At 41.8% G+C, this 60,948-nt stretch overlaps 1 protein-coding gene across 4 annotated transcripts; it reads right to left on the reverse strand.

Moving 5' to 3' along the window:
• Window positions 1-35,478: 35,478 nt before the first annotated feature.
• ZNF326 (zinc finger protein 326) lies at window positions 35,479-59,516 on the reverse strand. 4 transcript variants are annotated; one of them, XM_082227932.1, is made up of 12 exons: window positions 59,196-59,516; window positions 56,313-56,433; window positions 54,063-54,468; window positions 51,681-51,876; window positions 49,451-49,485; window positions 46,623-46,707; window positions 44,418-44,532; window positions 42,452-42,599; window positions 41,644-41,743; window positions 40,711-40,841; window positions 38,045-38,140; window positions 35,479-36,154 (listed from the first exon to the last, which is right to left on the reverse strand). In XM_082227932.1, the coding sequence occupies exons 1-12, from the start codon at window positions 59,209-59,211 to the stop codon at window positions 35,984-35,986; spliced, it is 1,620 nt and encodes a 539-aa protein (XP_082084058.1). In that variant the 5' UTR covers window positions 59,212-59,516; the 3' UTR covers window positions 35,479-35,983. The 4 variants fall into 4 exon arrangements, with proteins under 4 accessions (XP_082084058.1, XP_082084055.1, XP_082084057.1 ...); XM_082227929.1 differs by having other exon boundaries at window positions 44,436-44,532; window positions 59,196-59,389; XM_082227931.1 differs by lacking the exons at window positions 46,623-46,707; window positions 49,451-49,485 and having other exon boundaries at window positions 44,436-44,532; window positions 59,196-59,383.
• Window positions 59,517-60,948: the final 1,432 nt, after the last annotated feature.

The following is a 60,948-nucleotide window of genomic DNA, read 5'->3' on the forward strand; positions in this document are numbered from 1 at the left end:
GAGTCTCCTCCAGCACCATAATTCAAAAGCATCAATTCTTCAGCGATCAGCCTTCTTTGGACTAAACCACTTCAAAATGCAGGTGATGGGAGGGGGGAAATCATACATATGACTGTTCCCTCATGTCAAATTTCCCCAGTATTTAGGGAACTACCATGTTGGGGGTGGAGAGAGAGAAGTGTAAAATCCCTATATTTGGCCTGCTAGCTTACCACGGATAGAGGGTTGTTTAGAAGAGGGAATAATCAAAACATGTAATTACCCACCTCTTTTTCAAGGAGGTACAGTCCCAGGAACAGAATATGAAATACAGTGAGAAAGGTAACAGAACTGGCAAGCGCCACTCCCAGAACTCCCCCTCTCCCCCAATTTTAACTAAATCATGGCCATCACATAGTTTTTTAAAAACAGTAGCTAAGGACATCAACCCCAAAGGCAATAGGACTGAGGCCCTTCTTCCTCATCTGTAATTCAATAGCATCCTATAATTTTTGGATTGTGCAGATTGGGATCTGATTTAATGATCCATTGATTAATGGTCCATATAGGGATGTCAAAGGAATCTGTGCCATCGCCTATGGAAAATGCAAAAGATGAAGTGTGAGCATTCATCTCAACAAACAAGGCATATTGGCTTGTTTGCATTTGTATATATATTTAAAACAGTTCATTCACTCTATATTTGGGTGGTTTTATTCCATCTGTTGATTAATTTGCATTTTCTTATGAATATTTTATATTGTCTTATTTAGACTGCTCAGAGGTTTTTTTTAATTAAGCGGTATATAAATCTCGTTAAATCAATCAGTACATAAAATTATACATAAATACATCCATAAATTGCTTTGCAGTGCCTGTTAATTGCATACTCATGGATGTATAACTGTCGCTGTGCCTATAGGTGCATCAATACATTTTTCTGAAGTGTTCGTTCAAGTTGTTTGTTGCTAGAGGCAGACTATATGAACTAAGGTTGCAATCCTAGCCATGTTTATTTAGAAGTCCCAATGAAGTCAATGGGGCTTACTCTCAGGTAAGTGGGGTTAGGATCGCAGCCCTAATCCACTTCCTACTGTGAAATGCAAAACTAATTCGTGTGAACAAATGTCAGAACATATTGGGAGATGTTCACGGATCCCTCTGTTCACAAATGCACTCTCATTATTGCTTGATCAACCCAACACCAAAGGAATGACTTGCATGTGTGAAAAAGTCATCACTGATTAAATACCACAATGAGACACTTCATATCACCTTTTTATAATTAAGGTGGTTCACAAGTACTGCTGGAAGCCATGACATGGCGGACAATTCATTGAGAATTGATCCTCATTGTGAACCCACACAAGAACCTAAGTTGTTTCAGAATTTTCAGAAGCTTGGAATTCTGAGGGACTAGGCCAACGCAAATTCCTTACTATACCTAAGATACCACACCATAAAACAACCCCTGCAAGTGAAATGGAACAAGGAGAAAATGGAACAAAAATGAGGTGTTTTCTTAACCCCAGCAAATGCTTTGGGAGTGAGAGGAGAAATGCCCTGTATAAACAGGAAGTTTTGTTAAATATTAATATTAGAAACATGTATTCCCTCTCCTTGGCAAAATGCCCATTTCCAGAGGGTAATTACGGAGTCAGCCCTGAAAGATAGTGAGTGTTAACAACGTTCCCTCCAGCTTTGAACAGAAGTTTTTGTGACCTATAAGAAAGGTGAGGGGTATCATTAAGTTGCTGATTTATACACGCTGCACTTCTCAAAGGTCCCGTATGCTTTATAAGCAGGGAATTTCTCAGGATCTACAAATCTGGGTTGTAAATTGCTGTGAGTACCATCTTACACAATTTCCTGTGTGGACAATACTTGGATGTACTTCAGAGGTAAGCCTTTCCATGTGATGAGAATACACCAGGACTGGGGGACCTGTGGCCCTCAAGATGTTATTGTATTCCCACTCAAGGATGAGGACCCTCCAAATGTTCTTGGACTCCAGCTCCCATCAGCCCCAGATAACATGGGAGTTGTAGTCTAGCAGCATCAAAAGGGTTGCTTGTTCCCCATCCCTGCCATAGAACCATCCCACCTACGTTGGAGAGGAAATCCCACTGGAAGCATCAATGACCTGGTTATAGTCAATGATTAAAAGATGCATGCGTCAACTTTTCCTCATAAATTGCATTCAAGGTAGCTGAAGTGGTTAGTTCCCCTAGAGAGGCCAGTTGCAAACATATTCCACATGACTTACTGCTGAAGAGGTAGCCTGAGGCAAAGTATCCAAACTGTGGTGGTAATCATTGAAATAACATTCAATTGATGACAGTTCCCCCACTTGTAGGTGCAATCTTCTATCTGAGGTGGGCTATAGCCAGGAATCACCACGAACACCTCCCTTGTTCTCTACTAATGGCAATGGCGCCCACCTGAGAGGTGCTGGAACTGAGTTCCGGCGAGTTCCAGCTGAAGAAAAAGCCCTGTTCACACTGATATTGTAGCAGCATTGGATGGAGCTGTCAGGGCTTGGCAACCGTACCCTTCAGTAATCTTAGGGGAATTCCTAAAAAATAAAAGCAAAAGAAGTGGATGGAATGCAAGGTGAACCGCAGGTTGAGTTACCATGGTCTTTACACACTTTTCCATACAAAAAAGTCCCGCTCAAGTGAATCACTTGTATTTTTTTAATCTTTAGTTTGAATATCTGCAGCATTTTATAATAATGGCCACAGTCGGGTCTTACATACAGTGGTGAACATGAAGCACCTGGTTTTTGCTACAGTTGCGATTTGTGGGTTCCCAACCTTGTACATTACAAAACTGGCATATGTGATTTGTGCTTCTGTCACCCATGTAACAGCCAAATTTATCCTGACTGAAATACTGGACCCGCAACCCACTTCAGGCTTTAGTGGCCCCAAATACCTATAATATAGGTTTCATTAGCAAATAAAATGAAATCTGTTGGTAGGACTAATGAGTCTGAAATAAGAATTATAATGCACTCTCTTGACCTTGCTTATCCCTGCTCTTATTCTGCATAATTTAAAGGCTGTGGAAATTGTGGGATTTAAACGAATCAATGGACTTCCATATAGGGCCATAACCGAGGCCTGGAGGAACTGGCAAAATGTTGCTATTGAATCTCATTCCACTGCCTGAGGACCTTAGCATTTGTCTTCCATCTGTTTTTAACATATGAGAAAACGTTTCAGGAAGGAATGAGAACTTCTAAGCTGCATCACCACTACCTACGTTGGTACAAGCTGGTAAAAGGCAGCTAACTATGGTCCTGGTAATATCCTACTGGAAGCCGTCAAAGAAGCAGAGTGCTGGGATGTTTGAGTGACTGCGCTTCCTGTCCCTCATGCTTCCAGGTACAACCCAAGAGAGAAACAAACTTGCTGTCCCCACACTGTGAGAATGAATGCATATCATCCCTTTTCAGACAAGACCCAGGAGCATAAGGAAGAAGAAGCATGTTTGCTTCTTGCTTTTTCACTTCCTGAAGACCTCTTGGCTGACATTGACACAGAGATGAAACAATGAGTGCTGAGCTTTAATTTGGAAGTCTGGCGTTCCACGGGCCCATGCATACAAGATGCCCATGGATACATTCACAATGACGCAGAAGCAGATGGGTCACTGGAGAGTGGTCCATAGTTACTCTGCCAGAAGCTGCTCCTCTGGTAGGCTACAGAATTCTGTGTCATGAGTAGTCAACAAAAAAGTTGCCCCTGATTTATCTGCTCAGATTGAGGGTTGCCATATCTCTGGGAAAACCCGGACATGTCCTCTTTTGGGGGGCGGTGCCTGCATGCCTCTGTCCCTGGCTCAGGCTGGCAGCGACTCAGGCTGTGTTCTTTTTTGCTCTTCAAGATATGGCAACCCTAAAATAAGTAGATCTAAACTGCCCTGACCAGCCACATCCCAGCTGCCCTACCAGGAAAGGTCCTATTTAGCAGAATTCACCTATCTTTTCATTGATGTGAAACTCTTTTTAAGGGCATTTCAAATAGTTAATTGAAGTCAGGCACTAGAAATCATTGACTTTCCATAGAATATGAAAAGTACGTTGCTAAAATCCTTTGGATAGTCCAGGGTTAAATAATAATAATAATAATAAATAGATTCTCTAAATCAAGTAAAGTTTGTGCACGTTGCTCTCAAACTGCACACACGCTCTTCCAGTTCAGCAGCGAATGGTGTTTTAAAACATATTTTCTACTTAGTGCAGTGCACTTACTTCATACAGCAGTACAAAGACATTGAGGGATTTGACAGAGATCCCACTAAGGGATTTCTGAAGCAGGATCAGTCTTCGCTTTAGAAGAATGATCCACAGAAGCAGACATTCAAAATCCAAAGTCTGTGGTTTCCAAAGGTGGCATACTATGAAAGAGTCAACGAATCTTAAAAAACAGCCGATTCTTTCTCGCCCCCTTTTCTCTTTATCAGGTACCGTGCAAATTAAACCCGTAAACGCAAGTACCTGGTGGGAAGTGGGGGGTGGGGGGGAGTCTTTATGGCATCAAAGGCTCCCTAGGCATGTTTGATGTGATGTTTGTGTAATAGCACTTGTAGGAAACAGAAGATGAAGTTTCCTTTCCTTTCCTTTTCTTGTTTAAAGCGTATTCCCTTCCTTCCATTTCCTTTAGCTCCTGCCACACCACATCTCTCTCTGTAGCCATCAAAGAAATTATGCATAGAGTGGTACCCCATCACCCAACCCCCAGTGGCTTCTGCTGACACTTAGAAGCAGGATCCTGATGGCAGTCCCAAAACATGGGTGTCCTAGTTTTTTCCATACAGCACTCCTACCTTAGAGAAGTTTAAAAGCAACTTTGCAGGAAGTAATGGGCTGCTCAAAACTCAGAGAGAGAGAATATGGTGCCATTAACTTGACTCGCTGTCCAATCCTATGCATGCTTGGTTTGTTTCAACTTTGATTATTTGTAGCTACCTCGGGGATGTCATTTTGGGATCAAAAGATGGGCCATACCCCAGAGGAGGAGGAGGAAGAGGAAGAGGAAGAGGAGGAGGAGGAGGAGGAGGAGAAGGAGAAGGAGAAGGAGAAGGAGAAGGAGAAGGAGAAGGAGAAGAAGAGGAGGAGGAGGAGGAGGAGGAGGAGGAGGAGGAGGAGGTAGAAGTTGCCATGTGTCCTCTTTTTCCAGGACACATCCATTTTCAGGGGTAAAATTCCTGTCCAGCTGGATTTTTTAAATATGCCAACGTGTCTCTGGCTATACTTTCTGGATGAGACATAGACATAACTGGTGGTTGAAGATTTGCTTCCCTCTTCTCTTCTCCTGCCCTGCTCAGCAATATATCTCAGCTTCTATAGCCTACATATAATAGGGATATTTAAAAGGAGAGTCATCATAGTGTCCTCTTTTTGGCTCTTCAAAATATGGCAAGCCTAATTTATTTTATTTTATTATTTTATTTTTTTGGTTACCCCAGCCACTCTGGGCAGCTTCCAACACATATGAAAACATAATAAAACATCAAACATTAATAATAACAATCTGATCCGATACAAAACGGTCACAGTAACTTTAAAATAAGCAACTTATATTCGATATAATATTCAATCAATAAATACAAAAATAAATAAATGTCTACCCAGGCATAATTCCAACTGAGCACAGAACATACTGTGTTAAATGTTGGGTGGTGTGCTACCTAAATTATTGTACAACCTGCACCATTGCTCCTGGTGGTTTTACGCTGATCATTTCCCTGCCCCTCTGGTACCAATGATGTGGCGCAAAGGCAGGTAAGTGCATAGCATAATGACATCAGGGCACACAGCAAGCTTTTACCACACATGGCATAGGAGAAGAAGAGGAAACTCATCGCGTGGCTGCCATTTTCTGCAGCAGCCCCGTGCTTCTTCTAGTGCGTAGTCTCTTCCCGTGACGAGTGGGATATATCCCCAAATGCACAGGACCACAGCCTGTGCACATGTCAAATGCACACATAAAAGCACAAATAAAAGACTGGTGGTTTTAACCATCTCTGGCGAGTAACAAACATTGCAGGGGACAAATTAATTGGAGATCTAAATTGAATACGGTTGCATGATTTCTTGGGACAAATCCAGTCTGCAGTAATTAAAAGCTCCTGCCAAAAAAAAAAAAAAAAGGTAGGAAATGTTTGTACCAGTTGGCTTTTTGTTTTATTACACTTCCAGGTGCCCTATGCTAAAAAAGCTCTCCCCAGAAAATCAATAAATCAGATTGCACCCGGCGGTCCCCCGTTATGGAATTAAATCCATATGCCAACACAAAACGAAGAAAACCAAACTAACAAGGGATCCATTTGGCTTTGTTTGACTTTGCCAGAGAACGAGGAGGCGAAGCTTGCTGTAATTTAATGCAAACCTTGCCCCAGCCCGGTCGTACATATGACTGACCCTCGGGGCAAGACCATCAATTTTCTATTAAAGATCAGAGAGTTGACATATCAAAGTCAACATCTAGCTGAATAACTGCAGTTACTTGATAATAATTCTTTTGTGGATTTCACAGTGGCTTTTCTGTAAAGTATCAGAAAGGTAGCAGTTTTCAATCCTGACCCAACAAGATCTGAATATGAAATAAAGGATTTGAGCTTGATCTCCCCGTGATGTGTGGATGTATGTTCCGGTAAATGTTAACTTAGTGCTCTGAACAGCTTCGTAATAGATGGGTTTAGGCAGTAATAGGTTTAAAATGTCAACTTATTGAATAATAATTTCGTGTTGTACAAATACTATGTGTAAGAAGGGATTTGTTTTGCAAATTTTGAAATAAATGAATGGATTTGTGGTGTCCTTCACCGTTCCACTGCACTAGCAGGAATGTTATAAGGGAAGAGAAATTAGTTTTGCTTCAGTAATATCCTTTGTTGTTTCTGATGCAATTTATGGGTATAGTTTAGTTTGCCCTTAAACAGTGTCCTGTGGGCTTCTGCCTCCACGACAGTAATATTTTGATTATATTTTTGTTGAAGGATAGTTCCTCATCACATAAAGATCTATTAAGCATACACAACTAGGTGGCCCATTGGAAAACAACGTATATGTTAAACCCTAGGAATTCAGAAGCATTGGTGGAACAAAAATGGTCTCCTACTCCCCCCTGCCCCCAAAAAAATTCAAACCTTGTTTGCAGGTAGCAAACCTAATGGGGCATTGTGATAAGTATTCAAGGGGAGGGTGGGTTTCATCATCATCATTTTATTTGTAAAACGCCTTTCCACAGTTAAAACAATGCTCCAGGCGGCTTACAATATGAAAAGATTTACATAGTTACAAACATAGCAAAGTCGTCATAAAAATAAATAAATCGCATCAAAAACTACATAAGCAAATTGAACAATTTCCACATAAAAATGAAGATACAAAAAAAAGTAATATCAATAACAGCAAAATCTCCCGACAAAACTTCCCCCAAAATACCCCAGTCCTTACTGGGCAGCAGCAGTTCTTGTGAAGCCTGTCAGGCCCTGCCCTGGGCCAGGCCGAGAGAGGCAGAAATGGGACCCTCAGACTCCCAGCAGGTCAGACTTCCCCTCATTTGCACAGTTTCCAACTGTTGAAATGTGAAAAAGAAAATTCACAGGAAATAAATCTTCAGAAATTCTCTTCTCAGAAATGTTGGACCAGTTAATTCCAAATGAAACTTTCTTGCTAGATTATACTGGTTGATGAAGAGGGCGATGGACTACAAGAGGATGATTTGAAACATTGAGCAATATGAAAACGGGCTCCGTGTTTGTGTCTGAAATTCTCCGCCTCATTTATGGGTGGTGAAATTGCCATGGTCATTTTGCCAAATATTCTTTGCAGGTAGGGGAGTCTCATTACTCCCCGCAGCTAGTTGTTGTTGATGTGGTAGGTTTCTGTCCCAACGCCACCACCAGGCTGCCCGTGGCTGAACCGGCCCACAACTGCCACTGTTGTCGAGATTTGGTAAGTGGTCTTTGGGGGAGAATTGGATTTCTCCATCTGTTAAGAAGGACCCTGAGAATTCAGTGTGTGAGGGAGAAATATTCTGATATGTTATCTCAAAAATTATTTTCTGGGAAATTTCAGCCAAGCTCTAAATTATTTTGTAAACAGAAGCCAGGATGCCGATCAGATGCCAGGGAGAATCTTCCTGTGGAGTGTTGATATCCTCCCCTGTTTCAGCTTCTGCCTCTGATTCTGAACTGCTCTCTGCCACAGCCTCTTCCTGCTCACTAAACCCTGTTGCCTTTTCAGCTTCTGACACCTCCTCCTGTTTCTCCCTCTGAACACTCATAGTCATCCCACCACCAGTCCCCGGGCTCTGGCTCTTCCCACCACTCCTTTGCATCCAGCCAGTCCATAACATCAGGTGAAATACGAAACAAAGAAAAGTGCATATGAGCATACAGATAGCTCCTTGCCTTTACTCCACACAGTCAGGCCCAATCTAGAGAAAAAGCTCACCACATGGTAAAACATACTTAGGCTACAGCACTTCAAACGGGGTGGGGTGGGGGTAATTTGTTTGTATTTATTGGTCTAAGAGACCCTCTCTTCATTATCACAGCTCTCAAGTGGGATAGAACTTAAAATGAACTGAAAGTTTCCCTGTTTTAATGATTCCCCACCACAATAAACACTCTGCAGATATACATGGGGTTTCTCCCCCAGCCAGAACTCAGTTCCAGCACCTCTCAGATGGGTGCCATCGTCATTCTAAGAGAACAAGGGTGGCGTTCATGGTGAGTTCCGGCACCTCTGATTCTAGAAAAATAGTACTGCTTATGTATATATTTTTAAAAGCTGGTGCATCATGGAGAAGGCTAGGAAAGGGCCAGTAGTCAATGGTTGGGTGTGGCAGCAGTGATCACGTGACTTCCAGGTATGGATGAGATTAATGAAAAGGAAAGTTGGCTACCAGAGCAATTGAGAAACATAATCCCTGTGCATTCCTGCTTGGCGACCTTCTTGGTAGTGGCACCCACCCTGTGGAATGCCCTCCCACCAGATGTTAAGGAGTTGAGTAATTATATAACATTTAGGAAACATCTGAAGGCAGCCCTGCATAGGGAAGCTTTTTAAGGTTTAATGTTTTGCTATGTTTTTATATATGTTGGAAGCCACCCAAAGTGGCTGGGGCAACTCAGACAGGTGGGCAGGGTACAAATAAATTATTATTATTATTATTATTATTACTACTACTACTACTACTACTACCACTAAACCCAGACATATTTATTCTAGCATGCCGGTATCCTACTGTAATCACCTGACACAGTTGCAGTCCAATCTGATGTATGTTTACAAGGAAGTCACACTAAAAATGGTACTTAATGCCATGTGAGCTTGTGTGCACAATAATGTAGATTCAGCCCAATAAAAGGTTTCATCTCAACAATTTGGGATGCTGTCTGTCTTTCTCTGGGTCTCCTCATTCACCTAGTGCTGAGGCTCTCCTGACTCCACCAAACACTGAGAAGATGCCTAATCTAAATGGAGTATTCCAGCTCCACATTGCGATCAAACACAGAAAAGAATCAAGCTGAAACTGAAAGCAAGGCTCTTTCTTATCCCTATACAAATACTTTAAATAATAACAAAGGGATTAGAGAAAAATCACAAGCCAAGTAAACAGCTTTTTAGATAAGTATTTTTCTCTTACAAGGCTGCCCTGCGGGCAAAAGTTGCTCTTTACACAGAATTAGATGAAAAGGACAAATTTACAATTACAATGAACTGTCTGCTGCCAAGCCCAGAGGGAGTCCTCCATGCCCCAGGAGCAAGATTATAATTATTAATTTATTTTGCATTTATTTGTGGGCTTGTTTGATTTGTAACCTACCCCAACCCAAAGGATTAGGGCAGGTAACAATCTGCAAAAAAATAAAAACCCAAACAAATCCTAAACCTGAAACTCTCAGAAATATTTTAACTCATGTTATGTTCTTGACCAGCAAATGCCAACTATCATAGAATCATAGAATTATTGAGTTGGAAAGGACCACGGGAGTCATCTGGTCCAGCCCCCAGCAATGCAGGAATCATTTGCCCAACGTGGGGCTTGAACCCACAACCTTGAGATTAAGAGTCCCATGCTCTGCTAAACTCATCCTAATCTTATACCACTGGGTGTAATCAATACCTAGAGGAGGGACCACTTGGGAAACCCAAGTTGGCCACCACAAATTCCATGTTGGTGGAAAAGAAGTGTAACAAGTAAAATTAAGCCTAGCTAAACATCTTCCAAGACAATAATGCCCACTCACATCTCAAAGAACTCATAACCCACCTACTCTCAGCAACCAGAAGCATCATAGCCAAACACTGGAGAGATCTGTCAGAAGTGAGCATGGACCAATGGTACCAAATAGTATGGGAAACAGCCCTACTAGAAAAAATAACCAATATACTGAAACTGACACGGGGACAAACAGAAGAAGACACCTTCACCCCGGTATGGCTCCCGTTTATCACATACACAGCCCAACAAGACAACGACAAGAATCCACCAACAGCATACGAATCAATATGGCTAACCTGATTCAAAAACACACACACACCCCACTCACAAACGAAAGCAAAGTTCACCACACCCAATCACAAACAAGCAACTGCACCCTAGGCCAGCCCCAATTTCTCTCATCACCAAAGGAACACAAGCGAATAGCAAAGAGAACCCACACAAACAACGCTGACACAAAACCCCACACATACATTAAGCAAATTAGAAACATCGCCTCCCAACCCCAACCCCACTCGCCTTTCCCCCTCCACCTCTCCCCCCCTTTTCTTCCTAATGTAACCCTAATGTCTCAACAAATGAAACTGACCTATGAAAAATGTAACTTGGAAAAAGAGACATTGCGCATACCTTTGTAAACCAAGAAAACTTTAATTTAAAAAAGAAGTAAAAAGAATTACAAAGTGCAGGGTGACAACCCAAAAATAGCATCCTTGTGTCAAGTCTGTATCCTTTTTCCAATATCATGTAGAAGATGCACCAAGAGCCAGTTCTAACATTAGGTGTATTCAGGTGATGGGGAGCATCAGTGAGGTGTAGGAGGACAGGGCCGTGTGTAGTGCTATGTGGCTTGCCCTGCACCCCCTAAACTAGACTCGGGTGCAATGGATGGTGCTCTCTCATCTCCAGAAATGGAACAGCACCATCTTGTGCCAACTTGAATAAAATATGGGGAGGGGGGGCAGGTAAGCCCCGCCCCACCTAAATGATCACATGACAAAATTCCAGGTAACCAGAGGAGACTTTTCATGTATACGACTATTGCTGCCCAGATACTATTAGCCCAGAGATGGAAAGAAGGCACAGTCCCTACCAGAGAAGAATGGCAGATTGAACTGATGGACTGTGCATACATAGCAAAACGGACTGGAAGAATTAGGAATCAGGAAGACCAAAATTTCAATAAGGAATGGGGGAAACATATAATTTACCTACAAAAAAAAATCCTTGTAAACCATTAAAATTATTGGTAGGATTGGAATGACGCTTGTACAGTGGTACCTCAGGTTACAAATACTTCGGGTTACAGATTCTGCTAACCCGGAAGTAGTACCTCGGGTTAAGAACTTTACCTCAGGATTAGAACAGAAATCGTGCAGTGGTGGCGCGGCAGCAGCAGGAGGCCCCATTAGCTAAAGTGGTATCTCAGGGTAAGAACAGTTTCAGGTTAAGAGCGGACCTCCGGAACGAATTACGTTTGTAACCAGAGGTACCACTGTAGTTAAACATTGGACCATGGTTTTATCAGAGATTTAATAGAATTGAATTAACAGAGAAGATGCATTTGGATCACTGGATGTTCTTAGCCAGGATGAGGAATCCAGTCCTACAGTGGCGTCACATCCCACAATGAGTCTTTCTGCAGAATGAGAGAACTTGGCACAGTTTCGACAGCAGCCTTCTGACAAGCATAACATTAAATATGGACTATGGGATGAATATACTGAATCAGGCCAGTGGTTCATCTAGTGCAGGGTCTTCTCAGATGCCCCTAAGGGAAGCACCCCCCCAGCAGAAGCTGAGTGCAAGAGGAGTCCTCCCTCCCTGCCACCTGGCAGTATCCAGCAAGAGGTATTCAGAAGCCTATTGCCTCCAGCATCAAAGTATAACATGGCCATTGTAGCTAGTCAGAACAGAAAGGAGTCAAGATCTGTTGCTGAGGAGACAGGGCCTGCTGGCCAGACCAATTGAAAGTTTTGTGACAGGCAGTTTCTACCTGCTCAGTGAATTTGGGGAGAATTGTGTAGAATCCCCCAGTTTGTTGCTTCGTCCTACACACCTCAGTATAAAATGGGTGTTTCACCGCAACGTAGTCAGACAGTCGGTGAAAATAGCAGGAATTAGCCCACCGGGAAAAAGCAGTGGTATTAACACTCGCCGAGTTAGAAGGAAGTTGCTCAGGAAAAAAAATAAGGATCGTTTGAAGAAAGACAAGTATCACAATAACGTCCTCAAAGAATTGAACTTGCACATACTGAATTGCAAATGCCTTTTCGTTTACGATTTTTCCTGCCAGTCCGACTGAACTCGACTTAAAACAAGTGAAGCCAACAGCACAACCCAAAGATGGCAAGGGAGGGGAGCAACTCCAAGAAGATATTATTTTAGTAAAAGATGAGCCACACTCTGCTTTAAAGGAATACCTACCGAGAGCAAGGTGGTGATGAAAGAGTCCTACTGTATGTGTGGCAGGAATTTACTACAGGGGAAGGAGTTGACTGATAGCACCACCGGCACAGAGAGGCTTCAACTGTGAAAAGTACGGAAGCAGTCATTTCGACTGACAACGTTTTGTAGGATTATTCCACTATCTACCCATTTAGCTGGGTTCTCATTTTTAAAAAAATAAAAATCTATTCATTACTGCCATTTTTTAAAGTGGTGGATTTATGGTCATCATCATCAACCTTTTATTCGACCGTCAGTCAGAAAAAAGTACATTTATCAATACACAGTTAAAACATCCAAGAAGATTTTAGAACTTAGCCAACACTAAAATGGGCTAAACAGATAGCCCCATAAGGATTTATGGTCTGTGGGGGACACTCTGTGCAGCCAGGGCTTAGCCTTACGAATTGAACTGTCAAGCTTTTTTAAAAAAGTTTTCCCCCCAAAATACAATGAATTGAACAAGACGTTTAAATGGACCATTCCCAAGAAAAACCCGAAGCCTTTTCGTTGGGGGTAATAGGGACAGAGATTCCCAAAAAGCCGACTAAGCTTTTTATGTATGCAGCAACTGCAGCTAGAACTTTATATACACAGACATGGAAAGATGACGAGACTCCAACTAAGGAAGAATGGCTTATAAAACTGATGGACTATACAGAAATGGCGAAACTGACAGGTAAAATAAGAGGACAAAATGATGATATTTTCACAGAAGAATGGAGGCCATCTGTGGATTGCCTATTGAACTATCATTCTTATATGAAATCACGTGCAGGATTTGAGATATGAACAATGGAAGAATGTAGAGAATGGACTTTGGGGGCTTAGAATATAAAGGTAGATGTGTTTTAATGAAGCATTGAGGGGGGAGAAAACATCAAGGAAAGAGGGATGGGAAGTCTAGAAGCAAATGTGTAACAAACAAAAAAGATATATATGGTTGGACAGATCCCGGCACTTAGGCTCCAATACTTTGGACACCTCATGAGAAGAGAAGACTCCCTGGAAAAGACCCTGATGTTGGGAAAGATGGAGGGCACAAGGAGAAGGGGACGACAGAGGGCGAGATGGTCGGACAGTGTTCTCGAAGCTACCAGCATGAGTTTGACCAAACTGCGGGAGGCAGTGGAAGACAGGAGTGCCTGGCGTGGTCTGGTCCATGGCCTCACGAAGAGTCGGACATCACTAAACAACTAAACAACAACAATAATTTGGAAGATTTAATAAAAATGATTATTTTTTAAAAAAATCTCAAAGTCATTCTCTCTCTCTCCTGTCCCATACATCCTCATTATTAAACTCCATCATTAAACTCCATCATATTTTTGGGCATAGTCACAATTATTTAGGGGAATGAATAGGGCCCCAAGAGGGCTATTGCAGGGCTCCATGAACCATAAATACACCACTGCAAACAGGGGGACTGATGTGCTGAGGTGTAACCTGCCCAAAGGTGAAGAAGAAGGTGTGTTAATATGAGTTGGGCTGTTTAAGGATGAAAACCAAACATATTCTATCTTTATATAATTTTGTCTGCATGCTCTCCTTAGCATTGCCCATCATTTTGGTGCTTCATAAACATATACACTCAATGCGCCTATTTTAGTGTGAATTTAGGTTCACCACTTGAAGTTCTAAAGGCAGACAGGCCAGTGCAGTTTCCTTGATTTGATTTGCATTTGGGGAGGTGCATCAAAATGTCTCCTGGTCATGTAAATATAAATATAAATATAAATAATATAAATATAAATATAAATAAATATAAATAAGGACTCTACTTTAGGAAACAGCGCCTGCCCTGTTGTCTGACCCATCTGATATGTGCTATATTGTTAGAGGATACTTTCTCCCGAAACAGAAGAAAACCAAATAGTCATCGTTTACACCCTTGTGTTTATCAGCAATTCCAGCAAGTGTATCTCCCGGCTTTATTTGCAAACAAAGTCGTTAATTAATGTTTTGGCAACCACAAGCCACTCGTCTGTGGTGTAGCTTTTAGATGACTCCATTTTTAATTATATTCCATGGAGACTATTTATTGCATTCTTAGATTTTGTTTCCTGCTCTCAGTTCAAATGAGAAAAAAGCAAACAATCCTGCTATAGTGGAACTGGCTTTATTTTTATGGTGTGTGGTTTTTGTTTTTGTTTTTTAAAAAAAACAAAACATTTATAGGTTCCTTTCCATACCTACAGTATTTAGCTATTCCTCCTAATACAGTGGTACCTCGGTTTTCAAACATCTCCGTTGACGAATGGTTTGAAATTCGAACGCCGTAAACCCAAAAGTAAATACTTCAGTTTTTGAACACTTTTCGGAAGTCAAACATGCCACGCGGCTTCCGTATTGAGATTTTCATATTGATATTCCATATTGAGGCTTCCGTTTTGAGTTTTCAGTTTTCCAACGTTTTGGAACTCGAATGGTATTCAGAACGGATTGCATTCGAAAACCGAGGTACCACTATATCACTTTTCTTGTATTGCCTTTTAATTAAGCAGCACCAGCGCCAGATTTAGGGTGGTGTGTGTAGTTCTACCCCACAGGGCACTGAGCCGAGGGGGCAAATGATCAACATCATCATCCTGTATTTATACAGGGACCTACTGAGAAGATCCATTTTAAAAGCAACTGTACCAAAAGGAATTATGGCGAAAACAAGAAATATTTAGTGGGGGGTCAATTCTTGTCCTCACTCAGGGAGCCATATTACCAACATCTACCCTGGTAGCAGACTTCTAATTTATAATCTTCTGCTTCATATTTAACATGTTTTCTGTTCTCCCACCCCCTGATTTTTAGGGAGTGGGGGTTTTTTATGTGTATATTTGACTGAGGAGCTTCTCTTTCCACTTCAAAACAGCAACACCTTTTTACAGTTCTGTAATCTATTTATGAGCAAATCCATGGAAGAAAAATGGATAAGTGATGGGGGGTGTGAGGAAATGGGAAAGGAAAGAATGTGTAAATACATCCCTGTGTTCAATATTAGTAGACTTGTGGATTTCTTCCTCTTGGTTTGGGGGAGGGGGGAAAAAGTGGAACGGAGAAGAGAAAAAAATCCCCAAAGCCTGAATATCCTTCATCTACTTTTGTAGATTTTTGTTGACTAATTGAGATCAATCCCAGTCGTAAATTGCCTAGATATCTTACTGCTTTAATTAAGCTACCAGAGGGAACTATTTATCAATTAACACTTGTTACAAATTATTAGTAATTATATGGACTTTGCCTACATGGGTCAGCCTTTGATAGCAGTGGATTCAAATGCTTATTGTGCTATTTATATTACTTATTAAAAAAAAAATCTTGTGCCCACCCACTTATTCACCATCAAAAAAGAAAAGTGAAAGATTTCTTGCTGAAGGATTTCAACTAGTCTATGGGGGTGCACTGAACTCATATCTAACCTGTCTTGAACATCTAAGGAAGAAAAGTCCGTTGAATTGATGGTATGAAATCTTCAACTGTTACAAGCTAGGGTGGTTTAGTTCCGTTCTGTATAACAAACATCTTAAAAGAAATTAGGTAAAAGTTGATTATGTATTCAAACATTAAAAGCTACCTATTGCAGTCTGTAGTTCATTCTGTGATAATTTTAATTGGTTTAATTGAGATGCACAAGTCTGATTAATGTTTAATACCATTATATATATATATTTAAAAGGAGAGTCAAGTAGTTCGACATTTCTTCAATTATTTTAGATCTTTCTAGACTTCAAAGGAGCGTTACATTAGACAGCGAGATACTGGATGAACTGATTAAAGAATAAAGAGTCCTCATTATAATCTAAGAGTACAAAATTGGTTTGTGTAGCCTTTGGAAGTTGAAATTAAGAGCTGTTGAGCTAAATCTCGAGCTACAGTAATTAATCCAATTTATACTTGGTCTTGCTTACCTGGCTGAGATTAGTAATAGAAAATGACCCGGTGAGTTTAACTGAACATCTTAACTCTGCCTTGAAGATAGAGAAGTCAGGCCCAGAAAGCAGGACTTGGGTTTTTCGGGCAATTGCCAGGGCTAACACTTGCTCTCAGTGGGCTCCTTGCTTCCTCCTCTCCCCCCCCCCCACAATGCTAGGGGTCCAAATAGTGCTTGCCCCCACCATCTAAATTTTCCATTGTGCCCCTGATGTAGCATCACTTTTGAAAATTGTGGGACATTTGCATGGTTCACTGTGCTGATCAGAGCACCAGATGCCAGGATTTTTACAAAGAGCAATGGATTGGAAACACTATACAGTGGTACCTTAGTTCTCAAACTTAATCTGTTCCAGAAGTCCGTTCCTAAACCAAAGCATTCCAAAACCAAGGCACACTTTCCCATAGAAAGTAATGCAAAACGGATTAATCCGTTCCAGACTTTTAAAAACAACCCCTAAAGCAGCAGTTTAACATGAATTTTACTATCTAAAGAGATCATTGATCCACAAAATGAAGGCAATAATCAATGTACTGTACTACTGTATAAAATAAATAAGACAGTATTGCAGATGATAAAAATTAAAATTATTTTTTTCTTTCTTACCTGCACTGATGATAGTCATTGTTTGGATTTTTATCCATTTCCGCAGTCGCACAATCAATCAGTAGCTGAACTGGGTTCCACACAGTCACAAAAACAAATTAACTGAAAAAGCCTAAAAAATGCAAAATAAATTTCAAAAACAAAAAGCGCCAAACTTAATCCATTCCAGAAGTCTGTTTGACTTCCGAAATGTTCGAAAACCAAGGCGCAGCTTCTGTTTGGTGCATGCATCCCGGAAACAATAGCCAGCAGCCACATCGGACGTTCGGCTTCCGAAAAACGTTCAAAAACTGGAACACACACTTCCAGGTTTTCGGTGTTTGGGAACCAAGGCGTTTGAGCACCAAGGTGTTTGAGAACCAAGGTACCACTGTACTTGTTGCTGTGAACTCCATTGTAAGACGTGACCCACCAGAGGGCACTTTGCAACCCCCACCCCCGAACCTGAGAACCCCCACAAATCTGGAAAGAGCCCTGATAGAATTAGCACGAATGAACTGATAAAAAAGAAATAAGCTCGTTTGATTTCAGAACTTCGTAACTGACCGGCAGTCTGATCCTTTAAATGCTTTACTCAGGAAAGAACCGGCACCTCCAGCTCCTCCTCTCTTCCCATCCTCATTGTCCTCATCTTCATTGGCTTCTTCTTTTCTTCTGGCAGATGGAGGAGACACGACCTCTGGGCTTGGCACGAATGGCCTGGCCTGCAACACCAGCTGCTCCCCTTCCTACATCTCCATGCGCCCGGGACCGGGCACCTTCTTTCATGTAAAAGACGCACGTCTTTTGGTGCCGAGCTCTCACGGGAGCCATTTGACTCGCATGAGAGCTCAGCACCAAAAATGGGATAGCTGAGGTGGCTTCTGTAATTCTGTAATGTCCTGATCAAATCAGGACTGTTGACGGGCATGCAGTCAGTAACCTGCTGTCACCCAGGATGGATGGGCAAGGTATTATTATTCTTATTATTATTATTATTAGCCCAAGACACTTGCAAAGCCATTGTGTGGATCTTTTCTAGAGTATTAATTTGTTGAGCTGCTGCCCAGCAAAAGAGAAATTAACCATTAAATGACTCTCAGCCGATTAATGGATCAAACCTCCGCAAATCCTCATATGAGGGAGAAAAACCAGGAGAAAGGGAAGCGGGAAGCGGGAGGGAAACACACTTTGTGTGTTATTAAAAGATGTGTGTACAGTGGTACCTCAGGTTAAGAACTTAATTCGTTCTGGAGGTCCGTTATTAACCTGAAACTGTTCTTAACCTGAGGTACCACTTTAGCTAATGGGGCCTCCTGCTGCCGCCGCCACACAATTTCTGTTCTCATCCTGAAGCAAAGTTCTTAACCCAAGGTACCATTTCTGGGTTAGCGGAGTCTGTAACCTGAAGTGTATGTAACCTGAAGCGTCTGTAACCCGAGGTACCACTGTATGTGTTTCATCAGGCATTGTCCATATAGCCGTTCCCACTTCTCTGCCACATTGGAGAGAATACATCTCCTTAAACATTCATTAAATCCAGAGGTTTTCAACCTTTCTGGGACCACGGCTCCCTTGACCAACTCCCTGGACCAACTTCTTTCTGTGGCACCCCTGTGGGTCTCAGGAGTCCAGTTATGTCGCCCCTTGCCTGCAGAGCTGGCAGAATCTCACTCCCTGTGGTGCCTCTTCCCACTGCCCCACAGGGGCCTGGGAGGCACCCCTGGCTAGCTCCAGAGGCACCATTCGCATGGGGAACCTGTAGCCAGAGCTGCTGCAACAAACAGATGTACAAGCCTTTAGGAGGCAGAGACGTGATAGGGCATCAGAGGAAGGCAGAGAAGGAAAGGGGCCAGAGGCCAGTGTTGCCAGCAGCACCCCTGACCATCATTCAAGGCAACCCAGGGTGCCACAGCACACTGGTTGAAAACCACTGATATAATTGATTAATCAGCTAAATGCTGCAGCCCTAATAACATGGGTGTTGTGGTGAAAAATATTCAGAGCCGTGAGAGGAGGTTGAGGAAGCTGCTAAGTAATTCACTGTGTTGCATAACTGAGCATTGCACCTCTGTCGCGAACTGAACCCAAGTTCCGCTGTGACAAATCAAAGTACTTGCGCATTGTGGAATCTCTTTGATAGCAGCAACTAATGAGGATATTGAGAGTATCTCACACTCATAGCATAGCGTCATAGCAACCGCACACACAAAACAACAGGGAGGGGCAAGCCTTCCTTTCGCTTGAAATTTGTGCAACCTCCCATTTTGCTACTAGGGCCAGAGGTAAAATTTAGTAGTTGAACGTGGAGGAGAATCAACAGCAGGAAGAACTTGCTCCAACCATTACCATAAGTTGAAATTACAAGGAGACCACTTTAAGCAGTCATGGCTTCCCCCAAAGAATTCTGGGAGTTGAGAGGTCTTAGTAAAGGTAAAGGGACCCCTGACCATTAGGTCCAGTCATGACCGACTCTGGGGCTGCAGCGCTCATCTCGCTTTTTTGACCGAAGGAGCCGGCATACAGTTTCTGGGTCATGTGGCCAGCATGACTAAGCCCCTTCTTGCGAACCAGAGCAGCACACGAAAACGCCGTTTACCTTCCCGCCAGAGTGTTACCTATTAACTACTTGCACTTGGACGTGCTTTCGAACTGCTAGGTTGGCAGGAGAGGGAGCGAGCAATGGGAGCTCACCCCATCGCAGGGATTCAAACCGCCGACCTTCTGATCAGCAAGTCCTAGGCTCTGTGGTTTAACCCACAGCGCCACCTGCGTCCCAATGCCACCTGTGTCCGAAGACCCTATTCCCATCACAGAGGGACAATTTCCAGAGTGGCTTAACAATCAATCCCTCTTCACAGGAAACCCTGGGATCCAGAGCTCTGTGAGAAGACAATGTGCCAACAACACATTAAATATATATATTTTAAATGATCAAAAAACAAATCTCTTTATTTTTAAACACGTTTTGGAACTTTTTGGAGCCAAGTAGTACAATATTAGGAGAAGTGCAAAATCTGACAGATAATTACATTTGTGTCTGCATTGTATTATTTAGTTTATTTTATTTCAGCCATTTATATACCTCTTAACGCCGTAGTGCCTAAGCAATGTATAGTAAGCTCACGAAAGATATAATAAAGATAGAAGCATTACATTAGAAAACTTACTCATTTGCCCAGGAGATGCAACTAAGGACAGTTTGCTTAAAAGAGGAGCTTCATCACTTAAAGGAGAAGGCACTGGGGCTGCCTTGACAACAGGAGGTATCTGACTAGCAGTGGTGTAACATGGGGCACCCGACTGCCCCGGGTGCAAAATTTGTTTGTGGCCCAAAATGTCAACACCTATTGCTGCTGTCGCTGGGCTCTGTTGAAAACAGCATCTCCATGCAAACCAGGAAGTGACCTCTCCAGAAAACGGAACAATTCTCTTTTTCTTAGCTCTGTGGCTGTGATCTCCTGGGTGACACGGACGCCTTCGGCAGTTGAATATGCATGTGCACTCTGTCCGTTTCCCACCCTGCCTCCATGCAGCCCTGAGAGTTGGCAACCCACGCTATGCCACTGCTGACTAGTCCAACATCACAGGGGCAGAACTCTCCTCTGTCAAGCTCTTTGGTCCCTCCCCTGGATCCTGCTCTCCACTTCCTAAGCCACTGGACCGCCTCACCGGATTCAGGCACTGCTCGGGATCCCGATTCCATCTCCCACATCCCGCTATGATGATCCCCAGGATTGATCAGCTCCAACTCCCTGTGCTCCTCCAGTCCTGCTCTGGATCTGACCATCCCCTCCATGGCATCTCCACAGGGCTGGTGACACAGACCCGTAGCAGGAAGTATAGAGACTTCTGCCTGTCCTCCTTTCTCCACAAGTAACACAGTACTGCTGCTACGGCTATTGCTGCTGCAGCCTTTCAGTTGAAATAAGAAGCTACCTCTTCTCTTGTCTCCGTGGTGTGTGCTTGCCTGAACTCCACTACCTTAGTAGACTGAAACTGACAAAACTCTGAGTATCACATATCTCTCTCAGTCATCTTGAACAGATCTTGTTAGTGCAGATTAGAACTTGTTAAAGATTAATTCTTAAAGCATACTCAAGCTTTCTTTTCCAACAAAGGAAACATCAATTATAGGCTCACACATAAACTTTGCCCCTTCCTTGAATACTTGCTGCCCTTTATAAATCTTAGATTTCTTCCCCTTGAGTGTGTTCAAAGGAGAGATTTCATTGCCTCCAGGGGTTGTTAAACTGATTGCAATACCACGTATTTAGAGCAGTTCAGTGGGAATTAGGCTGGTTCAGCGCTGTCAGACCTAGAATATAGCTGTCAAATAGCATTACAAGTAAAACACCCTTGATGAGAAATAATGACCAAACGTCAATCTGTTATTCACTGGCGGCACTATAGGCTTGGCCGGCCAATGAAAAATGCAATATTTCTGCCCATTATGGCAGCCATGCTTTTTAAAGATGGTGTGGCTCAGATTGAGGCGTTGCTTCTATTCAGCTTGTGGGGTTGTTTTTTAGGCGTTATATAACACAATCCGAAGCTCACTGTCGTGAAGAAGAAGAAGAAGAAGAAGAAGAAGAAGAAGAAGAAGAAGAAGAAGAGAAGAAGAAGAAGAAGAAAGACTTTAAGCTGTCGTTCTTCCATGGCCCATTTATCTTTAAGGAAAAATAAAACCAGGGAAGAAAATTCAGAAATAGGAAGCACACATTTAGCAGGATGCTTTCTAGCTGAATAGATGTCAGCTCAGAAACTGGCAACATTACCGCAGAGTCCACTTCCTTCTGATGTTTTTCGTTCAAGGCATTGCATCTGAGCATAAAAAACCAAGGTTGCAATCCTATGCGGTTTTACTTCCAATTTCCACTGAACTCAGCAGGACCCACGTTTGAGTAAACACACAAAGGATCAGTCACCAATGACTTTTTGAAAGGCCATCGGACGCTCTAAATATGCAAGCCGTGCATTACATTAATATATCTTTAAACATCCGCGTGCTAATATTGACGAATATCAGCGAATAGATGGGCATATTTGAGCAAAGTAAACTACAAATGCGTTCTATTCTTTCCATTAGCATTGATCATGGATTTTAAAAAATCACAGGTGTTCTAAACGACTCTACAGACCCATTCGCTGGCAGGAGAGGAGAATCAAAGTCACTGGAGGAAAAGAAGGCTCCTTCATTATGCAGGGATCCTGCAATGAGAGTTGCCTACTGAGACACGCAAAACATCCCCAAAAATAAGTGGAACAAGGCAGCTCCTATTCCTGGCAACTGAATCACATATATAAATACTATATACGTATTTACCCATGAGCCAACGTTGTCTCGGGAGTAAATGAATCATTTACAAATACTCAGGAAGATTAGCAGAAAAGACGTGGGGATAGCAGTCTGATTGTCATTGTACCCACTAGGGATTCCTGTTGACTACCATGAAAGCCAGTGGCACGTATCGGAAGCCAAATGGGATTTGGTGCATTTAAAACCACATTAATTGGATGATACGGGAACAGGGAATGAATGAATTTATATATAGAGAGAGAGAGGGAGATGAAATCTGCTCAGAAAGATAGATGCAAAACAAAGTTCAGCGTTTGTAAGAAATCAATCCTTTCATGTGGCAACTCTTACACTGGGGAAACCCAGCCTGAAGGGTGGGGTATAAATATATTATTATTATTATTATTATTATTATTATTATTATTATTACTACTACTACTACTACTACTACTACTCTACTTTGGAACTCACTGCCTATTGACATCAGGCAGGCACCTTCACTATACTTTTTTAGCGCCTACTGAAAACATTTTCGTTCAGACAAGTCTACGCAGATACGTGGAATGTTAACGTGTTTTTTAAAATGTTCTTAGCTTCTTTTAATGTATCAAACGGTCCGACTCATTTTCTTTTTGTATGAACAAGTACAAAGGAGGTTTCCCAGCCCGCTCACAGGTCCTTATAATATCAGTGGAAACAGTTGGTCCTGGAGAGTATTAATCACTTTCAATTTCAATTTTAAACTAAGGATTGTCATTTGTTCAGTTTTAATTTTAAGTTATTTGAATTAATTTTGGGATGCATTTTAATCGATTGCTTGTTTTTATGCATATTGTATTACTTATATGATGTTAGCCGCTCTGAGCCCGTCTCCAGCTGGGGAGGGCAGGGTACAAATAAAAAAATATTTATTATTTTTTATTATTTAACTTTTTGCTGATAATTTTACCGTTTTATTTCTTTTTTTAAAAGGTTTGTTATTTTTAAAAGGTTTGGGTTTTTTAATAAAATAATCAAGTGAGATACGCATTAGTTGAAATAAATAGAAATAAATGAAATCTCAGGGGCTACTAATCCTGGCAGCTCTGAATTGCCTCCAGGATCAGAGAGGGAGTGCTGCGACTGGATAGCTCAGTTGGTTAGAGCATAGTGCTGATAACACCAAGGTTGCAGGTTCGATCCCCATATGGCACAGCTGCATATTCCTGCATTGCAGAGTCCCTTCCAAGTCCACGATTCTATGATTCTATGAATAGTAGTTAGTGGGAAACATGGGCTCTAGGAGAAGGCTATTGCCCTGGTATGCACTCCAGCTGGCCTCCACAGGAAACACGATCCTAGATTAGATGAACATTTGACGTGATTCAGCAGGACTTCTTATCGTAGGAAGCTGGTAGCACAGCCCTAACTAGGGTGGAATCTAAAGGTAAAGGAAAAGGGACCCCTGACCATTAGGTCCAGTCGTGACCGACTCTGGGGTTGCGGCGCTCATCTCGCTTTACTGGCCGAGGGAGCCGGCGTACAGCTTCCGGGTCATGTGGCCAGCATGACTAAGCCGCTTCTGGCGAACCAGAGCGGAGCACAGAAAGACCATTTACCTTCCCGCCGGAGCGGTACCTATTTATCTACTTGCACTTTTTTGTTGTGCTTTCAAACTGCTAGGTTGGCAGGAGCAGGGACTGAGCAACAGGAGCTCACCCCATCGCGGGGATTTGAACCGCCGACCTTCTGATCAGCAAGTCCTAGGCTCTGTGGTTTAACCCACAGCGCCACCTGCGTCCCTAGGGTGGAATCTACACACATATTAAAAAACGTTCTGAAAATGCTTTTTTTTAGCGTTTTTTAAAAATACATTGAATTTTCCATAAGGCTCACTTTCGCCATTTAGCATCACATTGTATATTGCACCCAAAACACACTTTAAACGTTTTATTTGCAGCTGAATAGCTGAGTCCCTAGGACAGTTGACAGGTTAACTCAGAAATCATGTGTAAATGAAGAAGCAGGATTTATCTTCCAATGAGCAGTAAGCAAAGTAACCTTTGTGAAATTCACTGGTGCTTTAGGAGGGAAGAGAGAATTTTGGCTGTTTCCAGTGTACCTTATATTCAGAGGTCCTCTGCTTGAGCTGAAAGCCTATATCATGGGTGGCCAATATGGTGTCCTCTCGATGATGCTGGTCAGAGATGATGGGAGTTGTAGTCTAGCAACATCTGGAGGGCCCCACACTTCCCATCCCTGACCTATGAATGCCTCCTGAACTTGCTTACTTAGCTTGCCTACTTTACCCAGTAAAAGCCATTGGCAGGGAGTCATTGATAACTAAACCGCTGGTCAGTGGGTGCCATTGACAACCAAGCTGTGCGAAACCACTTTGCTTGCACCTCCCTGCTGTTAAGTATAGCCATTTCATTCACTGAAATTGTAAATGTTTAAATTTGATTGGTTGGTGGCTGAATTCCAAAGTTCTCTAGCCATGTGATTGGCTAACATTGGTCACGTGGGAGGTATCTAGTGACTGAGAGATTCCGTTTTTGTCAGACAACATGGCGGTGTTTTAGAATCCACTGTGAACACTGCTAAGTTGAATAGAGTGTTGGAGTGCTTCTTCTCTGCTTGAAGAAAGAGAGTAAAGATGCAGGAGAAGGTAAAAGTGGAAATCTCTCCTAGGAGCTGCAAGGCATGGCCTAATTGAGATACAGAAGGCTCTGGAAAAAGAGGGGAACACAGCATGTGACTGTAAATATTATGTTTTAATTCACCTATAAGTTTCTGCAAGTTAAGTTTTGGAATGTTAAAGTCTAGAGATTGATTTAATTTCCAAAGAAGAGTGTCAGTCATATATACGGTTTGAGCTTCTTTGCTGCGTTTTCGCTATTCTTACTTCAACACCCATCATGGGGGGGTTCATTTCTTGGCTGCACTCTAGCTCTGCACCCAAAGGGATAAAATTGCACGCCAGCTTTAAAATTCCAGGGTTCATCGCTCAATTCCCATCTGCCTACAAAGAGACTGTGTGCACTTCATCAGCTGAAAACACAGCTAGGCCGTACTTTTTTCTCAATTTGGATGGAAGCTGCTTTGGGTGGGGCAAGTATTAAAATGTAGTACTTCGTAAGAAATGACAGGATAGATACGGATCGTGGCTAGCAGTTGTATTCTGGATGCAGAATACACAGAAGCCAGAGAAAAAAATTCACATTTCCTTCAAAGGAAGGAGTATGGCAGTTTGACAATAATGCAGGCAGCTTAAATAACAAAGTACTATAAGAACACAGAAAGCTAAGGTAAAGGTACCCCTGCCCGTACGGGCCAGTCTTGACAGACTCTAGGGTTGTGCGCTCATCTCACTCTAGAGGCCGGGAGCCGGCACCGTCCACAGATACTTCCGGGTCACATGGCCAGTGTGACATCGCTGCTCTGGCGAGCCAGCGCAGCACACAGAACGCCATTTACCTTCCCACTATAAAGCAGTGCCTATTTATCTACTTGCACTTTAAGGGTGCTTTCGAACTGCTAGGTGGGCAGGAGCTGGGACCAAAAGACGGGAGCTCACCCCGCCGCGGGGATTCGAACCACCGACCATACGATCGGCAAGTCCTAGGCAGTGTGGTTTTACCCACAGCGCCACCTGCGTCCCCACAGCGCTACCCGCTGCCATATACCAACTCAAACCCCTAGTCCATCAGCTCTCTTCCAGCAATACCTGGAGAAAGTGGGATTTCAACCTGGGACTTTCTGCATGCAAGACATATATTCTAGCACTAAGCCACAACCCTTCCCCGACTGCTTAGCTAGCAAAATAACTCAGCTGACGACTCAGCTACATTGGCAAAGGAAAAAACGTTTTATAGGTGTTGTATTTGCAGTATAACACTGTGACACCAGATGGCGCTGCGGAGTTCCGTTTTTTGCCGACCCAATTTCTCATACAAAGTTTAAAAGGTAAAGGGACCCCTGACCATGAGGTCCAGTCGTGACCGACTCTGGGGTTGCAGCGCGCATCTCGCTTTATTGGCCGAGGGAGCCGGCGTACAGCTACCGGGTCATGTGGCCAGCATGACTAAGCCGCTTCTGGTGAAACAGAGCAGTGCACGGAAATGCCATTTACCTTCCCGCTGGAGTGGTACCTATTTATCTACTTGCACTTTGACGTCCTTTCGAACTGCTAGGTTGGCAGGAGCTGGGACCGAGCAACGGGAGCTCACCCCGTCGCGGGGATTCAAACCGCCAACCTTCTGATCAGCAAGTCCTAGGCTCTGTGGTTTAACCCACAGCGCCACCTGCGTCCCCATACAATGTTTGCAACACGTTTAACTGGAACGCTTATTCGATGTGTCTAGATCCAGCCTGAATCTTGCATTTAATGAAGCAAACTCTACTTTGCTTTAACATTCATTGTTAATGGCTAGGGTACTGCAAAGGATATTCCCTTTTGGGTTAAATCGTAAAAATGAGACTTAAGTTTTTGTTTCTATTGTGTGTGGTTCCCCCCCCCCTTAATTTTCTTTGGCGTATGTCAGATCTTCTTGTGTGGGATGCTTACCATGCAGACACGTAACAATGCTGTAGGCGTTTTTTTTTTATTTTATTTCGTTTAGGTTTGGTGCATTTATTTCAGAAAGAGGTTTCAGATTAAACACGGGGGTGGGAAGGAGGGAGAGAGAGAGAGTTCGGCCACTGAATAATATGAATAATTTCACACTGCTAGGAAAGTAACGTTGAGATGCGGTATATATCCAAAAATCAATCCTCTGCCGGAGGCGAGACTTTGTCCTTTCATTTTAAAGGATGCTGGAGGTAGAAAGACATCCAGAATCGTTTTGTGAAATTGCGTCCAATCCACCAAGCGCTGTTGTGGTAAGAGGCCCATTCGGTTCAATGCCGGCTGTTGCACAGTTCTGGCTGACAGGCCGCTCTGAAATGAATTTGGGATGCTCGGCTGTACAGGGCTTCAAAATATGGCCCTCACAATTTCCGCTTTGTGAGCGTAACCCTGTACATGCCTGCTCAGGAGTAAGACCCACAGAGTTCGAAGTGAATCACTCCCAGGTAAGTGTTTGCGGCCTATCTCCATTAATGCAGCCATGATACATGACTAACATCTTGATTTTATTTTATTTTTGCAAAATGCTAAATTATCTTCGTGGGCATTTTGAACAGGTGACGCCTAACTTGTTTCAGAAAACTCTTTCCCTATATTTATACCTGCTTGGCTTCCGCCTTCGAAATGTTTTCACAAGCATTCTCTCGGCTGAAGCTTCCCTCCTGGTGAATTTTTAAATCGGTAAATAAAAGAGCGCATCACTTTTCAGTCGTGACACAGCTTTGCTGAGCTAAAATATAAAGCCAGTTTCTTAATTGAACCAAAGGGGGATTGTTGTTGTTTTTTTAATGGGGCTTTGCTGCCCTCTGCCGATCAGTTTGAGAAAAACATTGCGAGAGTGGATCTTTGACTAACTTAGGCCACATCCGCAAGGTTCATTCAGAGTACATAGCACATAGCTGACTGCCAAAGAATCTTGGGAAGCGTAATTTGCTGGGAAATGTAGTTCTGTGAGGGTAAACCACAGTTCCCAGCATTCTGTGTGTGAAGCAAAGGCTGTTAAAGTGGTTTAAATGTGACCTGGGGCAACTTCTCTCTGGTATTGGTAGGAAGGTGCAAGGTCTCTTGGGTGCAACGTAAGACATATGTAAAAAGGATAGATTTGCAGAGCTTTGGTTTGGTTGTATTACGCAAGTCAGTAAGGGAGAGCACGTTCTGTCTTCTCCCCTATTCCTATCCATGGATCTGGCCAATTCAATAATACATGATATTACTCCTCTTTAAGATTCATCGCCCCCATAACTGTAGCAGAACCCCCAACAAGTGTCCCTATTTTCCAGGGACAGTCTCATATTTACAGAAGCCAGCCCAGTTTCTGATTTCATCCTGAAATGCCCCACTTTTCCTTAGGACGTCCCTATTTTCATCAGATAAATGTTGGAGGTAGGACATTCCTAATTTTCACAGGAGAAAGGTTGGAGTTATCTGACCCCCTGAGCCAAATAGGTAAGTTAACTGTACAACCTAGAAACCATCTGAAGGCAAGGTGTTTTTTAAATGTTTAATGTTTTATTATGTTTCTATAGATGTTGGAAGCGGCCCAGAGTGGCTGGGGCAACCCAATCAAATGGGCGGGGTATAAGTAGTAAAATTTTGATTATGGAATGGGACGTCCCAATTTTCATTGGAGAAATGTTGGAGGCTATGCTGTAGTGGGGTTCATTTTATTCTGTGTTTAAAAGTACTGTATACCCAGCCTTCTATTTTTATTGTACCAGCCTCATGCGTAATTTTGTTGCTGTTAGCCCAATGATGTAAGATGCTTTTCTTGCTTAAAACAATATATAATTAAAAGGTAGTAAGCAGATGTGGGGTGGGGAGAGAGGTCTCTCCCAGAGACCCTGGAGTGCTTTTGGCCATCTGGAATCGGCAACTGGAATCATATTGTCCCTGATCGCAAGGCAGCTTCACATGTTTGTTAAGCCTACCCCATTAATATGTGAGAGGACCTCCACAACACTTGAAAATATAACACAATCCACAAATTCAACCTATTGGATACATCTCTAAAATTTGGCAGGTCTTTCACCACAGAGAAGTGATTAAATGGCTGACCTGTTACATCTGGTGGTTTGAAACCATCCTGGGTGGTTTGAAAATAGCCACATGCTCCCCAATTCGACTTATACTGTACTATGCACTTAGCAGTTGAATTGTTACTATTTTGTACCACAAACATGGAAGTGCCAAGTAAGAAGAAGAAGAGTTTGGATTTGATATCCCGCTTTATCTCTATCCTGAGGAGTCTCAAAGCGGCTAACATTCTCCTTTCCCTTCCTCCCCCACAACAAACACTCTGTGAGGTGAGTGGGGCTGAGAGACTTCAGAGAAGTGTGACTGGCCCAAGGTCACCCAGCAGCTGCATGTGGAGGAGCAAGGAATCGAACCCGGTTCACAACATTACGAGTCCACTGCAAAGCTGCATCTTCACCTTCTAATGAAATTTATGGCGATGAAGGCTGCTCCACACATCAGGTATACTCGTAAAATCTTCTCCGCCTGTAAACCTGATATATGACGGCTTGCCAGAAACCTAGCACTGGGTACACCTTTCCAATGTTTTTACATTCCGTGGGAAATGGGTTGGGGGTGTAACATATTGAGCAGAACCGAGACTTGCTTCGGGTGTCGCATTTTACCTATACAGTGGTACCTCAGGTTAAGACCTTAATTCATTCCGGAGGTCCCTTCTTAACCTGAAACTGTTCTTAACCTGAAGCACCACTTTTGCTAATGGGGCCTCCTGCTGCCACTGCGCCACCAGAGCACAATTTCTGTTCTCATCCTGAAGCAAAGTTCTTAACCCGAGGTACTATTTCTGGGTTAGCGGAGTCCGTAACCTGAAGCTTCTGTAACCTGAAGTGTATGTAACCCAAGGTACCACTGTACAGTGGTACCTCAGGTTAAGAAATTAATTCATTCCGGAGGTCCGTTCTTAACCTGAAACTGTTCTTAACCCGAAGCACCACTTTTGCTAATGGGGCCTCCTGCTGCCACAGCGCCACCGGAGCACAATTTCTGTTCTCATCCTGAAGCAAAGTTCTTAACCCGAGGTACTATTTCTGGGTTAGCGGAGTCTGTAACCTGAAGCATCTGTAACCTGAAGCGTATGTAACCCGAGGTACCACTGTACAGATACTGTAATGGTACGTGTTAAAAACAACAACACATGCATACCTGGCAGCTAGTAGGGTCTCTGGCAAAAGGGGACATCTTTGCCATCCAAGAAGACACAGTCCTGTCAGGAAAGCCCATGCATGAAATGGTGCTGAGCTGAAGGACGGAGACAGCCTTCAAGATTCCAGTTGGCATCTGCCCCAATAAATTGGTTCAGAAATTTCAATCTTAAACACAGAACCAATTCCTGAGACTTCCTTCCTTGCCTGCCTGCCTGCCTTACTCTTGTGCGTCCTCAGGACTTTTTTTCAGCTGGAATTTGCTGGCACCTCTCAGGTGGGCACCATTGCCATTCTAAGAGAACAAGGGAGATGTTGATGGTGAGTTCTGGACTGGTACCTCTTTTTCTAGGAAAAATAGCACCGTGCGTCCTGAATCTTACAGGAGAAAACCACCCAGATCCCAAGCTCTTCCTAAACTATGCTTAATAGCTACAGATCCTCAAAAAGCAAACTAAAAAGAAGTTCTGCAAATTGGATTAAAGTACATTTGTTTACTACAAGAAATAGAAAAACCTGGAGCGACACATGATACAACTAATGAGCCGCTTCTATTGAAACTGAAATCCTATTAACGCTAATCTAGAATTATTTAATCAGGCAACTGTTCTTTATGCACCTCCCTCGGGCAAGAAATAAAAATAATTTTCGTTATGCTTGGGAAATGATTATTAACCTAGCTGGCACGTTGTTTGCACTCGCAGCCGGCTAGAAGAGGCAAGTGGATTGGAAGAGAGCAGACTTCCACTTGCAAAAGGAGCACTTAAAGGAACGTCTACCATTACCAGTCAACCTGTGCGCCACATTCGGCCAGGGGTGCCCTGCAACAGGGCATTCTCTGGAGCAGCACCTCACTTCTAGAAGGCTCTCCCTGTTGACATCCTGCTTGTCCCCACATTGAAACCAAGGCTGAAGAGCAAGAATCCTGGTACCTAAGTATTGGAAAGGGAATCAGTTACCCACTAGGGGAGTGTGGCTATGTAAGCTTTCAGAATATTTAGAATTAGCCAAATTAACAGATATAAGAAGGCAATAACCAAAAAGTGAAGTGAAAAAGGAATGGGAGTGTCTAAATGAATACCTTAAAAGCCAAGGTTCGAGGACAGAAATCTGGCTGCGTCTGGAATAACCTTGTGAAGTGAAAGGATAAGAAAGAGGGATTTATATCTAGATGCTAGGATAGAGATGATAAGGAAAACGGGAAGATACAATGAGAGGTAAAGGAGGTGCTGTGGGATTGGTGGAAGTCAATGTTTGTTTTTCTTTTTAGTGTTTATATTATTAACTTGTAAGATATGGATTTATTTATTTTTTGTATGTTGGTTTTTGGGTTTTGCTATTTTTCGATATTTTTGTGTTGTTGTGTGGAAAATACTAATAAAATTTATTTTAAAAAACAAAAAACCAAGGCTGAAGTGTGTCCTGGATACTAACTGGATCTGGTTTTGGCTGAGCGGAACTCGGTATCTGTTGCTGTTGAATTTATTGTTTATTTTACAGCTTTATATTTGTTTGGTCTGTGTTGTTAGGAACATAAGAAGATCCCTGCTGGATGAGGCCAATGGCCCATCTTGTCCAACGTCCTGCTCTCACGGTGGCCCACCAGATACCTGTGAGAAACTCTCAAGCAGGATTCAACCACAAGAACCCTGCTGTGGTTTCCAGCAACTGCTATTCAGAAGCATCGTTGCTCCCAACTGTGGATGTTAGTAGCCATCAATAGCCCTCTCCTCCATGACCCTGTCTGACCTGTGCTCCTGACTGACGGAAGGGCAGGATACAGTTGTACCTTGGAAGTCAAACACCTTGCCAGTTGAACCTTTTGGCTCTCGCAAACCCGGAAGTGACTGTTCCGGTTTGCGAACCATTTTTGGAAGCCGAAGTTCCGACGGGGCTTCCGATTGGCTGCAGCAGCTTCCTGCAACCAATTAGAAGCTGCGCTTTGGTTTCCAAACTTTTTGGAAGTTGGACGGACTTCTGGAACGGATCCCATTCGACTTCCAAGGCACGACTGTATAAAAATAATAAAACAATTTTCCTCTGTTTAAAAAAAGAAAACATTCACAGCTACTCTTTCTTATACAAGCAGAATATCTAAAGCAGGGGTGCCCAAACTTTTTTCAAAGAGGACCAGATTTGTGAAGTGAACATGTGTGAGGGCCAACCAAAATTGTTGAGCTCTTTTTAGGATTTTTAGTTGCTGAGCTTTTTAAAGGATTTTACCCCCAGGACATATACTGCCATGGGGGCCTGATTAAATTGACCGGCGGACCGGATTAGGCCCCCAAAACAGACTTTGGACATGCCTGATCTATTGGAATGGTTGCTTGGAGGAAGAAAAAAACAGATGATGATGAAGAAGAGATGCAACGTGAGCAGAAGATACCATCTTCCTATCTGGAACCAATCCCCTTTTGAGAACAAACCTTTGGTTAAAGCTGCAGCAGAGATCCACAGAAGACAGATTAGATAGCCAGCTCCATTTGCACAATGTATATATTCAGAGCACTTCAGTGGGGAGCAAATAGGGGGTCCCCGAGGCAATTATGGGAAACTTGCTGCCCAAATTGCTTAACTTGAATACTAAAGACAGTCCCACGCAGAGGGAGAAAAGCAACAAAATACCTTTGAGGCGGCAGGATGAAAGACATAACTTGGGAGCCATTAAAGCATCTTGCACAGGCTACAGGCAGAGTCCTAGATTCTGGAAGCCAATTTTCTACCGAGGCAAAGAACTGGTACTTCCCCAAGTATATTCTGCCTACTTTCATATACAGGCAAGTGCAAGAGTATTTAAATAAAGCTTCATATATTTCACCGGGGGGGAAATATAAGGCTACTCAAAGAAAATAAAAAAGCAACCTTTTCTCTTTTTGTGAGAAATGAATAGCTTCTGAAACAGCAATGCACTTATTTTATCACCATTTTAGTAAAGCTCTAATGTGATGAAATGGTTATAGGGCATTTATGTTTCTCTTAGGAAAATCTGCCACTGATGAACAGTATTGCTTGCGTACATAGCCTAGCTGAATTCATGTATCCAGCAATAGGGGCTGCATGTGCCGTTTCAGATGCTCAATTAAGGAGATGTGAAGTTGGCAGCATCGGTTTTGACACTGAACTCAGTGAGACTTCCTTCACACAAGGAGCACCCCCCCCCCCGAATGAACATGAGGTGCATTAAATCAAAAGTTCAGGCAAAGAAGAAATTCCATCGTGCAGCTCTTCTGCTGGGTACCTGATTCAAATAGTTATTTTTTTAATCTTAAGCAAACCCTTTTTAAAGTGCAATTCTTCTTAGTCGAACTGCTGCCAAGCCCAACTTTTAAACGCACTTCATTTAGAAACCTGGTCTCTGAAACAGGAATTTATGCTTTGCAATCGTGACAGCATTCCCAACAAACATCCATCCGGTATGGAAAGGACTTAGCTGGAGAATACAAATAGGAAGCATTGGATAATTACGTCTTGGGGATTGCATCCTTCTCTGAGCTTCATCATTTAAACTGACACGGAGGCTCGCGATTGGTCATTCCCGACACCCCGCAGGGGCTGTCTGGAATTACAGATCAGGGACCTTATTGTCGTACCCCAGCTGCTGCACAAAGCCGCTCGAAGAAAGGAGATTTACGAGCATTTCAGCAGCACTGAACCAGGGCTACAGAAGCTGTACAACTGGGAGTACGGTGACTCTAAATCTACAGGCATTATGCAAAAAGAAAACGCAGACTTCGGTGCCAAGGGAGTCCCTGTAGGAGCAAGAGGACATTTTTGCAAAATCTCTAAAGAATAAATTTAACAGTTATTAGAGAACAACACCCTGTTATTGCAGTTGCTGAACTTTACATCACAAGGGAAGATGCAAGGGATTTTCAGGAAGACATCTGTCATTTAAGAGTGACAATGACCTCAGCACAGACAGGCAATCAAAACCCCCCCAGGGCTGGAAACGTATTAACCCCTTCGTGGAAGCTAGGACAAAAACTCCAGCACACAAAGGCTTCCTAAAGTTCCCGGTGCAACACACCGCATCAAGGCACACAGCATCGCAATGTCAAGAAGGAATGGTAATTTAAATGAAACCCAGCATCGACATCTGGGTTGGTATTGCAACCCATTTCCAACTTCTGCTTTTAACCAGTTTGGGTACGGCAAATTGCTGTTAACTACAGAAGTTAGCCTGATATAGCTCCATTCCACAGTAGTATTACGGTAAGACAGAAAAGGAACACTTGTGGCTTCTAGCTATGGCCAGACACCAACTCCTGTGGTAGGAAGCTGAGTTATGTTGGGCCATGGGTCCATCATTGTCTTCACTTGGGTTGAGGACTGTGTGGCCCTCCACCATCTCTTACAAACGTTCCCCATTCCTGGTCTACTCCGACTCTCCAAAATTTCAGACAGCACTGTCTTCCAGTCCCACGAGATGCTGGGAATCAGAACTGAAGTCGTCTCCTTCTTCTGAGCTACAATGCTTCCCCAAAGACAATGCTGGCTGGGACAAATGATCATTACCCAAAGATATTCTGGAGAGCCCAGAGTTCATACCTCTGTGGTAAGGACCAACAAACAAGCTAGGCACCTTTAAAACTAGTGGAGACAAACAGGTTAGCACAAGCTAAAATAGTGCCCATACACCAAGCAGCGAGCCTAATTTGGTCTGCGGGGTCTTTCACTTTAGTAGGGAGGTAGGAGAATTCAAGGGTCTGGGGGAAACTGTTAGGTTTTGACCAAGGGAACACTGGTTTTTCATAAGGCAAGTGCGTAGTCCACTGTAGATAGTCTGAAGGACGTCTCGAGGATGGGGGCTGCCACCTTTCAGAAATATACAAGACAAACAATGGAAAGGAAAGCAAAATTTTGTTTGGCCTTTGTAGCAACATGTTAGCAGCAGCTTTCTAGGTGGAGCAGAGCCACTAGGCTGCTTTCCAACAGCATTCATACAGCATAGATCAACAGGGCCTTCTCAGTGTCTGCTCCCTCCCTGTAAAAAGTTAAGACTGGCTCCCTCTTTGTTGTTCTTCTGCCAGCAGGTGAAGACCACCTTGTTTCAACAGACTTTTGTGAACTGACTGCTTTTAATAAGTGGGCTGATGCTATGCTGCCTTTGTTGTGCTTATCTGTACATTTTTAATATATAGTTTTAATTCTACTAATGTTTAACTGTTTTCAATTATTGTTTCCCCGCCCCAATGCTTAAAACAACAAAACACTAAGATTTCTAAAATGTTTTATTGCTACAAACATACATCTTTATGACAAAAAGACTACAAGATATATTGTAACATGTATTTTACAATGAGTGATGCAGTCCAAAAGACGGCCACACTCACAACATAATTCTTAAAGTTTATGCATTCTAAAACAAAGTAGCTATAGCATTCACTTGAAATACCTTTGTGCTGAAATGATTAAACGGTCTAGTTCCTTTATTTCCGATTCTCAACACCAAGAGAGGAAAACATTAAGAACACATACACCATACAATGTTTAATCGAATCGAACAGCCGCCGGCTTACTATTAAAGCTAAACTAAAAAGAGCTTTGTCTTCATTTTAAGCAAAGGTAAAAACAAAGTAACAAACACATTTTCAATTTAAATGGAATGCATGCATAGCGTAAAAAGCCTTATTTCTAACTACTATAAATTTTACACTTAGCCACGGAAACAATAAAAATAAAGCGGCATTTTCCTCTACTTGTGCACATTTCACGCATTTAAGCATCCTCTGTTTGGTCAAGAGTGAAGTCGGTTTGTTCTGCAGTCTCGGCTTCCTCTTCTTCCTCGGCTTCTGCTTCCTCTTCCTCCTCCTCCACAGGTTCGTCTGCCTTGTCTTCTTCCGCTTGCTGCTCAGGAGTTTGATCAGTAACTTCAAATGGATTTTCACCCTAGCAAGAACATTGATAAATATTAGCAACACTGGGCAAAGCATGTTGGGTGAAGAACGCAGTAGAAGATGCAAGGAAACAGCGGGATAAAAACCGGATACACAATTCCCATGGCATGCTTAGAAGGCATCTTTAAATAATGAGTGTTACGAAACCGCTGCAAATATAAATAAGTAAAACGATAGCCTGCATTTAAAATGTACGTGCAGGAACAAACAGGATTAATTGTTTTTTGGTCACATATTCTGCAAAGTTCAATAAAATCACAATCGGGGAGGGGGAGGACCAGACAGGTAACACACTAACCCCCAAATCTTTTGATTTCTGGGAAGGCATCTCAGAGAACAAAGGAAGCATTAGAATTCTCTCTGAGGATAGAGACCTCTGTTCGATCTCATCATGGTGATCCAATGTTGGATGCTTCTTTCCAATGCCATGTAAATTTATTCAGCTGTTGACCAACTCTGGTGTCAGTCAGGGTGAAAAGCGGGCATGCTATTGATAAGACTGGAAGCGTGCCAGGGACAAGCATGGATCTGAAGGATCCAGCCTTCCCAGTACCTGACATACCTACAAACCAGGGAGAAAACCTAATGTAGTGAATTTCCCTACTATTAGGAACAGTGGAAGGGAAATAATTTGGGGCTGGGGGAATCAGAGGTCAGACAGAGGAATGCTGTCATGCGCTTACTTCAGCTCTGCTGGTGAAAACCAGGTAGGGATATGAGCAAGGTGGATAATCTGCCTTCAGTTGCTATTCCTTCCCTGTCCACCTCTACAATGCCATTTCTAGCTGCCCAGTGATTACATAGAATACATATAGGGAATCCCTACCCACAGATGTGCATGTCATTTCCAACCTACAAGTTTTACTGTTTACCTATCTATTTCAAACGGCATCTTTTCCTAAAAGAGATCTTTTAATGTCGCAAAAGATGCAAGCCTTATAAGTATTACTAGTCTTCTGTTGTACTACTCAGTAACTTTTTAAGCAAAGTGACCTGTGCATTTTAAAATTTTATGTTCCGTTACGGCAGTTTTCCTTCTATGTATTTTATTTCCCGATTATGCAAGCTGCTTTGTGACGGCCGTGCCCTGAAAGATGCCTACAAATAACAAGAGGCCAGAAACTAGACAAAGAAAGACTGCTTTTTGGTTTTCCTCCAACAACCAATCAACAGGGCTTTACAGTAGACACTGATTAGTCTTTCTTCCAAGAGGGGAGGTTTGCCTGCCCCTCCCTGGCCCTCTGGACAATAGACTTGGAATCCAAACTACTCCTACCAATTAATCTACAGTCGCAAACTCAAACCACATTAGGCTGCTGAGGTTTTCATGACTTGATAGCCATACATTCCATTTTCTTCCATTTAGACCAAATTATGTCTTAAGGCAATGGAAGGCAGTTAATACTGAGTACTACTCAAGCTGAAATTCATGTTTCTACTTAAGAGCTGCAACTTTTAATTGATCAGAAATATTTCAATTTACTAAAAACACCCTCTTATCAAACAGATTTTTAAGAAGTAGTAACAAGTAAAAAACTTCAAATGACAAGCACTATCTTAATCCTTTCTACCTCACAAAGGAGTACTATTTCTAAGGTATGGTGTGCATTATTACACAAATAAAGTTTCTTGCACTGGAAATATTTTAGTACACAAATATTTGCCATTTTAATTGATCAATAGACAAGCCCTTCTGATCAATCAATTATTTTTTATTTATTCTGATTGCAGCTGTTTTATCTACTGATGTGAAGTGCGGGTACCCAACTAAAAATATAGGATTACTTCACTTATAAACGATCAAATTGAGAAAATCATGCAGGAGCCGATCTTAAGCATTCTTTATCTGCCGCTAAAAAGTTAGGTCATACTGCAAGCTTACCTTGACATAGCGCTCATATCGTGCCTTCACAATTGGGTTATTCAATATGCTGGTAGCAGTTAGTACACTCTCTCTTTTAATTTGCTCTTTGTAAGTCTGTAAACAAGATTATACTGTAAAAACAAGCACTAGAAACCTATTCCAAAGAGACATCCCATTCCCATTATAACAAATGCATTAGCCAGACATATGAACTGGTTATTGAAGAGAAAAGTAAAAGTAAAATTTTCAGAAAAAAAGTTGAATTACTGTTAAGAGTGCTATGTACCAACTAAACAACTGGCTTTAGTACAATCATAAAAGGATATAGTTTAGGACTATCTAGCACATTCTAGAAGCAGGCACTCTGTGGTTTTACATTTATTATGGAACATTAAACAAGAATCTGCAATGATCCTCAAGCCCTACTGGTTCTGATCAACTGCAGAACAGGATTTTGATTTAAGTATGAATCAGTTTTGTCTGCATTAATTTTTATGATATACAAGCACATACTATTTGAGGCCTATTGTCAACACCTGGAAATAAAGTTGGCTTCATAAAGTGTTGAAGCAGTTCCCGTGTTTTTAAAACATGCTAGCAACACCCTTAATCTCATCAAAATAATGTACGGCTTGCCAAGTGACCACATCCAAACACTTATTCAATCACTAAATTTAAGCTGTATACAAAATAGGACATGAATTACTTCATTGGTTATCTATTAATAGCACTGATTTCTCAAGGGGGGAAATGGTGAGAACATAAAATTCTATCCATCTTCCAGTCAACCACAGGAGACCAAATGATAAGAGCAAGCTATAAATGGAAAACTAACAAGGTAGCAGAAGAGGAGGCAACAGTGTTAGAAACTGGGATAAAAAACCTAAGAGCCAAATGACTTCTGGGACCCGGGTTGTGGGCATCAAAACAGAATGCCGTTGGCATATACTTCAAGGCTTCAAAGCACACACATTTCAGTAATCGTTGAGTGTCAGCCAGGTGCACCCAGACTTTTGGAGGTGCTCGCAAATGGAGAATCTTTAGGTGCAAAATGTGCCAGGTGCCCTGCTAATTTCGAACAGTGGGAGGCAAGGTCATTTTTGTCCAATACCCTTCCCCAGCCCCCCCCTCCCCCAGTGCCACTATCCACTCTGTTCTGGAGTAACCTCCAACTCTCTAGAATGGATCTGTTGAGAATACTGGGACAGCTTGAGGGGGGAGAGGAAGAGAGGAAGGAAGGAAGGAAGGAAGGAAGGAAGGAAGGAAGGAAGGAAGGAAGGAAGGAAGGAAAATTGGTGGAAGAAACCCATCCCCATTATTGGATGCTTCTCCAACGCATTTCTGTGACCGCAAAGGCACCAACTGGATTAAGGCTATTTTTTTTTTTTTAACTTGTTTTTATAGTGCGGAGTAACCTGTATTTTTAGATTTTGGTTTTCAATGGACTTTCAATAATGTGAAAAAAATTCTTATTTTCCTAAAAATATCAAGACAATTCCTTATTACCCTAAAGAGGCAAAATATCAGTGTTTAGTTTCCTGTCAGTGTTTCAACATAATTTTGGGGTAACCTCTCCTCCTCCTGTTCATAGGAGTCCATACATTATGAGCCACAAAGGCTTTATGATCCTATGTGTGCATGGTTGCTTCAGGTTACCTGCAGTACTGCTGAAAAAGTTTCACTGGAGTTTAGTACTCACCTATTTGGAAACTAAATCTATACACGGGGAAAGCCAAGTAAGTGCAAAACTATGATTGGACTTCGTCCATCATAAGAGCAACTACAGAGGTGTCATTATTAACTGCAACGCTAACCATTTATTTGTGGCAGGATGGAGTTCTCTTTATTGCTTTTGGAATGGCCTGTCGTACTTTGTCTGTGTACGTCCAACTGTCTGCACAAATGAGCACTGAGCTTATGTTTTGCCTTCTACTCATTTTCAAATGATTCTAAGTGTAGAGAACCATAGAATTAGGGGGAAACGATCTAATCAAAGTTGAAATTCAAGGAGGAGGATTGGCACTAAAGGTGATCTTAGCTTTTGTCAATATTCTGTATCCATCTACAGCTTAGTCCTAGTGAGCAAACCACTGGGCCACTGATTAGATTGCGCGTGTAGCCAAGCAGAATCATCAGATTCCAAGTGAAATATCAGTTGGCCGGGAAAGCCAATCCCATAGTTTGTGATTGTGTGGCACCCACAGCCCCGGAGTAGTATGTAAACTTCACCACTACCCAGCCAGATCTTTCCCAACTGCGTTTAGATTCAATATAAGAACCAAATATATGCATCACCTTAGGTACTCTCCCTTTCTTCTGCTAATTTACACGGGAGCTGGTATGTCTTAAACAGGATTGTTAAATTTTGTACTACTGTGTGGTGTAATCATGAACTGTTGCTGATACTAATGGCAAAGCAAATAAAGGGGGGGAAAGCATGGGCTCAATGAAGCAAAGGACCAAGACACACAGTAGACCAGGCACCCCCAACCTGCGGCCCTCCAGATGTTTTGGTCTGCAACTCCCATGGTCCCTACCTAACAGGACCAGTGGTCAGGGATGATGGGAATTGTAGTCCAAAACATCTGGAAGACCGAAGGTTGGGGCTGCCAGCACTAGACCATCTTTATTGCTTTAGTGGTCAATCAATAAGGTAAAAGGAAAACTCTACAGTCAGATTTTACCGTTTTTCCCTTTGCATGCTCAGGAGACTTTAAGTGCTGCTGAACAGAACTGTGTAGAGCAGGAACATAAACACTGCATGCAGAGCAGAGAACAGTCTCTACTTTCATCATGTGGTCATCAGCCGTGACACCTGGCAAAGAAACAAATATGTTAAGGGTAACAGATTATGCTAAGAGAAAGACATGTAGTAAGGGTTAAGGGATCTGTGTGTGCATATCAAACAAAACCGATTTTGTAAACCATGAGACAAAGGGAGAAACAAGAATTTCTTCCAAATTTATGCCTATTAATGGTACTATCACATTTAAATGTGATAAGTTATTCTACAGAGGAGATTTACAAGTAGGCATCAAATATGGGAGTTTTGCAAATGCCTGGTGCAGTGACACAAAATTCTTCAACATTTACCACATTTCTCTTCCCAAAACCCAAAATTGATTGTTTTAAGTAACAGTCACTTAGGTTTACAGAACCATTTGCCCTTGCTAGTTAAATGGGAAGTCCCATCGAGTCCAATTTCGTTTTCAAAATGCATTTATTAAGTAAGATTCATAGGGCCTCTTGACAACAAACTCTTTAAGCGGTGTACGTAATGAAATTATCCATAAAATGCAGCGAAAATCTGCAAAACTATTAAAATACAAATATACATTAAATATAAATTAATTGTCAATAAATCAGAAATAAAATCAGTAGAATAAATAAATAATACAAATACAGCTAACTTATACACCGTGGTAGCCTTGCTGGGAAAAAAGTTTTTGGCAGGTGTCTAAAAACAGGCCATATCCCAGAGACCGGCACCCCCAACTTCTGAGTTGGTGACCAAATTTAGGAAATATGATTTGGCCTTGTTAACATACAGTTCTAGACTGTGCCTACATGACAAATTTGCTATGCTGACACAGCAGACACTTTCATAGGCCACTTGCCTTCCATAACATCTTTTTCAGTCATCTGGGCAGCTTCCATTTGGCTAGTAGTCTGCTGCTTACGCATAGCGGTCTTCTTGAATTTATTCACCATACATTCCTGGGGGGGGGGGGAGGGGAGAGTGTATATCACTTTCAGGAAATCAAACATTATCTTCACTTGTTTTAAATTCACCTCCCACATACTGAAGCTACCAGACTCACTGGCCAGGATCCAAAGTATTATGAAATTAGTTTGAAGGGCCAAAAGGGGATGGGTGCTTTAGAGAGAGAGAAAGAGAGAGATCTTCTGAAAACAGAAGAGGCTTTCACCACTACCCCATTTGCAGTGTTGCAAACTGCTTTTGTAACTGAGTAGATTCAAAAGCATTCTGCAATCCGGCAAAGGGGTTCACCAGTGAAAGAAGAGATCTTGAGAATTCCCCTGAGCTAGCATTCATGCCTAAGCAAGCTCTTTTGATCCTGGTCACTGTGCTATTCTTGGTCAGTGCCATCCCTGCCATGCAGCAAGATGAAGCATTTATCCTGAGTGTATAAATGAAGGCAGAAATTGGTATCTGAAAGGTGCAAGGTTATTTTAAAGTGCTGGTCCTAGCAGGAGGGATGGGCTGTGTCATGCAACACACTCCATGTAGAAAAACAAGTAATGTATGTGTTAAAAACTCTTTAACATTATTTATGTTTAGAAAAATGTATCACTTTACTTATGGTGTTAGAAATACTGTTTCAATTTTCCCAGTTTAAGGTTATTGGCACAGTGAATCGTGTATTTCACAAGCCAATCCATAGTTCCATTTAGACAACTTACATGTAGAAACTCCATCACAACCTTGTCGAATTTGGTTTGCTTCTGAATGTGATCTAACGTTTCCTGGTGAACAGGACTTTCCAGATGAGCTTCAATGTCTTTTTCTTCAAATGTTCGAAACTTGCAGAATGAGCAGGTGAATGCCATTCTGGCAGAAGATAGAGACATGTTGCACAGAGAGATATAGAATTTGTTAAAATCCTGCCACTGCAACACCCAATTCATTTCATTAACAAATGTAATATATGGATAAAAACACGGAGATGGTTCCATCACAATAATCTAAGTCAGTTTGGAGTTTCCTTTGGACCCTTTAACTGAAATAGAAGTAAGTGAGAGTACCGTATTTTTCGCTCCATAAGACACACTTTTTTCCTCCTAAAAAGTAAGGGGAAATGTGTGTGGGTCTTATGGAGCGAATAGTGCTGCGCAGAGAAGGAGAGCGACACAGCGCCCCTTCAGCAAAGCGGGAGGAGAAATGGAGCCTCTTCAGTTTCTCCTCCCGCTTCGCTGGAGAGATTTTTTTTCCTTTGTTTTCCTCCTCTAAAAACTAGGTGTGTCTTACAGAGCAAAAAATACGGTATCTTCTGAATAAGCATGCCTTGGGTTGAACGGCAAGGCCAGTATTTCACCCAGGATCTCGTGGCACCTTAAAAGATTGAAACAAATGTGTTGTGGCACAGGCTTTCATGGACCAGAGAGAAATTCAAATGAATCCTCATTCTGATGGGACTCTAGCCCACAAAAGATTCTGCAACAAGGCATTGGTCTTTAATGTGCAGCAAGGCTCCTTGTTGCAGACACATGGTTACCCAGGCAGAGGTGGCAGAAAAGTAAAAGGCACACCTAGTTACACATTTTAATCACGGTACAATATAACAGAAATCCGCAGTATTAATCTAACAGGAGTGACTCAACAGTCCTAAAGTTACTGTACTCTAGAGAAAGAAATATGTTACCTCTCCTGTTTAAGCAGGTGATATTAGTCAAAACAGCAGCTACTTTTATAGTTTCTGCTTGTTAACAGAACACACAGAGTCCAGTATTTCGAAGTTTATATAGAAGCAAAGACCCTGGATGAATCCAACATAGTGCAAATGGGCATCCCAGTTCCGCAACAGACTTCTCCTCCCTCCTCAGTCCTCCATGCGCTCCCAAAATCTGCTCCACACATATGAGGACATGTGGAGGGAGAAAAGGGACAGGAAGTCCCATTGAGCAAGTGGGTGGACATCATTTGATGTCGCTGCCAGACAGTGCTGAGAAAGTTTTACTTGTCAAACATTTAACCACAGCAATAAATCACAACAATTACCATTTTTATATAGCATTTCAAATGTTCCAAGTGCCACAACACATTTATTTCATGCACTATACCTCCATATTGAACATGGAAATGAGCTTATGACCATGGCAAAATTTGAACCAAGAACCTTTGGGCTTGCAGCTCACATTTAGCCACAATACCAGCCCTGTATTGTTAAGTTTTTAATGTTTTATGTTTTATTATGTGGAAGCTGCCCAGAGTGGCTGCAGCAATGCAGTCAGATGGGCAGGGGAACAGATATAACAACAATAACAATAACAAACGGGTAACAAAACCAAATGAACCCATTACAACTTGTGAAGCTTTCCACTGAAACTAAGCACACACTCTTCACAAGAGGATTAAATGATAATTCGCTAGGAGATCCCTCAACATGGTGTGCAGGCATTCTGTCCTTACAATGAATAATTCTTTGGGTATTCCTGATAGTTCAGGAATAATGGCTTATCATGAAATACATTGCATCTGCCCTTCCAGATACATGGAAATATAGCATACTGTCTATGTGGCATTGGGGGGCTCAGGCATAAGACACCATGGAGCAGGCAGAGCAAAGACAGAATAAGGGAGATGCTATTCCCACTTTGCACGCCTGTGAATTTTGGCTGGGGACAAATTCATGACATTTCCACCACAAACCTGTAACCATCACCATACTTTTCACTGTTCTTCTCCCTTCTACGCCTTTGCTTCTCTCTTCTTGCCTCAATTCGACGTTTTTCTTCCTCTTCATTTTTCACCTCCGGCTTGACGCCTAAAAACAATTAAAGAGCTAAATAAATAATTGCGTTCTAGACTCCAACAAGAGGGAAATGTGAAGTCCAACTTACCCTACACCACTCCATCTCAACCACTACACTTAGGGCGTCATTAAGGAGGAATAAAGTCAAGCCACCTATGCCAATGGCATCTACCAGGGCTTAGTTAATTTAAAGCTAAAGGGAATATCCAAGCATTTCAGTGTAGGTTTGAGAATTAGCAAAAGATAAAGCCAACCTAACCTCATTGTGCCTAGATACTAAAGGCACTACTATGTAAGGGACCAGCAGAGAACAGTAAACAGTTGTAGAGCCTACAATCAAGAAGATATCAAACTTAATGCTGCATAAAATTTATGCTCTTTTAAGCTAGATTGCTTCCTGGTTTTATTGTGAAGACAGCTTATTGAATAAGGAAAACTATTATCTGAAAAGGAAAAGCATGCAGTCTTCAAAATCCCAATAAAATGGAAGACTTTAACCCTAAACTACGACACAACATCGAGTACAGGTTTCCTAATCGTTCCCCCCAAATGATTGACAATCTGGTGGGTTTTAACACAAATATCAAAATGTATGAACAGTCCTCATTCTTCCAAACTTGAGATTGCATATTAGGAAAAGAAACTTCAAAATTTCGTTTCAAATATGTTACGGATTCCATGCATTTATGGGGGGGCAGGTTTTCAATTCACAGGCAAAATGGGGTTTTTTATGTCAATCTGGACATGATTTTCAAGCAGCCAAACAGCTGTTCTCTCCTTTGCATGTCTCTTTGAAAGAAACATCTGCCTTATTAAAAACAGGTACCAATGATGTCAATTTCTGACTGTCATTCACACCCAAGGTAGGAATAATAATCAGAACAGCCTACAGTTACTTTTGGAGGTGATAAGCAAACAATGAAGTACTATTCCCCCAGTACATAGAGCAAGCACTCCACTCGCATTTTTACACATACACACAGAGAAATCCATTCCACCAAAGAATCCCTAGGCCTCTCCAAAGTGCTCCATAGGGATGAACTTGCAATGTGGCACCTTACCTCAAAGGAAACGCAAGTGAGTCCTTGTTTAACTGCTGTATAAGCCATCTGACATTGGGTTCTGTAGAGAGAAAGTCTGCATCTTGTCTCTCAAGATCAGCAGACACCTTCTAAATCTCTAGATTTACTGAAGTCCAGAGGAATGGAGGCTCAAGTCCAGAAACCAACTCAAGACTCCTACTTTCCAGCATGATGCTTTATTTGAAGATTTAAGCGGAACAACTGGTAAATTTGCTAAGGTGCCATCAATATGAATCCAGATACAACACTACACTAGAATCTCAAAACAGGCTTCAGTGGTAACCTGAAGATGGTTCGATTTTGGAGTAAAAAAATGAAGATTCTGCTTCACCTTGTAATCATAGCAGCACAAACAAAACAGTGAACAGTATTTCAATGGAAAGCCTATTACACAGTATGAGATACACCCAAGGTTTTGAGACAAGAAACTCCATACAATTTGTAGCAAGTTCCCAGCATTCCTCATTTATCATACAGATCATATACAATAGCAAAGCACATCAGGGGAAAAAGAAGTTTAGGACAGAATGTCAGCCTCAATGTAGAATTTTCTTGCTTGTGGGTTTGAAGATATGGTTTAGCAACTGAAACATCTTTCTCCTAGAAATAGATAGTTTACCTGTTTTAATAAGCAGCATGTATAAACACAACCAATTTATGGTGAAGAACAGCTGGCAGTTGGTCTACTTTAAAATCAATACCATGAAATATTAAGTGACTACAAAGATAAGGATGATCAATACTAGAGCTCTAATTTTAAGTGATGGCATTAATGCTACAGGAAACAGAAAGTTAAATTAAGTGTTGTGTATACATGATCTGGATGTAGAAAAGAAAACGTTATCACAAGCAAGTAATGATACATTTGTCACAGTCAAGAGCCATGGAACTAAACGTTCTCCGTTTTGAAGATGAAACACACAACTGCAGGAAATAAGTACAGTTTTTCTTGAAAATGTAACCAGATGAAACTGTAGAGGCACTGTACCTTGAGTTACCTGATAAAATCAGCAGGCTTACCTTCAAATTCCTGACAGATGCCATCACAGGCATCTTGTGTAAAATCTTCATCTGTAATTGCGCCACCTGCTTCAGCTTCATTACCCTAATGAAAGGTCAAAACGCACAAGTTTCCAGAGTAAACAGATGAGCGGACAAAACGTGGCACATTAATTCCAGAACGGGAAGAAAACATTCAATTCAATTCAATTAGCTGAAGTGATCAGCTTGAATTAAGAGGAATGAATTTAAAAAGTAAATTCTGGTTGTGTTTTTCTGGATGTTAAGTTGGTACAAGACAAGACCATTTTTACTGTGGTGATGAGTAAATTTGGTTGCATTGAACACTGCCTTTGGGCGAGTAGAGCAGGCACCCATTCATTCACCCAACAGGACTTCACATTCCTCTTCTCCTTGCCCTCTAAAGATTTTTTTCTGAGTGGTGGGGGTGGGGCAAAGGGTGGAGGAGAGGAAGGTTAACTTCCACTATATGATAAAATATTGGACTCTGTTGACACTGATAATTTTAAATTCCACTTATTTGTCATTAACAATCCGTCAGTCAAACCATTTGAAGAGTTGCGCTATTACATAGCATAATGCATTTAAAACTGTAATTATCATTAGAATTGCACCCTTAGAGCTAAAGATACTTCCATTCATAAAATGGGCAGCTATCAGAAAGACAAGTAAAAAGGAAATTTGCCCCATCAGATCATGAATATTAGGCAGGATGCAAATGTCCTTGTCACTGACATGCTTGACTGATCAAAATTATTTTATCAGTTTTGGAACATCTACTCTGCACATGGCGTGATAAAATATTCTGATCAACCAAGCATGTCAGCTACAAGAGCATTTGTATCTTGCTCAACATTCAGGATCTGATGGGACAAAAGCTTCTATTTTCCTGGCTTTTCTAATAGCTGCCCAAGTCAGAAATGGAAGTCTCCTTATCCTTTAATCTTACCAACATGTATTTCCACTTTCCTACTATTAAGTTTCCATTATTCAACCTTTGCTCTTTCAACTTTAATAATGAGTTGCCCCAGCAATCTCAGGAGGATGTACGCTCCTATGAGACCATTCCCATATACAGCAAATTTCCTGGGGTTCCCTACATGGTGTCCATCATCAGAACTCAGAATGGAAGCAGGAACTTTCCTGTGGTGGCACATGTGACAAAGAGCACCAGAACTGTTTACACTGAGCTTTTAGCAGATGTCATTTAACATTTGTTTCTACCAAGCTATGAGAGAATCTCTGGTTTTTGTGTTGTGCCATGTTCATGCAAGCCATTTTTTATGTTTTTGCTGTGTTCATTCTATTACTGATACTGCATTTAAACTGCAAGCCACCTAAAAGCCACGGGTTTCATTTAACAAAGCACAACTATAAGAGAAACAAATAAAACTACAAATTGCTGTGAAATAGTTCAGAGTTCCTTACACAGAGTGCTTTAAGTACTAGGTTCAAACCAGCTAGAAATGTAATTCAGTGTTCCAACATGCCATGACTGTCAGGTACAGTGGTGCCCCGCAAGACGAACGACTCGCGAGACGAAAAACTCGCAAGACGAAAGGTTTTTTCATTTGCGAGTTGCTTCGCAAGACGAATTTCCCTATGGGCTTGCTTCGCAAAACGAAGCTTGCCCCGCAAACTCCGGGGACAGAGGGGAAGGCGCGCGGCCATTCCCCTGTCCCCGGACGGTCTCCATAGGAACGCATTGATTGATTTTCAATGCATTCCTATGGGAAACCGTGCTTCGCAAGACGAAAAGCTCGCAAGAAGAAAAAACTTGCGGAACGAATTAATTTCGTCTTGCGAGGCACCACTGTACCTAGGATTTTTCTAGACCTTATCTAGATAAATAAAACTGTCAGCAATCCTGTGTAAACAGGCTATAGATTCAAAGCAACCATGAACAGAAGCTGAAAATGAAACAACTGGTTAAAAAAGAAAATCTTTCCTCCTAGTTATTGTAACCACTGGACTGAAGATCCACTATTTGGCTATATAACCAGTATTTTGAAACCTGCAAGTTTATTGAGACTCCACATATATAAACTTACACTAAGCTACTACAAGCACTGAAGTATCTCAAGTTCAGTACTGGATGTCTTTTAATAAAAGCTACAAGTTCAACTGAATAGTATGCTGAAGCTAAAACACCCGAGTCTCGATCAAAGACTGCCTAGGAATCCCACATACATTGCATTGAGTTCCATGATGGAAAGGAAGGATATAAATGTATTAAATGTGTTTTTTAGAAATGCAGGTTCCATGACCAAAATCTGAAAGTAGGTGAAGAGTCACAAGTACATAGCTTTTATCTTGCCTTTTAATTATGTCTTATTAAGACTAAAACCACAATGGCACATATAAAAGAACCACCAGTTGCCTACCCTTAAAATTCAATGGGCAGGATTCACCTAACCAGTTCCATTACTGGAAGCCGAGTGCAATGTCTTCCACTTCTGCAATGGGGCTTTCCCCCTTCCTTTTCCCCAATCGGGTTGTGGAGGGTCAGGAGAACCCCCAGAATGGAGCAACTGGAATAGTGTGACACTGAATTCTAATCTGTTTTGATTGCTCTCTGGATTGCACCACAGAAATCCTCACTCTTGTATTAACAGCAGGTTCTTATTCTAGTCCAGCACTATCAGGAGGGCGGGTGGGGGGGGGGAGAGAGAGAGAGAGAGAGAGAGAGAGACTGAAAAATCTCAATGGGACAGGCATCACTGTGCCCCGTGGCCTTCTAGATGATATATGGTGTTTGTGTTAACTATCAAGACACACTCTAACGCTTGTTGCAAAGCACAATATTTTGCAAAGCTAGAGATCGTTACCTCTGTAGTAGCTTTCTTGCTTGGTGTCCATGGCTCTATTAGCATGAAAGGAGGAAGAAATTTAAAGAGAATCAAGCTGCAGTGTAATATTTTGTCTCACCTAGCATTTTGCTTAAATCCTTGGGAAACTGGGAAAATAGGAAGCTTGGTTATAGAAAACTGAAAGAATATGTTAAAGAAATTAGCATGCAGTTGCAGGTTATATAAAAAACCACAAAGAAAATACATATAATTTGAATTAATCAAGCTCTTGTACTGGTACTGAAATTATATCAAAACTGGGAGAATGCAGCAGAACTAGCACATGTAGGATTACATCATCATACTGTGTAATTGGTTTTCCATTCATTGGTTACACACCTTTTAAATTCAATCCACCGTTGTTTATATCACACTTAAAATCCGTCATCATATTGTGCGCATGAAAGAATCAGTTGTGTTTTCTACATTTACTCTCAGACTCCAAAGGTAGAATAGCATACCTGAGGCTTTCAACAGACCACCAACCCCAGTGAGAGGAATTAACAAGAAATGGTAAACAAAAATTTAGACCATCTCATTGATTACACTGTGGAAACAAGACCATATGCAACAGTAGAAGACTTTTAAAAGTTACTTATTCATATAAAGAACAATTTTTAAATCTCAGGTCTTAAGCCTAAATCTCAGGTTGACTTAAATGAGATGAAGACAACTTAAACAAGGTTTTGAAGATATTTCCAGCAAACAGAGACCACTGTCAATTTCTTGCTGGTTAAAAACAAAAATTGTAGCTTAAGGGCACCAGTAGGGCATATTGTTACATTCAAGAAACAGGATAATCTACCTCAAAATAAAGATAAAATAGAAACAGGTGGCTGGATGAAGGCAGAGACCCTTATGAGAAATCTCTCAATCTAGTCCGGTATGCTTCTACTGTAAGAGGAAATATAATTTCCAGTTTTCATTATATATATTTAATATCTTTTGTACCTATTGCACAGGCCACCCATGAACAACACAAGCTATAGCTGATGCGATGTTAGTGAGCAATACCCAAATGCACAATATTAAATGAATTCAGCAAGTGACTGTATTTACTCAAATCTAATGCTCACCATTTTTTGGCCAAATTACGTTGCAAAAATTAAGGTGTGCATTAGATTTGATGGCACGTTTGCATTCGCAAGCAAATATTTATTTTGGTTTCAAGGTTCTGAAAGTAAATTTGGTAGTGCTTATGCCCCCATCCCAACCAGCATTCCCTCTGACAACCCATTACTCCAGCGTTCCCCAATCTGGTGCCCTCCTGAAATTATTGGACATCAAATCCCATGAACCCCAGGCAGCATGACCAGCGGCCAAAGCTGGTGGCAGGTGTAGTTCAATACATCTTGAGGGCATCGGGTTGGGAAAATCTGCTTTACTTTCTCACACACAGCCATTCAGGAAGAGCAAACCTGCCCATCAACACTGATGGCAAGTGGCCCAGTCTCCATCACCTAGGGATTCATGTGGAGATACCATGCAATATGTTACAGTCATTCCACCCACCTCTCCCGTTTCTGCCACAGAACTTAGCCACATATACTCCATTCATCGCAATTATGAGTATTTCACTAATAGAGATATTGCAAAGTGGCATGTGTGCCATTTGGAGTCCTCTCAAAATTCAAGTCAATTCAAATAGCAACCACACACTGAGCCCAAAAAGTATGAGGGGGAAATTTAAGGTGAAATACACATACAAAGCAATCTATACAAACAGGCTTAGTGATGTTAGTGCAGAAAAAAAATATGTTAACTTTCTGTTGTTGTTTCAAATAGCAAGTCAACAATCGTTGCAGAAGGGAACCCCAAAAAAATCTGATCTGAATACTGTATTTCCATAAGCATTCAAACATTAAGGTCTGAAATTCGTCTAAGCAGCAATTGTTCTCTTGGTAACAATCCTACAGCATCTAGCAAGCAGTCTTCACAATAAAAGAAGCCAGAAGAGGTTCCAAAATATAGGTGTACATGTATTAAAGGACTAATTTTCCAAGATAACATTTCACACAGGAGAATAGTATATAGGCACAAATCTGATAAAGTGACTTCATTTTAAGTAGCAGATTAAATTTTCTAATCTGTGCTAGTTTCAAAAGGGGCTTTGAGGCTGAAAAATGAAGAATGGCAAATCATCATAAATGTCTCCTCCCAGAAAAAGTTAAATAGCGCTATTATTTGTATCTTTCATTCAATTACTTACTAGGTTTGTTTTGGTTCATCTTCACATTAGGTTTTGTCAGTTTGGGTTTCTTGATAAATGTCCCACCTGGTTTATTATACGGCTGCTGTATCATTTTTCTCTTTATTCCTCGTGCAGCTACTGCTGCATTACTGGGTTTGTTATGATAGTCTACCACAATTCCAGGTCTATGCATGCCTCCAAAGTCTCCCATGTACTGTAAACAGGTGAAGAGCAAGTATTAGAAAATGATATGGCTGGTGGCAAGAAACATAATTCCTACAAATACATATTTACAAATATTTTAACTCCGGGAAAAGAACGCAATACTAGCAAGTTAACACACATCAGAACTGCAAGCTTATTCATTTTTCAGTTAACTGACCACAAAGTGTTTATATCAAATGAATTTCTGCTTATGAGAAGTCATAAATCCAGATCTTGAGTTATATTCTAATTTCAGTTATATTCCCTCTCTTCAGATTCTCCAGATGATACATTTAACAAAAGACAAAGCCAAAAACGTATTTCTATCCTATATCAAGAAGAGGGGGTTTGCGGCAGTGAGTGCAGAAAAACAAGACTGCCTTGTATCATGAAATGTTTTGAAACAAGGATCAAACTGTCATCTACTGGTGTGAAAAGACTATTTCCTTTCTTCCTGTTTCAGACATCTACATAAGGATACTTAAATTGGCTTGTTCCACACATTTTAAGGCACTGAAAATAGAAGCAAACTGAAGAGAAGGAACCAACCAAAAGGCATCTGACCAGATAAGTGAAATCATATAAGCAGAAATAAGTTTCCCTAACTTGACTAACAAATAGCATTAGCACACCAGAATATGTTAGAGAACATTAAAATAATAATATGCTAACAAAGTCCATGCATACGTTCTAAATTTCACTTTGTCTACAAATTGGTCCCTAGCAAAAAAACAATCTAGCAATATCTCCACGCTGAATGTACATAAATCAAAAGGACACTTTCTAGGCGATTTACATTTGCACAAGCAAATATTTCCAGATCCATTAAAGGTGCAATGCATTTTAAGTACAGTAAGTAGCTTATTCCTCAAAGTATTTCAAGTTCAAGAAAGGCACACTTAAGTTTTAAAAAGTGAACTGTCAATACTCCCTGAGACTTTTAACTCACTCAGTAACATAAACCTACTTACAAAAAAAGAAAGTCTTGACAACAAAGGCTACACAAATATGCAAAGTATTTTATTACCAAACTACAAGAAAGCTCCTAGCTCCTTTTATGTCTCTCTGTGTTAAATCTTATTATGCCAATTGTACCCTTAAGAATGCCACATGGGTAAAAACGTTTTTGAAAGAACAGTTTAGGGATGCAGACCACCTTTTCTTTTTTTAAAGATCTTTATCACTACATTTAGGCTATAAATAAACTACCCTATGTTTTTTTTAGAGCTAGTTTCTTGAAACATATTATGCTTATGATATTTATGATAGAATATATGAGCTCAAAATAAGCTTCTATAACTTAACTATTTGTACTAAAATGAGATATAAGATTATAAAGTAAGTTAATGGGACATCATCATCTTATAAACCTGAAGTATTCCATCAGGAGTCTAGCAGCTGTTAAAAGGTTTTTCCTGCTAATCTTTGAGTTTCTTTACTCTGTTCAAAATGTTTCAACTGCAATTTTGAAGCTGCACTGGAACATCACATTCAGCATGCAAGAACGTGTTGTGTGCAATTTTATATATAAATCATCCAAGTGTTAGACAAAACTGTTCAGTGCACCGTTAGTTTTCATTCTGAAACAATTAGTTAAGTTGATGGCGCCCCTTTAACTATGGTTTCAAATCACCTCATTTCTTATTACACATCTTTATTATACCCATTACTCCACGTAAGTCTAGTGACCTTACATTAAGTTAAGAATGAGTATGTAGAACTGATTGCCTGCCTATCAGGACAAAATCAGCTTTATGGCATTCAACCCCTAAAATTCAACAATATACATACATTGCACCTTTAAGCTACTCAGAACGGAGAAAGGTTCTAATTAACCTTTACAATGATTCAAGACTTCTCCCACTAGCCAAGATGCTAGTGTTAACAAGGAAAAATGCAATTCCTTTTAACCCCTTTTAGACCAAACCCATTGCCTTAATCTTCACCTTTCAAACAAAAGGAGAGATTTGATGAAAGCCTTAGCAACTAATCTCTTAGTGCTTTACTTGCAAATGAAGAAACACTGGGTGCTAAGTTCTAGGTAAATACCAAACGGGATTGGGAGGTCATCAACCCTAACAGTTTGGCCAAAAGTGCACTGCGTTTGGACAGCGCCCGTTTGTTTTAAATGCTATGGTCTTGAAAGGGTTTAAAAGAGTGACTAGTGAAAAGAATCTGAAAAGATTCTGTACTTACTCCTCGGCCACGGCCTCTGCCTGTTGATGGTCCTCCAAAAGCATCATAGTTTCTGCTTCCAAATCCACTGTCAGGGTAAGCAGGCGTTCCTCTCCCCCGAGAGCCTACAGGTGCAGGCTTCATATGGGGTGAAGAAAAACTGCTGTAGGAAGAGTAACTCTCTCTTCCTCTGTCCTCCATAAACCCAGGCCTCAACTTTGAGCGTGAGTAAGGTGCTTCCCAGCTAGACCCGCCCTGGTTTCTACCTCCGAAAGAGTCAAGGCTATTCCGGTAGTTGCTGTCAAATCGACCACCATAACTACCTCCGAAGCGGCTTTGTTCGGGTTCATTATAACCATAGCCAGATCTGTACAGATCTCGCCCACCCAGAGAAGACCCGGAGTCATAAGACTCATAAGGTCCAAACCTGGAAAAGTTGCAGTGAGGAAAAAAAAAGTAAGCTTACTAAAGTTAAAACATTTCAAAAGACAAGTCATCAGTTGACATTTATCAACTCAAATCAATGTATATTTTACTTTGGTAGGGTTTGCCTTGATTAGGGCTGGGCAATTTCAAGATATGACCAGACAGAAAGCTATCTGAGCCATTTTTCCATAAAAGTAATATTAAAAGTTCAGAATACCTGAACTTCACTAAATTTAGTCTATCAGCAGTATTTAAACCTCATTATTTGTGCCCAGACCTAGTCTTACAGATGCAGGCACCTGCCCAGACTTAAAGGTTAATAAAACTATTTTATCTTTGAAGTCATACCTAACAACAGTTAACAGCATTTAAAAGGCTTTCCTCTCAATCGGGAAAGTTGTGATAGTATCAATAATGAGAGGCAATTACAACTTGATACTTTTTTCTTTTAATCCCTGCAAAGTTCACAGTGCAATTATTTAATTTTCTTATTTCTGCAACATACAGTCCAACTGCCAGAATACCCCATATTCTATTATTACATTTGGCATATTCTAGAGACTAAAGAAGGTACTTTAGTATAGAACTGAAAAGGCAAGTATAAGTTTTCAGTATCAATGTACCCTTGACAGAAGGAAAGGCTATGCATTACATGTAAACATCAAAAACCATATAAAACAGTACTTTACTTATTTACTGAGATACAGGAATAGGCAGAGTGCAGGGGAACATAGTTGTCAGGTACAACTGCACTATAAAGGGGAGTCTCTCCCAGGATAAAAATATAATTCAGTAGAAACAGAAAAAGCCTTTACTTTGAAAATTGGACACTGGTGACTATGTATACTATCCTCGTTTACAACAGCATAACCCATTTTCATTTTTAAAACTTCAGTCACACAAACTTGCATATTTAAAATACGATCTACAGAAGTGTCTATTACAACAGTGATTTTAAATTAATTTTGATCAGTGAACTCCAATCATATGCAGATTACTCAACGGTAGGTACATCTTAATCATTATTCTTGAGACAGTTAACTATGCATAAGTATTGGATATCAACCAATTCTTCAACAAAACTGTGCAGTTTCCTGATTTTCAATGTCACAAAAGATCTTGTGGATTCAGGGTTGCCAACCTGCAGTCTTGCATTCTCATACAATAATTAAAATATAAAAATGGGAATACAACAAAGTTTAATGTTTCATCCAGTTATTTTGTTTAAAATGCACAGATCTTAAAAGAAAACCAATTTTGCATAAAAAGGATGGCCTTAAGTTAGTAAACATGAACTGCAGGCACCGTGCAAATCCAAAAGCTTATCAGAATCCCATTACAGCGCTAAGAACAAAATGGTAAGATCACTGCACAAAAAATTTGTAGAATAAGCCAAACACACATTTTAGTGTAATTAGTACCTGCCAATAAAATAATCTGGACATGACAATTTGTCTACAAGGGAACATTTTAACAAAATGTATTAGCGCTAAATAAGTGAAATTTAAATGTTCCTTGAAAATTGAAGGCTAAAATCTAATCAAATAATGTAATCAAAATTGTCTACTTCAACTATACGTTCTATGCTGCTACTTCAACAGTGATGTCAGAGACTCTAGATCAAATGCATGCAGTCATCTTAAAATCTGTTACAGCACTGTACATCATTAAAAGAATCCAACCCCATTTTTTTTAACAAAAACTACCACACAGTACCTTCCTGTGCTTTTCTGCACACAGAATCAACATGACATGTTCAAGGAACACTTAAATTCAATAAGGATATATTGTCAAACATATTTATGCTTTCGTTTAATACGTAAGGCAAGTGATTCAGTATTTTACCTGGCACCACCACCGCCTCCTCCACCACCTCCATGACTTTCCATTCCATATGACTGGTTCATATAAGAGTCCATGGCTCTTGGGCCACCATAGGCACCATGCCCATAGTCACGGTCCATTTCTAAGAAAGGAAGGAAGTTTATTTTATTAAAATGAGACTCATGACCTCTCCTGGTGGATCAGCAATAACAGTGTAAGCCACCTTGGGAAAAAAGTTGGAAATAAACCTAACAATAATTAAATAAAGTGCAACTAATATACGCTTTAAACCATGGGTAGGCAAACTAAGGTCCGAGGGACGGATCAGGCCCAATCGCCTTCTAAATCTGGCCCGCAGACGGTCCGGCAATCAGCGTATTTTTACATGAGGAGAATGTGTCCTTTTATTTAAAATGCATCTATTTTTCAGAATAGTCCGGCCCCCCACAAGGTCTGAGGGACAGTGGACCATCCCCCTGCTGAAAACATTTGCTGGCCCCTGCTTTAAACCATGGGTTCCTGGCTTGTTTCAAAGCTGCTAGCCATAGTTAACTATATAGGCAACTCCCAATTTAAGCAGGGGTTATGTTCTGTGCCTCTGCACATGTAATAGAAATCATATATATTGCGAGCAGCGTGGAGAGTCCACCAATTTTAATGTCTTCTCAAAGTGTAAGATAGCTGGATCTCACCCAATGCATGAGGCCCACTCTGAGCTGTCCTCCACCAGAACAAGTAAAGGGGAGGGGGAGCCAGAAGTTTTTAAGAGCTGGCACACGCCCCACGTTGTCTTTTGGCAGAAGCAAAAGACGCATTTTTTAAAAAAACCTGCCCTACAGGAAGGGGAAAACCAATTCAAGGCCTAGTTCAGTCACTTTCCTATTCTCCAGGGTTCCACCAGCAGTCATCCACTTCTAAATGAAAAACATGTGTTCTTTACGGAGACACCAGCTCTTGTAGATGCCATTTTCTCCTACACAATAGTATTCTTGGCTTTGTGGAATTACATGACTGCAATCAATCAACCTCTCTGATACCAGCATTTGACAGATCAAGGGCTGGCACCCCAAACATAGCAGAACAAAATACAAACATAAGACTACAGATTTATTATTGTGCTTCTCTGCTTTGGACTGCCACCTACTGCACTTAGGTATACGAACCCAGTAAAAGTACACTGGGTCCCAGATGTAACCTCTGAGAAGCAGAAGGCATGTGGATTGCTTTTGTGAATTGTCTACTTGCATTTTTCCTGTCCCGCTCTTGCAGAAAATATAAGAATAGCAGTAATGCAACTTATGGCAAAAGGTCTGGTAGGCTTTCCAATCATTGTTAAGAATAAGTTGTCAATGTAAAAGCAACAACTATTAAAAGCTCTTCATTCCAAGGAAGAAGTATTACAGCTATAACAGAGTTTAAATGGAAATATCCTTCACTTTCTAAATTCAAACTTAAGAACTACCCCGATTATTTAGTGTTTTGGATGCAGCCTAAAAAGATACTCCCACCAAATGCTGTCCCAAAGGTTTCCCCAACTCTTGGATCAGAATTGGGGATGTGGGCAAGGGCTGCAGAAGGAACGGGGAATAACAGAAAATGCTTCCCAGCACCCCTTCATGGAAACCTCCACTGGATCAGAGAGCTTCTATGAATGGTTACAATTGGGGAAAAACCCATTGGCTAAAATGTTTTGATTTGAAAGACAGTTAATTGATCTTTAAACCTACCCTTTGATGATTACCCTTACCTTTATATGTTTTATTACAAATATCGTGTGTTTTAAATTCTATTTTCCGTCACTGATTACTTGGGGGGGGTAATTGGGTTGTTCTTGTTTGCATTTTGATTATGTATTCTGGGTTTTTATATTGTGATTTTCTCCTATGAATATCCCTGAGACCTGTGTGTATAGGGCGGTATATAAATTTAATAATAATAATAAAATACATTGGGCAGCGGCGTAACTTACTGGGGGGGGGGAGCTAGCCAGGTTTTATTTTGCCCCAGACACAGCCTCTAAAGGGGCGCCAGTGAGGCTTGCAACCTGCGTGTGCAAATGCCCACGGGGTGGGTGGATGCCAAACCGGGTCTTTGACCCGGGTGAAATAAAGCCGAGTCTCGCCCCTGGGTTGGGGGATGGGTGGGGTGAACCTAGGAAAAAGCTTTCTCCACGTGCGGCTGTTGCAGGAGCCCCACCCTACCTACCCGCGCGACCTCGCCCTGGATATCGTACCGGGGTATGTGTGTTTGTGTGTGTAAGAGTATTCATGATTTTCATTTATAACAAATAAACATCTCGACGACGAAATAATGCAAACAATTCAACAATTCTCGCCTAGCAAACCTCGAGTTCCGCCCACCCCTCTTTTCAGCGGTTCCAGAAATCCCCCCCCCGCTCTCTCACATCTTCTTTTTTCCCCTCCTCCGTATCCCAATTAACTCCATTTATTCCTTTCCTCAACTATATCAGATGTTTTAGTAAATGCAAGCTTCGCCCCCCACGATAACCCTGCGAACGTCTTCACTTGCCTGAAAACATTCAATAAATGAAATTTAAAGGGGGGGGGTGGGAAGAGCAAAAAAAAATAAAAAGCAGGCGAAATTAACTGGTAGAGCCTTACTATTTATTTATTTACTAAATTATTACTAATTTACTATTACTATTTATTAATTTAAAAGGGGGGTGGGAAGAGCAAAAAAATAAAAAGCAGGCGAAATTGACTCCCCCCGCACAGACCCGGGCGAGGCTCTGGGGCTCTTTTCCCCTCCCCTCCCCCACCAACATGGCGCGTCCAGCCAGGCCCGTTTCCCGCCTCCGCCGCAGACCCCGCCGCCATCTTGAGTCCGCAGCGCCCAGCCCAGCGGCGGCGGCAGCCTCGTCGCGGCCTCTCCGGAGCGCCTCACCTTCCCCGTAATCCATGGCGGCGACAGCCCTCGGCGGTGCGACCGGGCTGCTGGGAACGTCGGCGGCCTCCTGGTCGCGTCTCCCCTTCCTCGCCGCTTCGCCTGCCGCTTCCTTCGCACCGCAGGCGCCCAAGTGACGCCGGGGCTGAGAGGAGCGCGGCTGAGAGACCGCCCCCGAAGCGCTCCGATTGGCTGCGCGGGGTCGCCGGCTATAGAGGAGGAGCGCGAAGGGATAGAAGGCCCGCGTAGGAAGGGGCTCGGGCGGCGAGTGGCGGAAGTTGCGGCGAGATCCTTCTCCCTCTCGAGGGTGGGGGAAGCATAGTCAAAAAGGGGAGCGCCACCTACTGGGCACCGCCGGATGTGTGTACGCCGCGCAGCGCCGGGCGTGAACTGCAAGGTTTCTCTTACGGAGCGGTGGCTCGGAGCAGGGTTGCCATACGTCATCTCCGGGACGCGGTCGTCCGGGAAAATCCGGGCGCGTGGCAACCCTGCACGATTTTCCATAACTGGCTCAAAAACGGCATTTTTGCCCCTTGAGATTTTGGCCAAGAAAGAAAGGGGGAAAAAAAAGCTCAACAGCTTTTCTTTTTCTAAAAAAATATTTTTATTAAAGATTTTCTTGGTTTACAAAAGTCTCTTTTTTCAGGTTGCCTTTCTTACAAATCAGTTGCATTTGTTGTGAGGTGTGATAGGAATTTTGAGGTCTTAGATATATGGTAATGTTCATAAGTGTACCAACCAAGCACGCGCATAGATCAGCACAGAAAGACCGACCTGAATCCATTTTGATTCCCCAACTGGCCAGATGTTTTCCCTGCAAGGAGCATTGTCTCAGGAATTGAGTAATCAGCATTTTAATGGGTGACAGACTATCAGGAAAGGGCAATCGGATAACCTGGCAAACAGGAAAAACAACTTTAAAATTTCTGTTTTAGACCGCCTTTTCTGTGACGTAGGTATGATGTTTCTGGGGGTGGTCTTGAGCTGCAGGGCAGGGAATTTAAAATTAAGGCCTTGCAGGCCATTGATAGGGGTTCCTCCTCCCTCCTGCGTTGTGGTGAGTGAGGACCCTGTTGCAACAGATCAATAAAAATCAGGCTTACTAGCTGCTTTGCTTCTCAATATTCTCTGGTTGGCCTCTGTCATTTTCTCCTACCAATAGGTAACCTATATAAGGACTCTATATGGGCTCTTGGATACCCCATAAGGGAAAAGGGCAGATTTTGTTTACAACAGAGGTCAGCAGCTTTTCTGTCCGGATTTTCACTGTTTGAAATATGGCCACCCTAAAGCCAGCCGGAGTAGCTGTTTGGAGCAGCAGCCCAGAGGGGGAAAAGAAGGGGCCTGGGCAGAGATCCACAGTGGCGTAGCGTGGGGGGTGCAGAGGGGGCGGGCTGCACCGGGCGCAACATCTGGGGGTTAGGGTTAGTGGGCGCAAATCCACGGGTTAGGGGGCACAAATCCACGGGTTAGGGGGCGCAAATTACTTGCCTTGCCCTGGGTGCTGACAACCCATGCTACACCACTGGAGATCCATGTTGTTCCCTGCTGGGATGTTGGGCCCTCGGATGCCAGACACTGTGGCATCTGAATATAGACTGCATTTTAATCAAGGCTTATATTGGCTTATATCTTGATCAGGTTCCTAAATTAAATGGGCTTAGATTTTCAAATGTTTCATGCCAGGCACAAGACCAGCTGCTTAAGAGAACCTTGGCAATGTTTTCCTCCTAGACAAGGGGCCCCTTGATTG

Source organism: Podarcis vaucheri, assembly GCF_965113315.1.
Source record: "Podarcis vaucheri genome assembly, chromosome: 6".
NCBI lineage: Eukaryota > Metazoa > Chordata > Lepidosauria > Squamata > Lacertidae > Podarcis > Podarcis vaucheri.

Coding starts and splice junctions, on each gene's coding strand:
- ZNF326 (XM_082227932.1), bottom strand. Junction 42,600..44,417: donor AAGTATGGTGATGGTTACAG/GTTTGTGGTGGA, acceptor ATCTTCTGCCAG/AATGGCATTCACCTGCTCAT. Junction 41,744..42,451: donor TTGTGATGGAGTTTCTACAT/GTAAGTTGTCTA, acceptor CCCCCCCCCCAG/GAATGTATGGTGAATAAATT.